Genomic DNA, 72,089 nt, shown 5'->3' on the forward strand with positions numbered 1-72,089 from the left:
TGGTGGGGAGCACATCCTGCAACTTTACTCACTCTATATAAGGCATACATTAGATCACATCTTGACTATGGATCCATTTTTCTGGGAGGTTGTGCACGTTCTCTACTTGCAAAATTGGATAAGGTTCAGTATAGAGCTCTTAGAGTGGTGGGGGGATTTATGAGGTCTTCTCCAGTTCATATAATTTTGTCAGAGTGTGGAGAAACACCGTTAGATCTCAGAAGAATATGGCTAGCATCTAAATTCATTTTAAAAGTAGTAGCCTATGACAACCCAATATATGCCTCAATTGAGCAATTTCACAGTGTCTTTCTGGGTTACTTTAGTTTTTGGAGAAGAAAATATTTCCCACCAATACTGGCTGCTTTCCAGAATACTTTACATGAAATTCATGAGGTAGCACATAGATCCTTATTTCCTTGTCACTCCTTTCCACTTAATATTCAGATTTCTCCTATGGCTTATGAAACTGTCAATATGGGCAAAGAAGCAAATAACCAAACCAAGTTTATGGAATGGTACCTCAATAACTGGTCGGAATATAAACTTATTTTTACAGATGGATCCAAAGATAAACAAGGTAATGTAGGTATTGGGATATACCTTAACGAGAGAACACAGTTAACAGCAAGATTACCCTCCGCTAATTCAATTTGCTCAGCAGAAGTATTTGCCATTAAAAAAGCATTAGAGTTAACCCAACAGAATAATTTTACAAAGTGCCTCATCTGTAGTGATTCTAAGAGTGCTCTAGAAAAAATCACAAGATCAAGCTACAAGGCGGCAATAGACTCACAAACTCTCCAACTAAAACAAAAACTATGTGAATTTGATGAACAACATAGAGAAATTAAATTTGCATGGATTCCAAGTCACACTGGAATTATTGGGAATGATAGAGCTGACCATCTTGCGAATCTTGGAAGAAAGCTGCCCATTAGTGAAGAACCAAAGGCCTCCTTTAAAGATTTTCAAATTAAATATAAAGAAAACCTATGGATCGGTTGGGAAAATCGATTCCAACAAATAGGACAGGCAAAAGGAATTACTTATTGCTCACAAGTTACAGTTCCATATAAAAAGGCATGGTTTACAAAATTTCCCAACCTGGGGAGAGGTATAATCACACAAATGTGTCGTATGAGAAGTGGACATTGTAGTGTTCCTGTACATTTATTTAGATTGAAGGTAGTGAATTCAAACCAGTGTTTATGTGGCAGTGTAGGAACTTTACAACATGTTTTATTGGAATGTACTAGGTTCCAAAGAGAGTCCCAGTTGCTTAGAAGGGAACTAGAAGGTGATCCGACATTAACTGATGTGTTGTTTAAAAATTTAAACTCAAAGACATTAATCGCAGTGCAAAAGTTTTTAACATCAACAATGACTCGTGTGTAGCTTGCTTAAAAACTTTATGACTTTATGCTTGCTTGCAATGCATGTGCTTTGTGCTTAGTGCGGTTTTGCGTGGTAGTACTAGAACTAGACCATTAATAGTAGAACTTTAGTTATGGAACTTATAAACAATTACAAAGTTTTTTTTTTATCTCTTAATATTTCAGATTCAGGAGCTATGAGCTTAAGCCCAGATGTACCTCAGGTACGGCTCTTGAATATTCAAGTCTATATTCACGGATCCTGGCCGGATAGCCCTGGCAGCTAAGGCCATTCAAATGAAGAGAAGAAGAAGGAATGGCATGTCAAATAATCTGATTATTCCCCATATATTTTTTCAAATTTAGAATATGGCAACAAGGGGGAAGTTACGTACATTCCTTATTATTTGACTTTTCCTATATTTATTTATCTATTGATAAAATTTGATAAAACTGTCTGTACTTTATCATTATTATTTAAAATGTTAATCATTTTAGTTTTTCTTGATTTCACAAGTAGGTAACATGTTTAGATTTACAGCCAATCTATAGCGGACTGTGTGAAAATGGAGTAAAAATAGAAAAATTTGCAATTAAAAGGTAAGAAACAAACTTTTTATGTATTTTTTAATACAAACGTAGCTGTCGTTTTCTGATTCGAGGCCGCTTATTAGAATACCGGTTATATGAATATCCCGGTATAAGGAATATAAATTTGAGGTCCAAAAACGTTTCCACTAGCCATCAATGATCGGTTATTAGAATATTCCAGTTATAGGAATACTTTTGTATGGCTCGAGGATATTCCAATAACTGGGTTTGACTGTATTAGTTTTGTGACTAAATATTTTAGCATTTTTTTCCCTTTTTATCACCAAAGTCATGATAATTATAATATATCTGAATAGTTATACTTCGTTTTAAATTTCGATTTTCTGTATATTAGCAATTAATGGCTGGTTAGGTTATCAATTTAAGTTTAGGTAAAGAACAGTGGTACTAGTTTTAGGCAATGAATTATATTTCAATATCATTTCCCAACGCAATAGTTTTAGATTGTTAAATAATATAAACAGGGAGGGGCAAAAATTATGGAATAACTTCATATTTTTAGAGAACATGTAACTTTTGAGACAAATCCCGAAACAAGCCTATTTTTATTTTTAAATTATGACTTTTGTTTGACATAATTATATATCATACTAGTGACGTTATCCATCTGAGCGTGATGACGTAATCGATGATTTCTTTAATAAAAATAGAGTTATGCTAGATCGTTTGAAAGGTAATTTAATTTTCTATTCATCGATGTGAATATTAACATAGTATTTATTTCTACAAAGTAACGAAAAAATATTTTATTTTTGAATTAGTTTGAATTTGAATATGTTTAATAAATTATATTTATTATTGTATATACTATATGTTATATAATTAAAATTATATAATATTTTTAAAAAAATTATCGAATAACAGCAAACACGACCCTCAATGGGGTAGGGCGGGAGCAATTTTGGAATCTTAAATTCACTTGAGTCCACTGTCCAGGGTTCTTTACCCGGGAGTCATTAATACGAGTCGAGATAAAACACATACTTTTTATCTAGCATCATTCTCTTTCACGCATGAAACTAACAGCTTGTCCACATGAGGGCGGTTTGCCAACGTCGACGTCACGGCTTACCTGAAAACCAAACCGCCGCGGTTCAAATTACCAAGGAACAAATGGAATCGTACAAAATATGCAACCGATCCGTCGTCAAACCGCGACGGTTGTAAGTTACTATTTAGTAAAGAAATGGGACCTCTCATGTATACGATACTAACGTCGGCTAACCGCGGCGTCAGCCGCCCTCATATAGACAAGCCCTAAAGATAAAACAGCGACTGCCAGTTATTAAGTAAAAACACATGTTATTTTTATTAACTCTCTAGTCTCAGTATATTGAAAAGAGATAGGTATAAAAAACGACGCTTAGGAATGTTTTCAGATTTTCAGTATATTGACATTTCTGGTTTGTTTACTTTTGTGGCTGTCAGTCTATTGAATTTTTTGCTGGTTTGTTGTCGAATTCTTGCATTTTGAAGTTTTTTTATATTACACAAACAGTTTATTTCACAACTAATTTTATATTGGAGTTTGAAATTTTATGGTAAATGTATTTTATTTTGTTATAGTATGGTATAACTAGATCCAAACCCAGACATCCAAAGTGAAAGTTATCCTCCAACACCAAATTGTTCTATATGGTCAACATAATGTTCAGAAAAAAGTCACACCATTTTGAGCGTCGGGTTTGGGGATAGAGGGGGGCGAAGTCGGTAAATTCGTAGTTTTTTAAGTTTTTCGTCAATATTTCTAAAACTATGCGGTTTAGCATGAACAACCTTCTATACAAAAATGTTCTACATTAAATTTGAAACAAAAAAGGCCCTATGCATAATGCTTCTAAAATGAACGGTTCCAAAGTTACGGAGGTAGTATATTATAATTGGTTCAGAAAAGGCCTAACCCAGACATTAAAAGTAAAAGTTTTCCTTTAACACCAAATTGTTCTATATGGTCCAGATATTGTTCAGTAAAAAGTTACACCATTTTGAGAGTCCGGTTTGGGGGGGGGGAGATGGGGGAAAATCGGTAAATTAGTAGTTTTTTTTATGTTTTTCGTCAATATTTCTAAAAATGTGCTTTAGCGTAAACAATGTTTTATACAAAAATGTTCTACATCAAATTTAAAACAAAAAAGTTCCTATACATAATTGTTATAAAATCAACGATTCCAGAGTTACGGAGGGTGAAAAGTGGAGGTTTTCGATACTTTTTATATATCTTGGGAAATTTATAATAGTTTTACTGATTGAAAGAAATTTTCTTTAACAGGATTTACTATTTCAGTGGCCGATGGTATGTTAGTGATAAGCCCTTGAAGAAACGTCAACCTCACCACCCAAAATCATTATCAATTGCCCAAAAAATATAAAAAGTATCGAAAACCTCCACATTTCACCCTCCGTAACTCTGGAACCGTTGATTTTATAACAATTATGAATAGGACCATTTTTGTTTTAAAGTTTATGTAGAACGTTTTTATATTGAACATTGTTTACGCTTAAACATAGTTTTAGAAATTTTGACGAAAAACGTAAAGAAACTACTAATTTACCGACTTCTCCCCTATCTCCCCCCCAAACCGGACGCTCAAAATGGTGTAACTTTTTACTGAACAATATGTGGACCATAAAGAACAATTTGGTGTTGGAGGAAAACTTGTATTTTGGATGTCTGGGTTAGGCCTTTTTTTGGACCAATTATAATATACTACCTCCATAACTTTGAAACCGTTCATTTTAGAAGGATTTTGTATAGGACCTTTTTTATTTCAAATTTAATGTACAACATTTTTGTATAAAAGGTTGTTCATGCTGAACCTCATAGTTTTAGAAATATTGACGAAAAACTTAAAAAACTACGAATTTACCGACTTCTCCCCCCTCTCCCCCCCAAACCCGACGCTCAAAAAGGTGTGACTTTTTTCTGAACAATATATGACCACATAGAACAATTTGGTGTTGGAGAATAACTTTCACTTTGGATGTCTGGGTTATGTCATTTTTTGAATCAATTCTATCATACTGTTAAGGAAGTTTTATTAAGGAAATGACAAAAAGAAAATATCTTATTAAATTTTTTTATAAATTGTTTATTTATTAACCATAGGCGTAACCAGGGGGTGGTTTTGGGGGTTATAGCCCCCTTTTGGATGTACTTTGAGCTCTATACGCTTAACACCATTATTATTCCAAACCCCCAGAGACCTTCAAGTAGATGTAAGCCCCCCCTTAGGAGTATCCTGGTTACACCTCTGTTATTAACCACTAATGGTATTAAAAGAATGTATTAAGCTACTTAAAATGTAGCTGTAATTCTGCAATCAAAATTGTAAAGCAAAACTTACATTTGACATTTTATTTATTTGATAACGTCAAATTTTAACCCGTGATCGGAGCAGTAGCTATATTTACTGTCACTTGCTGTTGCGTTTAGTAAAATTCCTACTTATTTCGTATGCTTTAAATGATGACTCACGGGTAAAGGACCCTGGACTCAATTGTAGAAACCTCCATTTTTTACTGCAAATTTGCATTCCTCATGAACAATAAGTAACATTTATTTGACAATCATTGGTAGATGGCGATAATTGTTAAAAAATATTTTATGACACCCTATAAAAATAATGAAAATGGTTTAATATCTCGACCACAGATCCGACAGAAACCAGATCCGACACAGATCTTCAAAACTATATGGTGGCGAAAAAGGAAGCGAAAGTAGTAGTAGCAAAAGCCAAAGCAGAAGCGTAGTCAAACCTATACGATCAACTTGATACCAGGGAAGGCGAAACGAAGATATATAAAATAGCCAAACAGAGAGCAAATAAAGCAAAAGATTTTAATCAGATTAGATGTATCCGAGATGAAAATAATAAAATACTAGTTCACGAAAGGGATGTCAAAAAGAGATAGAGAAAGTACTTTGACAGCTTATTAAATGAAGAATTTGACAGACAGACTGTAGAGTCAACGGAGACAGTAGCAGCAATGGTCACCAAAGAAACAAACGAGGAAGTGGCTCAAGCGCTTCAAAAAATAAAGAAAGGAAAAGCGGTAAGACCAGATGATATTCCTGGGGAAGTATGGAGAGCATTGGGAGAGACAGGAACAAGGTGGCTAGCAGGTCTATTTAATAGAATTATGGAAGTTGGACAAATGCCAGACGAATGGAGAAGCAGTATACTAGTACCTGTTTACAAAAACAAGGGAGATATACAATGTACAAACTACAGGGCTATAAAACTGCTTAGCCACACCATGAAAATATGGGAAAGAGTAATTGATAGACATATACGTGAAGAGACCGAAATATCCGAGAATCAATTTGGCTTTATGCAGGGCAGATCAACAACAGATGCAATTTTCATTATAAGGCAGTTGATGGAAAAATACAGGAGTAAAGAAACAAACGCTCATATGGTATTCATTGATCTTGAGAAAGCATATGATAGAGTTCCTCGCGAGATTCTGTGGTGGGCACTCAATAAGAAAGGAGTCCCTGGTGAATATGTAAAGATTGTGAGGGATATGTATGAGGGAGTAACGACTAGTGTTAGGACAGGTGTGGGAGAGACTGATAAATTTCATGTGAAAGTAGGATTGCACCAAGGCTCTGTGCTTAGTCCGTATTTATTCTCATTAGTTTTGGACCAGATCACAGCGAAACTACAGGGTAACATTCCATGGTGCTTAATGTATGCTGATGATGTCGTGTTAGTAGGAAATAGTGAAAGAGACTTAGAACAAAAACTGGAACAGTGGAGGCAAGCTCTGGAGGAAAAATGTTTAAAACTTAGTAGGACAAAAACAGAGTATTTGGAATGTTCATTTAAAGATGGAGTTACTACAAATAAAATGGTACCTTTGGATGGTGAACTGATTGTAAAAAGCAATAGTTTTAAGTAACTGGGATCGGTATTACAGAGTAATGGAGAAATAGATGGAGATGCATGCAGTAGAATGAGAGCTGGATGGATGAAGTGAAAAGAAGCGAGTGGTGTGTTGTGTGACAGAAAAATTCCAATGAAGCTAGGGAAAATTCTATAAAACAGACATAAGACCGGCTATGATGTACGGAACTGAATGTTGCTTAGATGGATGAGTGGAGTGACAAAGAAGGATAAAATTAGAAATGAGTATATTAGGGGAAGTCTAGGTGTGGCACCAATTAATGCCAAAATGAGAGAGCATAGGTTAAGACGGTTTGGTCATGTTCATCGTCGAGACGTTAATCACCCTGTACGAAGAATAGCTGAAGTGCAGATCCCTGGAAGGAGTAGGAGAGGAAGGCCAAAGAAGACCTGGGGGAGACGATAAGGCAGGACATGTTGGTAAAGGGGATTGACATTGATATTACTCAAGATAGAATTGTGTGGAGAAATGCAATTAGGGAAGCCGACCCCGCATAGAAATAAGGCAAAGAGAATGATGATGGTTTAATATCTCGAGAATTACACTTCTAAATAAAAAGCCAAAAAGCAGGTGTTGATTATTTTATCTGAATTGTTATAAATAAAGAAAATAATTTGCTTACAAGCTGAATAGGGTAGTCAATTGAGTTTTTACTTACGAAAAAAATCAAATAAGATAGAGAAAAATCAATCAAGAAATATTTAATAAACAACATATTATCAAAAGTTCTACCCAAGAAGTGTGTGCTTCATTTTTTATTAAACAAATGAACTGCGAGATTAGTTTTTTTTAATACCTACAAAAATATAAATCTTAGAAAAAAACGGTCTTGACCATTGCAAAAGTCAGAAAATTTTACACAAAAAACATTCTATAAACATTTTTCTAAAATCGAATCTGTAGCTTCTATATTTTTTATTTATGACGCCAAAGTCACCCTTCTTACAAACATTGGCACACTGTATATACAAACAAAAAAAAAAAACAAAATAAAAAAAAAAACAAAAAAAAAACAAAAAAAAAACAAAAAAATCACAAAGAAGGCCTAAACCTCCGCGAGGATGAATCGGGTTTAGGTCTTAGCGCGAAAGAAAAAAAAAAAAAGTTAATATCAATTAGTGGTTTAGTATAAGTATTTAGTAATAGTGTTTTATTAGTATGTATTTTTAATGTAATGTATGTAATATATGTTTGTGATTATTAAAATATAATGTATGTCAGTTAAAATTAGGAAATTGTGTCTATGAAAATAAAAAAAAAAAAAAAAAATTTGAGCTGGCCAATTGGTTCAAACCAAGGTCATAAATCTAAACACACACACACACACTGTATATAGGCCTGTATCCCGCGTACCAAAAAAAGTTGATTAATAGCAAGATGAAAATTTGTTAATAGCTTAACGGTGTCTAGTCGCAAGTTTGATGTATGGGAACACTGGAACAGGGTAAGTTTTAATTGTGGAACGGGTTAAAAATTTGAAACGTCAGACTACGAAAACGTCCTATTTATTTTGTCGGACAGATCTTCCAATTGATTTGTTACTCTTTCATTAAACTTTCATGCAAAAATCAGACTGCTATTTATCACCTGTCATAATTCCTGTCATTTGACATATTCTACGTGTCCCACGTATTAAAATGCACAGTTGGTGAAAAATACTAGTCTGATTTTTGCACGAAAGTTTAATTAAAGGGTAACAAATCAATTGGAAGTTCTGTCCGACAAAATACATGTGACGTTTTCATAGTATGACGTTCCAAATTTTTAACCTGTTCCACAATTAAAACTTCTCCTGTTCCAGTGTTCCCATACATCTAAGTTTGTCCGACTAGACACCGTTAAGATATTAACAAGTTTCTTCTTCTTCTTTAAGTTCCATGTTCTATCGACGGTTGGAAATCATCATGGAAATGCGGACCTTGTTGACTGCCGCTCTAAATAGCTCTGCACTACTGCATTCGAACCATTCCCGTAAGTTCTTAAGCCAGGATGTTTTTCGTCTTCCCACATTTCTCTTTCCTCGGATTTTGCCTTGCATAATAAGTTGTAATAATGAATATTTTGCCGTCTCATCACATGTCCCAAGTACTCAAGTTTTCGTCTTTTGATAGTTATTATTATTTCCGGTTTATTTCCTATCCTTCTAGTTGCACGTTTGATATTCTGTGAATCCATGATATTCGTAGGATTCTTCTGTAACACCAAAATTAAAAGGCGGCCAACTTATTCAAATGGACTTGTTTAAATGTTCACGATTCCAAGCCACAAAGAAGAGTAGAGAACACGTAACAACGAAGCATCTTTAGGCGTAGTTCTAACCTTATATCGCGACAATAAAGGTGATACGTGTCTTAATTTCTTTGGTTTGGTCTACATTTGATGTTATCCATGTTCATAAGTACAAATTTGTAGTTATCCACACTTTAAATTACAGTATCTTCAATAGTCAATTGGATGTTTACGTATGCTGATTTAGTCATGATCATGCATTCAGTTTTCATCTTCAAATTCATCTTCAGTCCGTACTCGTGACAGCGTTCAGTATGACATTTCATTACGTTCTGTAAATCATTGTTGTTACCCGTTATTATTACGTCTGCAAAACGGAAGTTGCTGAAACTCCATTGATAGATGGTATATCTGCTACAGATCAAGTTGATTCTCAGTTAGAGTTGACTATTATTCCTAGTTCGAGTCAACTCCAACTAAAACGAGCAGTAAAAGTTGATTTGAAAAATTTAATTCAACTTTTACTAGTTTGAGTTGACTATTCCTGGATCGATTCAGTAAATGTTGACTATACGAGTATAATCTCACGTGCTTTTTTGATGGCTGTGCGTCTCTTTGTTTTGACCGTTGCAACTACTACTTATCATGATTTGAACATATAGGCCAGGAAATGAAGCTGAAAAATGGAAAAACCTCGCAATATTTTCGTCCAGCATCGATTTGTACAAAAAATTTGGAATTAGGCTCATTTTACCCTCTAGTACAGTCATGGGCAAAGTACGGCCCGCGGGCCAACTGCGGCCCGCGAAAGTATTTGATCCGACATGAATAGTAGGTATATGGGGTCCCCTTTCGAAACCAGAATCCTAATCGCGATGTTGTATTTTTACATTATAGTCCATTCTTTCACGGTTTTTGCTCTAAATTTTAAAGAACCGCTTGGATTGACATGGAATTTGGCATACGTATAGCTTACATGTCAAAGAGAAAAAGTGATATTGTGCCGATGTGTGCTTTTGCCCTGGGGGTGACTCTCACCCCCTCTAGGGGGTGAAAAAATATATGTCCAAAATAAGTCCGGAAATGGGTAAACTGACTAATTTTAAGTAACTTTTGTTCTATAGAGCTTTTTCGCCAAGTCAACACTTTTCGAGTTATTTGCGAGTGAATATGTTCATTTTTCAACAAAATAACCACATTTTTAGACGGTTTTTCGCAAATAACTCAAAAAGTAAGTATTTTGTCGAAAAAAATATTCTTAGCAAAAATATAGCCTATAAAAAAGTAAAAAAAATGGTGTACACGTTAGGTCTCTGGATCTCGTATAACCAGAGTTATAGTCAATGAAAAATATATTCATATTCACCAAATTTCAAATAGAATATTTCGACGTGAAATATCCAAAAAATTAAGCACTTTTTGGGAAAAACCCATTTAAACTTTTTTAAAGTATTTAAAGAAAGCTTTATTTCTGTTTTTACAAAAAGTTTCTAGCATTAAATTTGAGCAAGTTACGCTCAAAACAAAGTTGGTCCCTTTTGTTTTTGCAAAAAAAATCGGGAAGACCACCCCCTAATTAGCAACTTAAATGAAATTAATCGCTACCGCTCCACAAATTATTTTACTTATGTTGTGTTTATATGATCTGTAAGTTTCATCGATTAAAAGTACTTATTTTTGAAAAAAATTGGTTTCAAAATAAAATTTTTAAAAATTAAAATTTTGAAAAATGTGCTTTTTTTCAAAATATCTTAAAAATTGTTAGAGATACCAAAAATCTCGAAAAACAAGAAATGTCAGATTTGCTTTTCTGAATATCATGTATTTTTTTGTTTTTCTGTTAGACAAAAATTGATTGAGATTTGGTGTTTCTAAATTTGCATACATTCGTGATCAGTGACTCGTTCAACCCCTTTTAACTACAGCCCTTTCAATAATAAGGACTTTGAACCGATGAAACTTACAGATCATATAAACAATATATACACGAGTCAAGAAACTTGTGAAGTCGTAACGATTAAGTTAATTTAAGATACTAATTAGGGGGTGATTTTCTCGATTTTTTTACCAAAACCAAAGGGGACTAACTTTATTTTGAGCGTAACTTGTTTAATTTTGATGCTAGAATTTTTTTTATAAAGCAAAACTGAAGCTTTTTTTAAACACTTTAAATAAGTTGTAATGAGTTTTTCCCGAAATTTGCTTCATTTTTGGTTATTTCACGTTAAAGTGTTCCTTTTTGAATTTGACGAATATGAACCTATTTTTCATTAGTTATAACTCTGCTTCTACTAGGTGTAGAGACGTGATATATACACCATTTTTTAAAATTTTTTACAGGATATATTTTTGCTAAGAATGTTTTTTGGACAAAATACTTAGTACTTGAGTTATTTTCGAAAAACCGTCTAAAAGCGTGGTTATTTTGTTGAAAAAATTAACATATTCACTGCCAAATAACTCGAAAAGTATTGACTTAGTGAAAAAACTCTATAGAACAAAAGTCACTTAAAATTAGCCAGTTTATCCATTTCCTGACTTTGTTTGGACGAATATTTTTTCACCCCCAAGAAAGGGTGAAAACCACCCCCAGGGCAAAAGCACATATCAGCACAATATCACTTTTTTTCTTTGACTTTTTAGCTATGTGTATGCCAAATTACATGTCAATCCAAGCTAATCTTTAAAATTTAGAGGTTTATTAGGACTATTATATGATCCACCTGGAAATCCTTTTAAAACTGCAATACTTAGTTATTACCCATTAGTCCATTCTTTCACGGTTTTTGCTCTAAATTTTAAAGAACCGCTTGGATTGACATGAAATTTGGCATACGCATAGCTTACATGTCAAAGAAAAAAAGTGATATTGTACCGATGTGTGCTTTTCCCCTGGCGGTGACTTTCACCCCCTATTGGGAGTGAAAAAAGATAAATCCAAAAGAAGTCCCGAAATGGAGAAACTGACTAATTTTAAGTAACTTTGGTTTTATAGAGCTTTTTCGCCAAGTCAACACTTTTTGAGTTATTTGCGAGTGAATATGTTCATTTTTCAACAAAATAACTCCATTTTTAGACGGTTTTTCGCAAATAACTCACAATACAAATAAGTATTTTGTCGAAAAAAACGTTCTAAGTTAAAATATAGCCTGTAAAAAGTAAAAAAAATGATGTCCGCGTTAGGTCTCTGGACCTCGTAAAACCAGAGTTATAGCCAATGAAAAATATATTCATATTCACCAAATTTCAAATAGAATACTTCGAAGTGAAATATCCAAAAAATTAAGCACTTCTTGGGGAAAACCCATTTTAACTTTTTTAAAGTGTTTTAAGAAAGCTTTATTTCTGATTTTATAAAAAGTTTCTAGCTTTAAATTTAAGAAAGTTATGCTCAAAATAAAGTTGGTCCCTTTTGTTTTGGGAAAAAAAATCGCAAAGACCACCCCCTAATTAGCAACTTAAATGAAATTTATCGTTACCGCTCCACAAATTATTTTACTTATGTTGTGTTTATATGATCTTATATATCTGTAAGTTTCATCTATTCAAAGTGCTTATTTTGGAAAAAATTTGGTTCTAAAATAAATTTTTAAAAAAATTTAAGTTTGAAAAATATGCTTTTTATCGAAATAACTTAAAAATTGTTAGAGATACCAAAAATCTCGAAAAACAAAAAAAGTCAGCTTTGCTTTTTTGAATATCATATATATTTTTGTTTTTCTGTTAGACAAAAATTGATTAAGATTTGGTGTTTCTAAATTTGCATACATTCGTGATCAGTGACTCGTTCAACCCCTTTTAACTACAGCCCTTTCAAAAATAAGGACTTTGAACCGATGAAACTTACATATCATATAAACAATACACACACGAGTCAAGAAACTTGTGAAGTCGTAACGAACGTGAAGTTCATTTGAGATACTATTTAGGGGGTGATTTTCCCGATTTTTTTACCAAAAGAAAAGGGACTAACTTTATTTTGAGCGTAACTTGTTTACTTTTGATGCTATAAATTTTTTTTATAAAACAAAAATGAAGCTTTTTTTACACACTTTAAATAAGTTGAAATGAGTTTTCCCCGAAATTTGCTTAATTTTTGGTTATTTCACGTTAAATTATTCCATTTGGAATTTGACGAATATGAACATATTTTTAATTAGCTATAACTCTGCTTGTACTAGGTATAGAAACGTGAAATATACACCATTTTTTTAATTTTTTACAGGCTATATTTTTGCTAGGAATGTTTTTTGACAAAATATTTACTATTTGAGTTATTTCCAAAAAATCGTCTAAAAGCGTGATTATTTTGTTGAAAATATGAACATATTCACTGACAAATAACTCGAAAAGTATTGACTTAGTGAAAACACTCTATAGAACAAAAGTTACTTAAAATTAGTCAGTTTATCAATTTCTGGACTTATTTTGGACGAATACTTTTTCACCCCCAAGAGGGGGTGAAAAGGACCCCCAGGGCAAAAGCACATATCGGTACAATATCAGTTTTTTTCTTTGGCTTGTTAGCTATGTGTATGCCAAATTTCATATCAATCCAAGCGGTCCTTTAAAATTTAGAGGTTTTGCAATATTGTACCGTTAAAAAATGTACTACATGTATGTTATGTGATTTTAGTACCATGTATGTTATGTGATTTTAAACCTAATAAGTACGATTCGATCTCAGAGCTTGGTACACCGAAAATTCCAAGAATTTCTGATTGAAGTCGACACAGATTATTCTGAATTTCTTTACAACACGAAAGTAAGATGGTTAAGTTGTGTTGTGGATCTGCATTTGAACGGATTTGGAATTTAAAAGAGGAAATACAAGAATAAAACAGACAAATGGTTTGAATTTTACCATTTCCTGGAACACGGTAATAAAAAATTGCAAGGAAAGAACCAATTTATAGATTAGACTTGAGGTTGTCTGATATCATTTAAAACTCAGCTGTTTCTGTGGCATAACTGCATAGCGAAGAACGATTTAACTCACTTTTCGCGTTTAAAATCCATATCACCAGTGAGTGAGAGCAAACTAAAAGAATTCAGTTAGATATAAAAAAAACTTCACACAAAATTTAATTCAATCATCGCTAGATGTTTTCTCGATACAGTTTAATGTAGATCCTGAAAATGTATCTGCAGAATTGCAGTTGAAAATTATTGAAATGAATTTCAGTACCCATTTAAAGCAATTGATCGTGAATTCCACAAATCTAGATTTTTATAGAGCACTGCCGAAAGCTGAGTTCCCAAAGATGATTTCTTACTCCCAGAAAATTGTGGCGATTTTTGCGTAGTCTGGTCTGGTGTATGCGAACAATGTTTTCGACCATGAAATCGTGGGAAAACTCAATCAGAAACCGATTGACTAATGAATACCTTTTCGCACTGCTGAAAGTTGCTTCATCACATCTGGAACCTGCTTTCGAAAATATTATGGAAAAATTTAAGAATAAATTGAAAAAATAATTAATTAGAAGGATGTAATTGTATATTAAAACATAGTTTTTAAGTCCAAACAACTTTTCATAGTAACAATTTTTGATATTCTGGAATATACAGGTACTTTACTCTTTAACGAAATTCATATTTTTGACATACCTCGTATAAAATTGATCAAATAGGATATCTGATGGTTGAGTTTTAGATTTTAGACTATGCAGAGGATTTTATGAAGAATAACTTATTTTCGTAAAATTGATAATAAAAAAATTCCCATATGGTTCCTAGCTACGCAGACATCCTGAATAAGAGCTTCTGTATAAGAATTTTCAAATTGTAATACCATAATCGGATTCAGCATAATCAAAAACAAAATAGAAACATATTTGATCAAAGTAAAATGATGAATTCAACGATATTTTTAAAATTATTTACATAAATCAATTGTTATGGTTTAAACAATTAATAAACAATTAGCGGCAAAATCTGTGAGTAGAACTCTTTACTTCAAACTTCAATATGTATGTAAATTAACAAAAAAAGTTTTAGAAAAATAAAAGCTTGTTTGAATTTTGTGCGTTCGGACGACCATAGCGGCTGACTGTCAGCAGAAATCGGCTGAGTGGTTGGATGCAGCCGTGATAGGGAAAGCTTAGTAAATCTCTCAGCGGCTGACTTCTAGCGGTGACGTCTGACAGCTACTGCTGGCTCAGCTGTCCAGCCGCTGTGGCCGTCCGAACGCACCCAATGTCTGTTTTCGTTCTATATTGACTCCCCTATAATGGAAAAACGGCAAGAGAGAGAGAAAGAGAGAGAAAGAGAGAGAAAGAGAGAGAGAGAGAGAGAGAGAGAGAGAGAGAGAGAGAGAGAGAGAGAGTTAAATTAGTAATAAATATCGGTTTATTGCAATTTTGCATAGCCAATCTACTTGTACATGTTTTAACTTAATATGATAAAATTATAAACCACGACACGGCGCCCCTGGCGCAATCACATGACTAAAGCACAGTAACTTGCGTCTAGGCAGCATACCTACAAATCAGGCGATTCAGTATCGATATCAAATTCAGATCGATACAATCGAATTGAATTTAGTAGCTCGGAGTGCTGGTTATGTCATCGGGAAAACAAAAAACCTTAGACAAGGCAAAAAACAATAACATAACCTAAATTAAATTAATGGTAGTAATTGTAATTGTGACATAAATAAATGGAAGAACTAACATTATTTAAATTAGTTGCAACACATTAGATTATGCATTTTAGATAAAAATGCATTGCCTAAAAAGCAGTGAAATTTCTTCCAACAGGTATTCAGTTGTCTCTTATAATCTATTTGTATCTAATGTTTTTAAACTTGTAGGATTTTAGATTGAGGTAGAATGAAAATATGAAAACACTAAGTAAATTTGTGCACTAATAACTGGAGAAAGGAAAAATGCAAGTGCATATTCTATGATAACTAGAGAGCGGAATATATGCAAAGTGCATATAGATGCATATATTGCATATTTTCAGACAACGAACACAACATTGCATATTTAAGCTAAACACGATTTATTTTGCATATTTTAAAAATAAATTATATAAAAGTTTAAAATTTTCCTCTCTTAGTTGGAATTTTATAACTTCGATATGAACGAGCTCGTTATTTATCTATCTATCGCTCATTATTATCTATCTGGACTTTCCCATTACTACCTGAATTTAACAATTATGGGTGTTCCCAGAAAAATATTATTTTATTAGCGTAGCAAGTCGTAGGTACCTACCAGCTTTTAAGGGTCTAATATTTATTTTGTCAGTTTCCGGCCAACATTTGTTTAAAGTAAACGTTGTATCGTATTTAGTGTTTTTGAAGTGATTGGTATATATTAAATTTAAATATGTCTACCATTCAAATAAGGGCTTGATTAAGTGTTTTCCCGAGTTAAAGCTAAGTGGAGACAAAGTATTTTGCAAGGCCTGTTCCAAAATCGTAAGATACATTCATTTTCACATATCATTTTTTAAATGAGGAACTGACAAACAAAAGCATCATGTCCCACAAAAGAAATTTTTCTGGAAAGAGTGTTTTTATTCGACAAATTCGCTTTTACTTCTATAAAGACGGACATAGAGAGAAGCATCAAAATACAAAAATCCATCAAATTGTAGACAATTCCGCTTTTGTTCTTCAGCTTCTCGTATGAAAATTGATTTCTTTTTGGTGCTTGAATAGTTTTTTTCTTTTACAGATTTTCTGTGAGAAGAAGTTTCAAGTCGACCAACATTCAAAAACTGCTACTCATAAGTTGAAGCTAAAAAAGATTGCATTAGGACCCGTTCAGCAGTCCATTCATACATCTCTTCAAAATGTTCAAGATCAAGATGAATCAGAAAAAGAAAAACGTTTGTTTAATCAAGACCTGTGTAAAGCTTTGTTGGAGCAAACATTCCGTTAAAAAAATTACAAAATATACATTTTAGGCAATTTTTGCAAAAATACTGTAACTTCAATATTCCTAACGAGGCAACGCTAAGAAAGGGCAATGTGAATGCATTGTATGATTTTGCCAACAGAAATAAAAAGTGAACATTTTTTAATATTTTTATCAGATGCCGCTCCGTATATGGTAAAAGTAGGACAAAATTTGAAAATATTTTACTCAAATATTCACACGTCACTTGTCTTTTACATGGCATAAACAGAGTAGCAGAAGTTCTTAGAGGTGAATTTGATTTAGTCAATAAATTAATTTCAAACGTTAAAAAAGTATTTTTGAAAGCACCTTTACGTGTGCAAATGTATAAAGAAAAATTATCAGGTGTAAACTTGCCTCCAGAGCCCGTAATTACAACATGGGGAACATGGATCAAAGCAGCAATTTTCTACGCAAATCATTTTGATGCCATAAAAGACGTTGTGTTAGATATTCAAAATGACTTGCAGTGTGTAACTGAAAGTCAAGAGCTTTTAAGTAACGTACAAATTGCTAAAGACCTTATGTTCATAAAAGTTAATTTTAGTTTTTTACCAGATCTAATAAAGTCATTGTCATTAGAACAAAGGAATTTACAATTAAGTGATTCGGTTAATCTTGTTACACTTTTTCTGCTCATTGTCAAAAAATTCCCGGAAATACAGGGATTACAATTAGAAATAAATTAAAAAATGTTTTAGAAAAAAATGAGGGCTTCGATTGTTTGAGGAAAGATGTACGTATTTTTGAAGGCAACTTTTCTGAAGATCTTACGACTTGGCAAATTAGTTTACTGCTTATAATATAACATCAGTAGATGTAGAACAAACTTTTTCTGTGTCCAAACACGTTTTTAGTGATAGAAGGCAAAAGTTGCTAGTTGAAAATTTTGAAAAATATTTGATTATAAATTCATACTATAATTTAGATTCTTAATTTAATTATAATATCAGTTTTTGTGTGTCATTTCATTTGTTTTTATGTGAAAAATAAATATGTATTAAACATAAATGTAGGTTGAATTTTTTAAACATAAATGTTTATATTTAATATATTGTTTTATTTTTGAGTATTTTTAATATGCATTTGCATATTTAGACAAATTTAGAAAAAATACCTGCATATTTGTAGTAAAAGTAATGCATATATATGCGCATATTTTTTAATGTTGTGTTGCATATATTCCGCTCTCTAATGATAACCTACTTTAAAAAATCTACCAAGTACACTTTTATTACAAAAAGATTCCATAATATTAATTTTAGGGCTCTTATTGTACATTATAGTCCAGTTATTAGATCAGATTTGTATACCTAGTTCCTTCCATTCACCATTTCAGTAACTGTTTTGAAAAACATGAATTTAACTGTATTTTAACAAATAAAATTAGGCTTAATATTACTGACCACATTATCAAAATTGAGCATAATGGTGTTTTAAACATTGTCAGTTAATGATATTTTTTCATTTGTAAATTAGTCTTATTTTGTGTTTACGACTGTATTAAATAAATACCAAATTTTCATTTGTTTTTCATTATATTAATTTTTTATTTTTTATTATCTTTATTATTTATATTAAATCTACGAAAGTTGATTTAAATGTTTACTGTAATAATAATTATTTTAAGTAATTTATTTTAGTACAGGATTTAATAAAAAGTAAAACAAAAATAAAATTAATCTCAGCTTTATTAACATAAAAACAAAATACTGTTAACAGAGTCACAGTATAAAGAGGGAACCTCTATATACTGTGACAGAGTCATATTAATCACTTATTAGTGAGGGTATAACAATTTAAAAGGGAATAATATATAGCAGTGTATAGAAATGAAATATCTGAGTGATTTCGAAAAAGCATACGATATGGCACATGGGAAGATTGTTTGGTACACATTGAGTGAGTACAACTAGTGATGCAGTAAGTATAAGTGTGTAAGAATTAAAAAAATTCCTTGGTAAATAGAATTGAATCAAGTATAGTCAAAATGACACATCATACATGCAAATAAACACATGATGGCTTATTCACAGCATTCTCATAAAAAAATAGAATGCTACAAAAAACATCTTTAAGAAAAATAAAAAAGGTTTATTTAAAAAGTAACTGTTTTCTAGGAAAATTACAATAAAACTATAGAAATTGAATTAACATATCAGGTAGTTATTATAAGAATTTTCAAAATACCATTTATGAAATTAAAATAAGATGCATCATATTTTTGAGAGAGAACAGTATACCTATACATATGGTTAAGATACTGTTTACTTGGTTTAATACATAGATTTATTCATTAATCTAAGGTTTAATAGAGATAAAATAAGTATGATACCTATCGAGCTACATCATCAAGGAATACAGGCAGGTATACAGCGGATCACTTCCTAGTAAAACTTCCATTAACCGAAATAATTGGGAGGTAGGCTGTTTCCAATAACAAGAATTTCGGTTAAAAATAACATTGTTTTTTGTATTCTTCTTGTATCAAATTACATAATATTCTTGGTCAAAGTTGGTATTAAAAAAATACTATGTAGGTATTAAAAATGAGGTCATTTCGTAATGTGTTGTATATTTAATTGCGTTCCTTAGTTGTATGAAAACAGTGTTGGTGATGATGACAAATTAACATCGAATTGTTTGCGTTTTGTGATAAAAATTTACATTTTATTGACGAATTTATTGAAACTGTCAGCCGTTTCGGTTAACAGAGGTTTTACTGTACTTCTTTGTGTTGATCTAGAAAAGGCATAGGGCACTGTTCCTCTTATAAAACTTAAAATGACTCAACAAATAATTATACACACATATACAGTATGTCCCTGTAAGTTGTATCCATATGGAAAACTTTTTTATTATTAATTTTACGAAAAAAAGTTATTCTTCATAAAAAGCTCTGCATGGTCCCAAACCTAAGCATGATTCAACCATCAGTTATCAAATTTTATGAATATTATACGAGGTATGTCAAAAAGTTTGAATTTCACTCAAGACTAAAGTAGCTTTATTTTTCACAATATTGAAAATTGCTATTATGAAAAGTTGTTTGGAATTAAAAACTATATTCTAATATGCAATTACATCCTTCTAATTGAAAATTTTTTTTTTGAAAAATTATGGATAACTAACATTATTTTCAGTAATTTTAATTCTAATGTCTCTTTTATTATTAATTTTACGAAAAAAGTGATTCTTGATAAAAAGTTCTGCATGGTCTAAAATACTCTAAAACCTAAAATACAACCATCTTATGTCAATTTTATACGAGGTATGTAAAAAAAGATAAATTTAGATCAAAAGTAAAGTACCTTTATAGTTCAAAATATTTCAATTAGAAGGATGTAATTACATCCTGAAACATGGTTTTTAATTCTTAATAACTTTTCACAATAATAATTTTCGATATTGTGAAAAATAAATATTCTTGAGCCAAATTCATATTTTTTGACATACCTTGTATAAAATTGATAAAATGTGACATAAGATGGTTGTATTTTAGGTCTCAGACCATGCAGAACTTTTTATTAAGAATCACTTTTTATCGTAAAGTTAATACTAAAAGAGTTATCAGAATTGAAATAACTGAAAATAATGCTAGTTAGCAAAGAAAGCAAAAGATTTTAATCAGATTAGATGTATCCGAGATGAAAATAATAAAATACTAGTTCACGAAAGGGATGTCAAAAAGAGATGGAGAAAGTACTTTGACAGCTTATTAAATGAAGAATTTGACAGACAGCCTGTAGAGTCAACGGAGACAGTAGCAGCAATGGTCACCAAAATAACCAACAAGGAAGTGGCTCAAGCGCTTCAAAAAATAAAGAAAGGAAAAGCGGTAGGACCAGATGATATTCCTGGGGAAGTATGGAGAGCATTGGGAGAGACAGGAACAAGGTGGCTAGCAGGTCTATTTAATAGAATTATGGAAGTTGGACAAATGCCAGACGAATGGAGAAGCAGTATACTGGTACCTGTTTACAAAAACAAGGGAGATATACAACAATGTACAAACTACAGGGCTATAAAACTGCTTAGCCACACCATGAAAATATGGGAAAGAGTAATTGATAGACGGATACGTGAAGAAACCGAAATATCCGAGAATCAATTTGGCTTTATGCAGGGTAGATCAACAACAGATGCAATTTTCATTATAAGGCAGTTGATGGAAAAATACAGGAGTAAAGAAACAAACGCTCATATGGTATTCATTGATCTTGAGAAAGCATATGATAGAGTTCCTCGAGAGATTCTGTGGTGGGCACTCAATAAGAAAGGAGTCCCTGGTGAATATGTAAAGATTGTGAGGGATATGTATGAGGGAGTAACGACTAGTGTTAGGACAGGTGTGGGAGAGACTGATAAATTTCATGTGAAAGTAGGATTGCATCAAGGTTCTGTGCTTAGTCCGTATTTATTCTCATTAGTTTTGGACCAGATAACAGCGAAAATACAGGGTAACATTCCATGGTGCTTAATGTATGCTGATGATGTCGTGTTAGTAGGAAATAGTGAAAGAGACTTAGAACAAAAACTGGAACAGTGGAGACAAGCTCTGGAGGAAAAAGGTTTAAAACTTAGTAGGACAAAAACAGAGTATTTGGAATGTTCATTTAAAGATGGAGCTACTACAAATAAAATGGTATCTTTGGATGGTGAAATGATTGTAAAAAGCAATAGTTTTAAGTACCTAGGATCGGTATTACAGAGTAATGGAGAAATAGATGGAGATACATGCAGTAGAATTAGGGCTGGATGGATGAAGTGGAAAGAAGCGAGTGGTGTGTTGTGTGACAGAAAAATTCCAATGAAGCTGAAGGGAAAATTCTATAAAACAGCCATAAGACCAGCTATGATGTACGGAACTGAATGTTGGGCAGTGAAAAAGAAAGAGGAACAGCGAATGCATGTGGCGGAAATGAGAATGCTTAGATGGATGAGTGGAGTGACAAAGAAGGATAAAATTAGAAATGAGTATATTAGGGGAAGTCTAGGTGTGGCACCAATTGATGCCAAAATGAGAGAGCATAGGTTAAGATGGTTTGGTCATGTTCAACGTCGAGACGTTAACCACCCAATACTAAGAATAGCTGAAGTGCAGATTCCTGGAAGGAGTAGGAGAGGAAGACCAAAGAAGAGCTGGGGGGAGACGATAAGGCAGGACATGTTGGTAAAGGGGATTAACATTGATATGGCCCAAGATAGAATTGTGTGGAGAAATGCAATTAGGGAAGCCGACCCCGCATAGGGATAAGGCAAAGAGAATGATGATCCATAATTTTTCAAAAAAAAAAAATTTCAATTAGAAGGATGTAATTGCATATTAGAATATAGTTTTTAATTCCAAACAACTTTTCATAATAACAATTTTCAATATTGTGAACAATAAAGCTATTTTACTCTTGAGTGAAATTCAAACTTTTTGACATACCTCGTATAATATTCATAAAATTTTATATCTGATGGTTAAATCTTGGTTTTTGGACCATGCAGAGCTTTTGATGAAGAATAACTTTTTTTCGTAAAATTAATAATAAAAAAGTTTTCCATATGGATACAACTTACAGGGACATACTGTATATAATAAATGTTTGAAATTCCATACTTCCTATTTTTATTATTTTATTTTGAATATCCTTATCAATTCACATTTATTGTGTATAAGTCAAATTATTGCTTCTTCGGAACATACTTCTTGCAACATTTTTGCCATCATATCTCTCCTCTTCGCTATTATAACTATATGACCAGAAGAGGACACTGTTTGTTAGGCTTTTCATCTTATTGCAGTTTGATAGTGAATATCCCTATTTGACCCATTCATGGTTTGGCTACTTTTCCCATACATGCTTTTCATCGATTCTCGTTTGTTTCGAGCTCCTGTCATATGTTGTACAATCTGTGGTAGGGGAGCAAAGTATGCTAAATGTGCAGTCACTCGAGCGCTTTGGGGACCTATTGGGTTGTGAAGAGTAGGTCCTAAAACCAAAAAAAGTTGAGTAAAGTTTTCCATTTTAGTGGGCGCTTGCCATTTTTTAATTTAATTTTCCATTTCCAACAATCGTTTTTTCCGATTATAACGCCATCTGTCCATAATTCGAAAAAATGTTTCGAATAAAAGTTACGTATTTTTACGTAAGGAATCCAAATCTGCAATAAAAAATGAGAGCTCCTATTTAAGATTTTAAAGTAACCCCCCACCACACATCAATGGGGGGTCGTGTTTAGTACCATTCGATAGATTTTTCAAAAATATTGAATAAGTGTATTTTACAGTTTTTCGATCTGATGTTCATTTCGCGAAATATCGCGGGATTCGTATTTAAAATATTAAATTTACCCCCCACCCCTCTCCGTGGGAAGTCGTGTTTGGTATCATTCGATAGATTTTTAAAAAATATTGGGCACATATTTTTTAGTTTTTCGATCTGTCATTCATTTCGCGAAATATTCGTTTTTTTCTTGTGAAACTTTGGGACTCACCCATTTCCTTACGCCCCGCTCAAATCGTCAGATTTTTGAGATATACACTCTTTTGCATATACTTAACTTACCTTATCTTAATCTGACAATTTCGAGTTTTTTTAAGGATAGATTTTTTTTTTCGGGCCCCCCTTAACGAACTCCCCTGTGTTAAGAGCCAATATATGGTAGAGGTACATCTGCATGGTACCAGGTTTCTCCCATATGCTAATCTGACGCGCTCGAGTAACTGCAAAAATCCCCGCTTGGGCTCCCCTACCATGTATATAGTCGGTTCGACAAAACTGGCTAGTGATTTTAGTAGGTAATTTTGCCAATTCGGCAAAATTGGCAAAAAATAATAATTATTAAATAGTTAATAACTAAGTACTAGTTAGTAATTTTCCCAATTTTGGCAAAATTTGCAAAAAACAAAAAAATTACCTACTAAAATCACTAGCCAGTTGTGTCTGAGTTTAACAAACCGTAAAATATATGAATTATACAGTGATGAGCACGCTAATAACTGGCAAAATAACGCAAAATATTGAAGACATAATCCATTGTGAAGCAAAAAAAGATGAAACTAGTGGAGGTGGAAATTATCGTTATAAACGTATAAATTAACATTACATTACATAGTTTCAAACCTTTTGACGTATCAGAGGTGTATGACAACTGTTACTGTGACAGTAGAATTTTATAAAATACTCCTGTCACAGATGTCTAAAGGTGAGAAACTATGAAATGTAATGTAATGTCCATTAATCACGTGAGGCTCGAAAGTGGGCGAGGAGGGGTTAAAAAAAAATTACGAAATGTCACAATACACGTGATATAGGTGGTCTTAAACCTCTCCATGTATCACCAAGGGGGAGGGGGGGTTAAAAAATGCCAAAAAAACATCACGTGATTAATGGACGACCCCTTACTTATTTATATGTCTATAACGATAATTTCCACCTCCACTAGTTTGATCTCTTTTTGTTTCACAATGTATTATGTTTTTCATCTTTTGCGGTTATTAGTGTGCTCATCACTGTAGGTATACAGATATACAGTGCGTCCATAAAGTAACGCATAAATTCGTTATATCGTAAACCGGCGACTTTACGGAAAAATCCCGAAATAGGTCGATTTTTATTTTTAAATTACGATTTTTTGGCATATATATCATGCTAATGACGTCATCCATCTGGGCGTGATAACGTAATCGATGATTTTTTTAAATGGGAACAGGGGTCATGTGACAGCTCATTTGAAAGGGTGTTCAATTCTCTATCAAATAATATAAACATTAATATAATTATTTATACAGGGTGTTCAAAAAACATTTTTTTAATTAAAATAAGTGAAACAAAAAGAAGAAAATATGTAATTTATTTTAATTCAAATTGCATTTTACTACTGTCAATAAAGGGAAAAAAATTTTATTTGACAAACAAACATTGATTTTCGTTTAAACGAAATGTTCAAACTGCCAAGAGACAGGTGGGTGGCAGCTTTAACATTGAATTTAAGCGAAAAACAATATTTATTTGTCAAATAAACATTTATTTCCTGTTTTCTGATAACAGTAAAACGTATTTTGAATTAAATAAATTACATACATTCTTCTTTTTGTCTCAAATATTTTAATAAAAAAAGGGTTTTTGAACACCTTGTAAAAATACATATGTTAATGTTTATATTAGTGAATAGAGAATTGAATACCCTTTCAAATGAGCTATCACATGACCCCTATTCTCATTTAAAAAAACATCGATTACGTCATCATGCCCAGATGGATGACGTCACTGGTATGATATATATGCCAAAAAATCGGAATTTAAAAATAAAAATCGACCTGTTTCGGGATTTTTCCTTAATATCGCCAGTTTACGAAATAATGAATTTATGCGTTACTTTATGGACGCACTGTATAGTCCGTCCGCTATAACTTTTCGCATGCGGTACGATTCATTTTCAATCAAATTAAGTCAAAACAGAAAGTGAAACATACGGCGATGTTTGTAGTATATAGTATACAGTATACAAAATGTATGTACACATCGACGTTCGTTTCAATTTGTGTTTTGACTTAATTTGATTGAAAATGAATCGTACCCCATGGGAAAAGTTATAGCGGACGGACTATATGTAAGTATACATGAATATTATACAACATATGACAGAGGCTCGAAACAAATGAGAGTCGATTAAAAGCCCTATTTGGTAATCATATGATTTTTCCACTACTTGTTTTGTTCTGTGTATTGCATCTTTTTTTATATAATAGTTGATTGCACTTTATAGGACATATTGAGAAGAGCTACCTCTAGAATTGTTACATTCTCTGGTATTGCCTTACTTGTGTATCAGTTTGTGACATGTTTTTTTGTCTTCATATTTGCATATTATTCTTTGCTATAATATCTTTACCTTTGCTTTGTTGCATCATGATTTCATTAATAATTTCATCTCTGGCGGGATCGTCTATTTCCACATTATTGGTCCACATCTTCTATTTTTTCTTGTTTAATAGTAGTTTTTGAAATTATTCCTCTGACATAATATTAAACTGACATTATATTTTACTTCTTCAATAACTCTTCCTTCTTTATTTTTAATGTCTTCTTTTTATTTTTAATGCGACTTGTGTATAGTTTACAACTGATGTTTTGTTCTTTGGTTTTTTGATAGAACATTTTGAGTTGTTAGTTTAACAGTTAAAATTAAGTTAATGATAGTTACTATTATTATTTTTGGTTTCAATTACTTTTTTCATCAAGTTTCTCTTACTACCGCTTTGTATTCTTTTGCAACAAGTTGGGCACTCCATATCCATATTAAAAAAAATGAATTATGTTATCATTTATGACATAGATAAATAAACACAAGTAAATACATAAATAAAAAAATAATTATTGTATTTACTGACTGAAAAAAAAAAGGTTACATAGGTTTAGGTTAGATCTAAAAGAGTAAATAAATAATATTAAATACGATTCGATTGTTGATACTTTTCGATGTGATCGAAAAATCTAATTTGTATGAATCGATACCGATCTGCCTGATTTGTTGGTATGCTGTCTAGACGCTAGTAAGCACAGTATAGGAGGAATTTAAGCCCAGTATAGATGTTATAGTCAAAGCCCGAATTTCAGGCACTCCTAGGTTTGACTAGGCAATCCTCAGGTCTGACTGACGGTCTTAGTCAAAGCCCGAAATAAATTACAGTTTCGGCCTTTGACTAGTCAAACCTAGGAGATACTAAGTTGGTCAGGCAAAGGTCGAAGTTTAATTTTATGAAATCGGGGTTTGACTAGTCAAACCCCGATCAGCTATTAAAATGTCGTAATTTGTTAGATTTGGGTTATAAAACGTCATTTTTTAATTTTAATGTTTATTATTTTGTTTTAAAAATTGTATTGTTTTTAAAATAAAAAGAATGTGTGTGTACTTTGTACGCACGTAAGAAGTTATACTTCTATTATATGATATCAACGAAATAAAGATAAAGATACTTAAAAGTTTATTTGTATTTTATTTTATTAATAAACTAATTTTGATATTACCACTTTCAAAAAATTTTTATTAAAACAACATCAAAAATTAAAAAAAAAGGATAACAATCGTCCGTGTCAGGATTTGAACCCGGGACCTTCGCGTTATGTAGTCGAATGCTCTACCAATAACCCATCAGGGTTTTGTTTTTAGGGCTTCTGGGACGTAATTATAAACGACGGTGATAAATAGATCAAGTGAAGTATTAAATATAAAAATGTTTAAAATACTTATTATCTAAGATACTCCCAAGGAAGACAAATCCAAAGACACAAAAATTATAATAAATATATTTACTAAAAACACTAATATATTATTTTCAAACCTTAGTTGCTCTGATACATACATAACTTGGATCATTTATGCCCGGTTGCACCAACAGATCTTAAGCTTAAGTCGAGAATATCATAAGAATTAATATAATATAATTATAATATATTACAATAAGAATACCATAGTATAATAATAGATATAATTGATAATAAGGTAAGAATCTAAAATTATGGTGCAACGTAAGTGATACTCAAGGAGGCCCTATCTACCTATAAGTAGAGCTTAGCTAAGCTGGAGCTTAAGATCTGTTGGTACAACCAGGCATTAGCAACTAACAACATACTGTCGGTGTGCGCATGCGCCAGGGAATGTAAAAATTCACCCTCGTGCCTAAAGAAATATAACTTCAAAAAAATTGTGTTTATTCTCACATGTTAAGGTATTATGGCATTTAGAGTGGCACTTATTATTACAGTAGCATTTTGCCTGGTCTTGCAAATTTAGAATCTTTTGTACTAATTTATCTTAGAGACAGCTTAACATCTGGAACATCCTCTAAATTAAGAAAATTTTCTTTGCATTTCTTGAAAAAAGTATGATTTTATCTTGTTTGATACCCAAAATATTTCGAGCATCTCCTTTGGTTCTATCAAAGCTGGGGATATGTATTGTTACAGTTTTTCCGATCGAAATTGGTGGACATTTTTTTCACTTAATTGTTTCATAGCATTAGCCTGGGCATGAAGACCTTCAATCGTCTTTCCTTTATCTATTTTAATTTTTCTGTCTGTGCACAACGCATGCATGTAACTTTTCTTTGGTTTGACCATATACTTGGTCAAACCAAATTACGTGGAAATAATAATCAAACTCCGTTCACTCAACTCAGACACATTTTGACAGATTCAGAGTAGGAAACGTACAACACAAAATTTCCTACCTCACAATATTAACAGCTCAAATAAAATTTCATTAAAAAAAGAAGGTTATTGGAAATATTGGGAGTGTATACTAAATTCTTACAATTCTGTGGTATCTACTTTTAATTTAATATAATGTTAAATAATTTTCTCATTTGTTATGGTGTAAATAAATTCTAATTATTTAAAAAACTGTAACAATACCTATCCCCAGCTTTGATAGAGCCGAAGGAGATGCTCGAAATATTTTGGGTAACATACAAGATAAAACAACTGACGGTTTATATAGAGTTGGTACGAAATACGGAACAATAAACACACTTTTTTCAAGAAATCAAATAAGAGAATGCAAAGAGAATTTTCTTAATTTTGAAGATGTTCCAGACGTTAAATTGTCTCTTAGAGAAATTAGTACAAAGGATTCTAAATTTGGAGGAAAAGGCTTTATAAAATGCTAATGCAATAAGAAATGCTCTTCAAAATTATGTAAGTGTAAAATGTTTAACGCATTGTGCAACTCTAAATGCCATAATGCCTCGACATGTGAGAATACACAAAATTTTTTTATTTTAATTACGACAATTTAAGAATAGTAAACATTAAAATTAAAAAATGACGTTTTATTAAACCTAATCTAACAAATTACGACATTTCAATAGCTGATCGGGGTTTGACTAGTCAAACCCCGTTTTCATAAAACTAAATTTCGACCTTTGCCTGACCAACTTAGTCTCTCCTAGGATTGACTAGTCAAAGGCCGAAACTGTAATTTATTTCGGGCTTTGACTAAGACCGTCAGTCAGACCTGAGGATTGCCTAGTCAAACCTAGGAGTGCCTGAAATTCGGGCTTTGACTATAACATAGACATTGATTTATAACTACACATGGGTAGTTTATAATCAATGGTATTTTTCCTTCATTTTAAAGTCTCCATTTAAAAACAAGTCTCCATTTTATTGGCTTTAAAGTAGGGGGACCGGGGCAAAACGAGGCTCTGGGCAGAACGGGAAATGCATCGGTGTGTATAACTTATAGTCGTCATAATATCGGCAATAGTGCCATTCGAACGAACGTGGTTTGACTCACTTTAGTCATTAGAAAGAAACTTCTAGTCACGTAGTGTACTCCTTTACAGACATAAAATCCGTTTTCTTTTGATTTGTTAAAAATTTTTGTGATATTTATAGAAGTATAAGGTGAGTAAGCAAGTTTTATCAGGTTTTTATATATCTTGTACGTTTAGTAAAAGTTATATAAACGTTACATAAAGTTACATAAACGTTATATAAAGTTACGTTTCAGTAAAACTGAAACTAATAAAAAAATAAAAGAAAACTAAAGAAGAAAACGAGATGGACACTGACTCATCAGAAGATGATGAAGATTGTGGTTGCATCTACTGTGGATACTTATATTTGCAGTCAACTGAAGGATGGGTAGTGTGTAGTGTCTGCCATGGATGGGCTCATAATTCCTGCGCAGGTTTTGAGGATGAAGACGAAGGTGCTCATATTTATGGACTTTGCCAGCCTGACTAAAATACATTCCCATCTTGCCCCGTAGCATTTTCCGTTTTGCCCCGGTTACGGGGCAAAATGGGAATTTCGCACTGATAAGTTAAGTTCTTTATAACCAAATAACTAAACAATATTAATTATAAATAACATAGGTTATATGAAATTTAATAGCAAGTGATCCTATCTGACTTTGTTATTTTTGAATACACAGTTTAGTTTTCTTTCAATGATTGTTTTTCTTTCTTAAGTATCCCGTTCTGCCCCGGTCTCCCCTAAATGTCGGTTTTTGTACTTTTGATCTATAAAACAATCCATATTAATTTTTTTTATAAAACATCAAATGTCTTGTTTTAGAATTTAAAGTTCTTATTCATATTTTTAATTTTTGTAAAATATTTATGTTTTCAGGTGATGGATTCGGGAAAAGCACAAAATCTCAGCGACGGCGAACGCTATGTGATAGCTTTACATACACTTTTTGCTTTATCTGCAATCACAAGCTACAAAAAGTGGAAAATATTAAATGAAGTTAAATCCGCGGGAAAATTTGATGATCTCGTATTTGAATCAAATAAAAAGTGTATGTTGTTACAAGCAAAAGTTCACAGTGGTCAAACGTGCACAAAACATTTTATGGCAATCAAAGGTGATTTCAGTATTGCAAAGTATTTTCTGTCTTATGTAACTGCAAAGAAATATTTTAAAATAACAAGCAACTCCTTAATACTATGTACTGCTGCTAAGCTGAATGTGGCTGATATTATGGATGAATTTGGTCCCAAGACAAAAAATTTAGCTGATGAAAACTTACAGAAAATATTTGGTACGGAGACAAAAAAGTACAAAATTAAAAATGAAGAAGAAATGGTTGACAAGCTTCTAAGCACGATAGAAAAATTTCAAAATAATATTAGTAATAAGGAAACCGAAAAAGACAAAAAAGAATGGAAGGAATTGGATATCAATAGAGAAGACATAAAATCATTCATATGTTTTTTTGTTGTTGTTAAAATTAAACTCACGAGCATCAAATCGTTAATTAAAAGCAAATTAAGCGAGCTCAATGACTATCTGAAGTTTAAACCTTCATATTACGAATATGTAAAACATCATGTAGAAGAGTGGTCTTATTCACCAATTAACAAGTCTGTGCCTATGACAGAAGACTATTTAATGTTTATTATCTATGGTGAAAATAATCGACTTTTTCTTCATAAGTTTGTTAATTCTAAACTTAAGTTCAAAGAAGCAAATTTATATAAATTTGATTCAAATATTATTTGTGTTCAAACGCATGATAATATCACTATGCATTTACTAAAAATTTTCCGGAGCATTGAAAATGCAAACGGGTCATATTTACCTATAGAAGAAAACACATTATGCTTGATGCAAAAAATAGAAAATACATTTCATAAAATGAAATATACAATGGAATATAAAGTTGTATGTGATATGATAGACACATTTAGATGTGACAAAATTAAATACTTAGTTGTTTCGTTTCTATCAATGGATGAAGATAAATCATTAGAATTATATGAGAAAATATGTACGATTACTAAGGAAGATCCAACTAAAAAAGTATTTATAGTCATTAAAGAACATCAGTTGCAAAATAGTGAAATATCAGTTAAAATAATTAAGGATAAAATATATTTCAGTTCGCTAGAAAATGAAACAAAAGAACACATATTTGACAAAGAAATTCACTTTCAAGGAGAAATTGTCACATTAAGAAAGTTAATTACTAAAAAGGAAAGTATTGACTCTGAACTTGAGTTCAGAGTTCAGATTAATGAAATTGAGATAGATGAGAGTCTTAAAGAAATAATATTTAGCGAAGATAATTACTCGATTGGTTCTCAAGCCCAATCAAAACCTGAGGAATTATATGTTAAAAGAAAGCTGATCTTCAATGCTAATTCACTAAATTTACAGAAAAGCATAAATAATGTTGAAAGAACTATAACAATACTGACTGACTCTGACTCTGACTCATACGATCATATAAGGACAGATGTATTTCGGGAAAAGGAGTTTTTCGAAAAAATACATAAAAATATAGTTGTTGTTACAGGTCCGCCTGGTGCAGGCAAAACAACTTTATTGAAACAAATAGTATCACTCAAAAAAACCCAAGACAAAGGAGACAAAAAAGACAAAAAAGATAAAGATAAAGAAGATTCCAAATTGACATGGATAATTAACGTTGATTTAAAAAAGTCTAAACAATTTTTCCAGAAGGATAGCGAGAAAACCCTGTGTAATCTATTATATCACAATGAAAATATAACTCATTATTTCGAAGAAAAACTTATGGAGTCAATGGATAAAATGTTAATTATAGACGGCCTTGACGAGAACTGTCCGGAAGATATCAAAGAAATACAAAACGTATTAGCAGATCATAATGCCCTTCAGGCCTTGAATATTTCCATGGTTATTATGGGCGCCAGAGAATACGATTTCATCTTAAAAGAAATAATAGATTTACATAGTTGTGAGATAGTTAGACTCCTTCCATTTTCACGTAGAGATGGAGAATTTTTCCTCAAAGAATATCTTAAAATTAATATTAAAAATGCTTTATTTAAAAAGGTAAAGAATTTTGCTATTGAATTTTCACAATCGATTTCTTCAACGCCATTATCGCTAAAAATGATTTCTAAAATAATAAAAAATAGCATACGTAAAGGTGACTCTATGGAATCTTTATCAAAGGTTTTTAATCGTTTTTCTAACCGATATTATTTTTATAATTGTTATTTAGAAGCGATCAAAGACGAATTTGCACAAGGTGACAATATCTACCGTCAAGCGTTTGACAGGTATATAGACTCGTTAAAAAATTTAGCGGCTAATAATTCGTTTTATCATCGCAAAATTTTAAGTTTGCTCAATGTTGATGCTAGTCTTGAAATTAACAAAGATGTTTTAAATGTTGGCTTATTAAAGGACTCATATTACTCGTATAATAAAGGTTATGCATTTGTTCATAAAAGTTTTGAGGAATATTTTGCAGCAGAATTGCTATGGGATTACCTATATAAAAAGAGACATAACCACGATTTATTACTCGAAGTGCTTAATGAAGTGTTTCTATCCTATACATATAGGGGTGTTTCGGATTTTTTTGAACAAATTTTGGAGGTTAATCAAAATAAAAAAGTATCTGAAATATCTATGGAATACAATTCGGCACTTACTAAGGTGTATTGGAAACAAGATATATCACGGTTATATGGGACATACTTTTTTACTGTTAAATTAGTTTTTGATAATTATACTAATTTTTACGATATTTTAAAATCAGACAATTGGAAAATAATAGAAATATCTTTAAACAGCGAACGCAATCGCCAATCTTTCGCCAATTTTTTTGTAGAAACGGGGGCAAAGGTCAATAAAGTCAATGAAATCGGTTTTATTATTCTAAAGCTGCTGTTATATTATAACAGTTGGTGCTTTAAACACGTCTACGGGAACATGTCGTACTACAATTTCGGTTACAGCGACATGTCCGACGACGACTTCGAGTCCCACTCAGCTAATTCTTGTATACACAACCACGAATATGCGATGGATTTTCTAAAAATTTTAACTAGAAAATACAATATAGATTTAAACTTTTTTGATGAGGATGGAAATACAATCGGTCACTACGCAGCTCGCTCTAAATCACTTAATGCTATAAAATATCTTAAAGAGCAAGGGGCAAATCTAAGCATTTCTAACAGAAAAAAACTAACACTTGTTCATATAGCTGCTCAATCTGGTGATTTGGAAGTCCTACGATATTTAGTAGAAGATTGTAAATTGGATGTTAACGTTTCTGATGTTGATGGGAATTTTGCGGTTCATATGATAGATATAAGAGATTGTAATGTTAAGATTTTAAAGTATCTAAAAGTAAAAGGGGCAAATCTAAGCATTTCCAACAAGGATAAACGTACACTTATTCATGAAGCTGCTCGAAATGGCGCATTCGAAGTCATACGATATTTAGTAGAAGATTGTAAAATGGATGTTAACGTTTCTGATGTTGATGGGAATTCACCCGTTTATTTAGTAAAAACCTTAGATAGTAATATTAAGATTTTAAAGTATTTTAAAGAAAAAGGGGCAAATCTAAGCCTTTCCAACATGTATAAACGTACACTTATTCATGATGCTGCTCGAAATGGCGCATTCGAAGTCATACGATATTTAGTAGAAGATTGTAAAATGGATGTTAACGTTTCTGATATTGATGGGAATTTACCGGTTCATATGATAAAAATGAGAGATGATAATGTTAAGATTTTTAAGTATCTTAAAGAAAAAGGGACAAATCTAAGCATTTCGAACAAGAAAAAACGTACACTTGTTCATATAGCTGCTCGACAGGGTGCATTCGAAGTCCTACGATATTTAGTAGAAGATTGTAAAATGGATGTTAACGTTCCTGATGTGGATGGAAATTTACCGGCTCATATGGCAGCTGAATTTGGTAAGGTTGAGATTTTAAAGTATCTTAATAAAAAAGGGGCAAATCTAAGCATTTTTAACAATCAAAAACAGACACTTGTTCATAAAGCTGCTCAATCCGGTGTATTGGAAGTCCTACAATATCTAGTAGAAGATTGTAAACTGGATGTTAACGTTTCTGATATTGATGGGAACTTACCGGTTCATATGATGTATGTGACAGATTATGATATCAAATTTTTAAAGTATCTTAAAGAAAAAGGTGCAAATCTATGCATTTCCAACAATCAAAAACAAACACTTGTTCATAAAGCTGTTAAATCTGGTGGTTTGAAAGTCCTACGATATCTAGTAGAAGATTGTAAACTGGATGTCAACGTTTCTGATGTTGATGGAAATTTACCGGCTCATAGGGCAGCTGAACTTGGTTACGTTGAGACTTTAAAGTATCTTAAAGATAAAGGGGCAAATCTAAGCATTTCCAACAATCAAAATCAAACACTTGTTCATAAAGCTGTGGAATCTGGTGGTTTGAAAGTCCTACGATATCTAGTAGAAGATTGTAAACTGGATGTCAACGTTTCCGATGTTGATGGAAATTTACCGGCTCATAAGGCAGCGGAACTTGGTTACGTTGAGACTTTAAAGTATCTTAAAGGTAAAGGGGCAAATCTAAGCATTTCCAACAATCAGAAACAGACACTTGTTTATAAAGCTACTCAATCTGGTGATTTGGAAGTCCTAAAATATCTAGTAGAAGATTGTAAAATGGATGTTAACGTTTCTGATGTTAATGGAAATTTACCAGTTCATATGGCAGTTGAATTTAGTGACGTCGAGATTTTAAAGTATCTTAAAGAAAAAGGGGCAAACCTAAGCGTTTCAAACAATCAAAAACATACACTTGTTCATAAAGCTGCTCAATCTGGTTATTTGGAAGTCCTACAATATTTAGTAGAGGATTGTAAAATGGATGTGAACGTTTCTGATGTTGATGGGAATTTACCGGTTCATATGGTGTATATGGGAGATTATAATGTTAAGATTTTAAAGTATCTTAAAGATCAAGGGGCATTTCTATACATGTCCAAGAAAACACGACATACATTTTTTCATAAAGCTGCTCAATCTGGTAAATTCGAATTCCTACAATACTTAGAAGAACATTGTCCAATGTATGTTGACGTTTTTGATGATAATGGTAATTTACCGGTTCGTGTCATAAATTTTAATGTTAAGATTTTAAAGTATCTTAAAGATAAAGGGGCACATCTATGCATTTCCAATAATCATAAACATACACTTATTCATAAAGCTGCTCAATCTGGTGATTTGGAAGTCCTACAGTATCTAGTAGAAGAATGTAAAATGAATGTTAACGTTTCTGATGTGGATGGGAATTTACCGGCTCATTTGGCAGCATCTCGGAATAAAGTTGAGATTTTAAAGTATCTTAAAATAATTGGAAATGATTTAAATCAATGTAGCCATCAAGGAGCGACTTTAGTGGACATTGCAGTAGCAGCTGGTGCAGTTAATGTTCTAAATTTTCTTAAAAATGAATGTAAATTTTCTGTAAATTTAGACTTATAATCCAAGGAAATAAGCAAGAATTAGACCATGTTCGGGACATTCAAATATCCAGGCAGCTAACTACTTTTTTTAGTTATTTTAGACCTATAGAAAGAAAACCTACCTATTTCCTGCCTAGAGTTCGACTCCCTTTTTAATTATTAACAATTTAGTGCAAAAATCCTAATTTTTTAGATTTTTTTGCACCCCATTAAAATCTAAATAGTTGAGATAAAACTACAAAATGTAATTTTTTACATTTACAATCAGGACATGAGTCGAAAATCAAATTACAGCCTGGAGAACAAACTTCTGATTTATAAATGCATTTTAAAACCAGTATGGCTATATGCAGCACAAATATGGGCAACAGCAAGTAACACCATTATTCAAAAATTTCAACCATTCCACTCAAAAGTATTGCGCCAAAGTATATAAAATGTATAATAATATGTCTGAATTGCCGATATAAATGAGTCAGATTGAATTAAATTATTAGAAGAATGTTTTACTAAGCAACAACGAATTTATTAATATTTTGTATTTTGACAACGACGTCCGATGTGGACGTCGAAACCTTAATAAAAACCATTTTTAGTTAAATTGTGGCTTATTTCCCATTTAGAGTAGCTAATTACGAAAATGCTACAAAGAAATAGCTTCAGAACAACACTATTATAGTTAATTAGATTACCTATCTAGATGGGTATTTTAGTTAGGTAGTACCAAAAATAAATAAAATGTATTTTGTGGTACATGACTCAAAAAGATTGAGAACCACTGGTCTAAAAATCGAACATTTTTATTCGTGTTCGTAATCCAAAATATAACCAAAATGCCATGGAAATTTTTCTATTATGTAGTTTCAATATTTTGAGATTGCTTTTTTAGTCTCTCAGACCGTTTAGTTATTTATACTGAAATCTTAAAGTGTACTGTTATTACTGAATGTGCTTTCTATATTCCTAACACCAACTATCACAGAAAAACTTTGTCAACTATATCTTAATTTTTTAAACGCTTTTCTTTAGTTCAATCGTTTGTGTCAAACCCTTAGACGTTAAATTGACTGCCTTTTCCTCAATGCAAATAAATGAAAATTTGCAGACATATGCATTCGCGAGAACAATGCACGAATAGTCAATAATTTTTTTATGTTTATTAATTAAACGATTATGTTTATTAATTAAACGAATTAAAAAAGCGATTTTAATGGAAAATGCTTAAATTCCTTTTTTTTACAATGAAGAAACTTGAAACTTTTACAGATTGTAGCTAATTATATGAACTATACATAATGTCACTTTTTTCGTTAATTGTTTACGTTATGCTTCATAAATAAACAATAAAATTTCAAATTTTTTGCTGATTCCAACTACTTTTCATGTTTTTTACATAATATGTTTTATACAGTGTGTCAATTTGAAAAGTTGCCACCCCCTATAACTTGGTCCCTATAGAAAATCTAAAAATATGCAAAACCCGTCAAATTTATTTGTGAGGGGACATTTTGTATACCAGTTTTCAACTAAATTACATCAACCCCATAGCGGGGGCGGACACAACCCCCAAAATCCTTAATGGAAAGGGGGGTTGAGTGATACCCCATTTTGAAGTCATTAAATTACCTTTTCAAAACTACCCAATGCTTTATATTTCTTTTCAGTACTTTTGGAAAAATCTTGGACTCTATACTCTATATACTCTAAAACTCTAATACTCTAAAAAATGTTGCAGTTCTGAACTCTATACTTAATATCTTTACGGTTTTACTTGATTTTTCCAAAAATACTTCAAAAAAATACTCTAAATACTTCAACACCCCAAAAAATCCAATTTGGAGTTCAATACTCCAAAAATTTTTGGAGTTCTGAACTCGATATTTATTAAAATTATTAATTATAAAAAAATTAAAATTACTGAAAAGAAATATAATGTATGTGGTATTTTCGAAAAGGTAATCGAACGTCCTTGAAAATGAGGTATCACTCAACCCCCTTCCCATTAAAGATTTTGGGGGTTGTGTCCGACCCCGCTAGAGGGTTAGTGTAACTTAGTTGAAAACTGGTCTATAAAATGTCCCCCTCACAAATAAATTTGACGTGTTTTTGTATATTTTTATATTTTCTATAGGGACCAAATTATAGGGGTGGCAACTATTTAAATTGACACCCTATACAGGGTGTCCAGAAACTCTACCGACAAACGAAGACAGGAGATTCCTCAGATAATTTTAAGACAATTTAACCCAATTCACTTAGTCCGAAATTGCTTCTTAAGGGAGCTAGAGCTCTCTGAAGATGGCGTCATAAAATTAGTTTTTCTTAAATACCTCCAGAACGTTTCTATTTAGAAAAAGGAAAAAGGGTATGCATGTTTACTTTTCAGAGATGAATCGATTCCATCCAATGCAAATTTCTAGTACCGGTCATAGGCGTCCGTTTTGGGTAGAGCAACGGGTATTTTATCGCATAACTTTTTTATACTTAACTATCATGCATTTTTGACACCGGATTATTAAATTGTGAGGTATTCTAGTACTAAAAGGTACTCTTGCTTCAAGTCGATAGGACACACCGTTCTCTAGAAAAATCGATTTGAAAGTTTTTCGTTTTTGGAATTTGAAAAAAAATTGAAAGAACTTTTCAACAAAAAACGAAGTATTTTACCAACATAAAGTAAGAGTAACTTTTAGTACTCGAATACCTCATAATTTAATAATATAGTGTCAAAAATGCTCAAAAATTCAAGACAAAAAAGTTATGCTATAAAATAACTTTTGACCTACCCAAAACGGACGCCTATGACCAGTACTAGAAATTCGCAATTAATGAAATCGATTTATCTCTGGAATATAAATAAATGTACCAGTTTTTGTCTTTCTAAACAGTTTTTTTTTAATTTTTTTTTAATTCAAAAAGCGAAAAATTTTCAAACCTATTTTTCTAGAAAACGGTGTGTCCTACCGATTTGAAACAAGAGTTAGTACCTTTTAGTACTAGAATACTTCACAATTTAATAATCCAGTGTCAGAAATGCATAAAAGTTATGCGATAAAATAACCGTTGCCCTACCCAAAACGGACGCCTATGATCGGTACTAGAAATTTGCAATGGATGGATTAGATTTATATCTTGAATATAAATACGCGTACCAATTTTTGTTTTTCTAAATAGAAGCGTTCTGGAGGTATTTAAGAAAAACTAATTACAAGACGCCATCTTTAAAGAGCTGTAGCTCCCTTAGGAAGCATTTTCGGACTAAGTGAATTGGGTTAAATTATCTTAAAATTATCTGAAGAATCTCCTGTCTTCGTTTGTCGGTAGAGTTTCTGGACACCCTGTAAATTATAATTAACATGACGATATATTTTAATGTTTGAAAAGTGTAAGACTAAAAAGTAAAAAAAAATAAAACATTTTAAGAAACGCTTTTTTTTAGTAACGAGTGACTAAAATTAGAAATATAAAAAAATCAACTAAAAAGCAAAAAATAAAAAAAAATCAAACTCGAAAGATTAATAAAAAAAAACTGTTAGACTGATTGAATTCACAAAAATCTCACACATTCGTTAAAAAATTTAAAAAATATAACACATTCGTTAAAGAAAAGCGTGTGCCACGTCTTCATCGAATAAACGGTTTTCGCCCACGCTTTTCTTTTACGAATTTCTTAGATTTTTTCATTTTTTTAACGAATGTGTGAGATTTTTGTGTATTTAATCCGTCTAACAGTTTTCTTCGAATAATCCTTCGAGTTTATTTTTTTTTATTTTTTGCTTTTTAGTTGATTTTTTTATAATATTTTTAATTTTAGTCACTCGTAACTAAAGAAAAGCGTTTCTTATTTTTTTTTTCATATTTTTTTATTAATCTTTAGCCCCGGGGCTTTACCAATATATGAAGCATTAATATATTTAGAAAAAAACTCAAAATACAAAGTTACAATAGTACCTTACCATTGAAATTTCAAATTTTCCTAGTATTTAATAAATAAAACATGCGTGTCCTTCGAATTAAAGAACTTCTGTATGGCATCCATAAAAACCAAAGAATTGTTCATTTTTTACGTGATAAAGCTCATATAGATCTTAAATATAACGAGCCTATGAGCTAAAAAGCCACTTATTAGGCGAATTAAGAATAATATCAATAGTAGTAAATGGATATAATCATGGCATACAAATAGTATAGTACATAAGGTATATACAGCGTGGGCCAAAGAAAAGACCCCACCTCTACATTTGGCAGTAGTTATTAGATTTTAAGAAAATGGCGAAACAGGTCGATTTTTGTTCTAAGGGAGACACATTTTTACAATACATACATCTGTCATTTGTCAACTCTCTCCCTTCCACGTCCCCAACACCTTATTTTTAAAGAGGGAATAGGGGTCAAGTGGTAGCTCATTTGAAAGGGTATTCAATTCTCTATTCAATAATATAAAAATTATCATAATTATTTATACAGGGTGTCCAAAATTTTTTTAAATTAAATTAATTGACAAAAAAAGAAGAATGTTTGTAATTTTTTTATTTAAAATACATTTTACTGTTGTTAGAAAACAGAAATAAATGTTTATTTCATAAATAAACATTGATTTTCGCTTGAATTAAATGTTTAAACTTCCAAGAAGAAGGTGGATGGCAGAAGTTGGGTTGAACATTGAATTGAAACGAAAAGCAATGTTTATTTGCAGGGCCCCCGTAAGGGGTACTGGCGCCTGTGTGCAAAAAAGGATTTTGGCGCCCCTCAGGGCATTTTGGATCATGTTTTTTATTTATTTTTTGAAGGTAGGTGAACCAATTAGGTGCTTGAAATAATTCAGAAAACTGAACTTTAGAATGTGAGTTTCACCCCTTCTCGGGGGTGAAAAAACATAAAGTCCAGAATTGGATAAAATGACTAATTTCAAATAACTTTTCTTCTATAAAGATTTTTCTGTCAATACTTTTCAATAGTTTTCAAGTTATTTGCGAGTAAATTTATGTTAATTTTTCAACAAAAAAAAAGTTTTTAGACGGATTTTCGCAAATAACTCAAAAAATAAGTATTTTATCAAAAAAAAATATAGCTTATAAAAAAGTGAAAAAAATGGTGTAAGTACCGATGTATGAAGTCTGCAGACCCAATAGAAGCAGAGTCGTAGCTGATGAAAAGGAGGTTCTTATTCGTCAAATTACAAATCAAATATTTCAACGTAAAGTAACCAAAAAATCAAGCACTTATCAGCGAAAACTCATTACAACTTTTTTAAAGTGTTTAAAAGAAGCTACACATATTTTTTTTAACATTAAGAGTAAATAAGTAAGTTAAAAATAATCTTGGTCCCTTTTTTTGTAAAAAGATCATGAAAACCACCCCCTAATTAGCATCCTAAATGAAATTAATCGTTACCGCTTCACCACAAGTTACTTTACTTATGTATTGTTTATATGATCTGAGATTTCATCGGTTCAAAGTGCTTATTTTTGAAAAGGCTGTAGTTAAAAGGGCGAAAAGGGCTGAACCAGTCACAAATCATAAGTGTATGCAAAATTTGAAAATATGTATCTTTCAATTTTTGTCAGGAAAACAAAACATTCAAAATATTCAGAAAGGCAAAATCTACATTTTTTACTGCTTGAGATTTTTGGTATCACTAATTAATTTTAAAGTTATATCGAAAAAGACATTTTTTTAAGATTAAAAAAAAAATACTTTAAAACCAAGTTTTTTCACAAATGGGCACTTTAAACCGATGAAACTTACAGATCATATAAATAAAGCTTTTCTTAAACAATTTAAAGAAGTTGTAATGAGTTTTCCCCGAAAAGTGCTTAATTTTTTGCTTATTTCACGTTGAAATATTCTATTTGGAATTTGACGAATAAGAACCTACTTTTCATTAGCTATAACTCTGCTTTATACTGGGTTTTACAGACTTCATATTATTATATAAATTATTTTTTTCACTTTCTTGTAAGCTATATTTTTGCTAAGAGTATTTTTTCGATAAAATAATTAGTTTTTAATTGCGAAAAACCGTCTAAAAACGTTTTTTTTTTGTTAAAAAATTAACATACTCACTCGCAAATAACTCGAAAAGAATTGACTTAGTGAAAATCTCTATACAACAAAAGTTGCTTAGAATTAGTCAGTTTATCCAATTCCGGACTTATTTTAAACGAATGTTTTCTCACCCCCAGGTATTCTCAGGCGTATTCCCCTGAGAATACCCCTTTTACCCCCAGAGTAAAAGCACACATCGGTATCACTTCTTGTGTTGTTAGCTATGAGTATGACTAAATTTATGTCAATATAAGCGGTTCTTTAAAATTTACAACAAAAACCGTGAGTAAATGGACTATTATTAGTAGGCTAAAAATATCAAAATGAAACAAACAGAATAAAAGCATAACAAAATAAATTAAAATGCCTGACTTAAAAATCGGCAGTAACTGGATATTATAGTAATAAAATTTCGTGTGTAAACTTAATCCTATTTAACCTTTAACTACACGCGCTGGCGTATTTTGTACGCCAGATATAAGAATCCTACGGCAAATATATTTAACAATTTAATTTTTGACCTTGTTTATCTCTCTAACCTATCACTGGAATGTGCTATACAATTTGGTTTTAGTTTCGTTATAATCGGCGTTCTGGGAAGATCATAATTTACAGTTTATTATTTGTTGTTTCCGGTGGTGGACAATATACGCCACGATTATATTAATATAAGTAGTAATATAAGTACATATTTCAATTGTTTTTTAGTCATTATGGCACAAAATATATTTTTCTTTATAAACAATACTTTTTCTCCTGTAAAAAATCACATTTAAAAAAAAATTTTATTAGTAATTTTATTTATCATGGCATCCAGTTATTCCATAATTCCAGTTATAAATTTCAATTGGCTTACTGAGAACCAACTCCAAGTATTCACTGATGCCGAATAAGGTTTATAACAAACAGCTAAGTGTATTTTTTCAAAAAAAAAACAAATCCGCTGTTTTTAAGTGTATTTTCTTGTGGCTTATAAAGTACGCCACGCGTGTAGTTATGTTATAACTTGATGCTCGGGTAGTTAAAGGGTAATTTCTCAACTTTTATTTTAAAATTAATTTTTGTTTTTTTTTTGTTACTTTGCTTTTTGCAATTTTTGACCCCGGGTTTTGGCGCCCCTAAAGGATGGCGCCCGTGCGCATTGCACACTTTGCACATATGGTAGCGGGGGCCCTGTTTATTTGTGATATAAACATTCATTTCTGTTTTCTGACAACAGTAAAATGTATTTTAAATAAAATAAGTTACATACATTCTTCTTTTTTTTTGTTCTTCTTATTTTTCTTCCTGCTTTTTTAATAGGCTCGCGTCTGATCCATCTTCGGATGCCTCCTCATCAGATATCCAGGTTGTCACTCCATCTCTTCCTTGGCCTTCCTATACTCCCTCCTTCGGTCGTTTGGTGATCTATCTCGTGCTATCTTTACCAGTGTCCCTTCTCCCATTCTGCTTATATGGCTATACCATATAAGCGGAATGTAACAAAATAGCTTTTAAAGTTATACTTCTTTAGGCGCGATTGGGAGTAAAATTTCATAATAACGCGCGCATGCGCACACAGACAGTATGGCGTTTAGTTGCTAAATCGTTCAAGTTATGTATAAATATATCAGTGCAAGAAAAGGTGTGAAAAGAATATATTAGTGTTTTTAGTAAATATATTTATTATAATTTTTGTGTCTTTGGATTTGTCTTCCTCAGGAGTAAGATGAGTACCTATTAATTAAACATTTTATTGTATATTTATTATACTTCACCTTGTCTGTTTGTTGCCGTGAATTGTCATTAGGTACGTCCGAACCGATACAGACACAGTCCTCGTAGCGTATTTGGTATAGCATTCGGCCAGAGATCGAGAGGTCTTGAGTTCGAATCAGGAGCAATCCTATACTTTCTCTTATTTTTTTGAAAGCGGTAAGCACAAAATTAGTTTGGTGTTTAAAAAAATTAAAACAAACTGTTTAAAGTATATTTAATTTTAAGAAATCATATAATAGAAGTATAACTTCTTACGTGCTTACAAAGTACACAAACATTCTTTTTTTTTAATTCATGTTATTAAAAAAAAATTGAAGGCACTTGTGAGAGTGCCGACAGAAGTGAAAACTTCTTATAGTATATACATTACGAGCTCAATGCTTTTACCCCATCCTAAAAGAAGTGCTGTACCTATATCATATAAGATATGCGCGATGCGTATGCCCTATGCTATTTATGTATACATACACATAATTTCTATATGTACAAAATTGATTTCCGCGAAGTGATGACCATAAAGAAATTTTCAATTCAAAAATTTATTTCGTCGAAGCGATAACGGTCGCTAATTTAATAATTTTCCCCATCCAAAAAGTGCACAACGTCCCTCAAGAAGTTTTCACTTCAAATATTTATTTCGTCAAAGCGATGATAGTTGCTAATTTATTACTTTTTTACATCGAAATAGTGCACAACGTCCCTAAATAAGTTTCACTTTAAATATTTATTTCGTCGAAGCGATTACGGCCCTAATTCTATACTTTTCCTCCATACAAAAAGTGCACAACGTCCCCAAAAAGGTTTTACTTAAAAAATTTATTTCGTCGAAGTGATGACGGTCGCTAATTTAATAATTTTTCCTTATCCAAAAAGTGCACAACGCCCCTCAAGAAGTTTTCATTTCAAAAATTGATTTCGTCGAAGCGATGAAGGTTCGCTAATATAATATTTTCCCCATCCAAAAAGTGCACAACGTCCCTCAAGAACTTTCCACTTCTAAAATTGATTTCATCGAAGCGATGACGGTCGCTAATTTAATACTTTTTTCCATCGAAAAAGTGCACAACGTCCCTAAAAAAGTTTCACTTCAAATATTTATTTCGTCGAAGCGATGGATGACAGTCCCTAATTCAATACTTTTCGCCCATCCAAAATGTGCACAACGTCCCTAAAGAAGTTTCACTTCAAATATTTATTTCGTTGAAGCGATGACGGTCCCTAATTTAGTAATTTATCCCCATCCAAAAAGTGCACAACGTCCCTCAAGAAGTTTTCACTTTACAAATTTATTTCATCGAAGCGATGACGGTCGTGATGACGGTCGATAATTTAATACTTTTTTCCTTCCAAAAAGAGCACAACGTCTCTAAAGAAGTTTTCACTTCAAATATTTATTTCGTCGAAGCGATGACGGTCGCTTATTTAATATTTTTCCCATCCAAAAAGTACACAACGTCCCTGAAGGAGTTTCCACTTCAAAAATTGATTTCATCGAAACGACGACGATCGCTAATTTAATACTTTCTTCCATCGAAAAATTGCACAACGTCCCTAAAGAAGTTTCACTTCAAATATTTATTTCGTCGAAGCGATGACATTCTCTAATTCAATACTTTTCCCCCATCCAAAAAGTGCACAACGTCCCTCAAGAAGTTTTCACTTTACAAATTTATTTCATCGAAGCGATAACGGTCGTGATGACGGTCGATAATTTAATACTTTTTTCCATCCAAAAAGAGCACAACGTGTCTAAAGAAGTTTTCACTTCAAATGTTTATTTCGTCGAAGCGATGAGGGTCGCTTATTTATTACTTTCTCCCCATTCAAATTTAATAATATTTCCCCATCCAAAAAGTGCACAACGTCCCTAAAGAAGTTTTCACTTCAAAAATTTATTTCGCCGAAGCGATGACGGTCGCTAATTCAATACTTCTTCCCCATCTAAAAAGTGCACGACGTCCCCAAAAGAAGTTTTTACTTTAAAAATTTATTTTGCCGAAGCGATGACGGTCGCGATGAGGTTCGCTAATTCAATACTTTTTCCCTATCTAAAAAGTGCACAACGTCCCTAAAGAAATTTTCACTTCAAAAAATTATTTCGTCGAAACGATGACGGTCGCTAATTTAATACTTTTTCCCCATCCAAAAAGTGCACAACGACCCTTAAGAAGTTTTCACTTCAAAAATTTATTTCTTCGAGGCGATGACGGTCGCAACGGCGGTCGCCAATTTAATACTTTTTCCCATCCAAAAAGTGCACAACGTCCCTAAAGAAGTTTTAACTTCAATACATATACGTACAAAATATTTATTTCGCCGAAGAGATGACGGTCGCTATGACGGTCGCGAAATAAATCCTTTTTCACCATCCAAAAATAGGTTTCACATTTATTTTAAATTTTAATACTTCTACACAATTTATATATACATACACATAAAATATATATATGTACTATTTGTCAAATATAGGAAAAGGTTTCGGAATCCTAGCCGTCGGCGCAGAGAAGGGACAGAGAACGCATTCGGAGAGTAAGAGACAGAGAACGCACTCTTCCTCAAAAGTTGTTTTATTTTAATTTATTATAACATCTCAAGCAAGTAGGTAGGTATTATTTAAAAAATACGTCGTGCATTTATTTTATATTCATCAGCTTTTTTCCAATAAAGGTTTAGATTTTACATGCGTTTACACTAAATAAATAAACAATATAATGAAATGAAACTATATAATATAAAGTAAATAATTTTATTAAAAAATAAAGACAAGTAAATACAAAAGAAGATAATGATAACCCATAAATTTTAATAAACAATGTGAAAATATGACTACTGTTATAGGGGTAGCCATATTAATTAAAGGAAACATTTACTAAAAAGCAATAATAATAAAAATACAACAGTAAAAGCAGATACTTTAGCTGGATTTCCTAGTAACCTCATGGCTATTGCAGGTTTCGAGGATATTGCAGGGGCAGTTGATAATGGTAACCTAGATGTTTTAACGAATAAATTGATTTTATTTTGGATTGAGCCTTAGAAATGGACAGAAAATAATATTTTAAAACTTAGCGAAGAGAGAGCAATAAGAAATAATAATTAAGAAGAGTAAAATGTTTACAGAGGCTCAACTCCTAAAAAATCACTATCAGACTCAGAATTATCATCACTGAAATCACTACTACTGTCTTCATCAAGATTAATTATTATTTTATCAAAAACTACATCTAGAACAGGTTCCTTTTCCCTAAAAAATTTTTCGAAACTTTTAGCGTGTTCACATCGTTTTTTCCACTCTTCATTTGAAAATGTTTCAAAAAATTCATCGCAAAAACGATCCACATCACTAAACTTAAAGTCAACGTTTTTATCAGCCACGTATTTCTTAAGAGCTGCCCACACTAATTCTATGGGATTCAGATCTGGATGATACGGAGGTAGCCGTAATACCGAATGACCACTATTACCCAGTATTCTGTCAATTTCATGCACCTTAAATCTGGGTTTATGGCTTTGTACAATGCTATAAAGATCTACTTTTAACATATCTTCTGAAAAAGGCGGGTTGCGTTTTATTAGCCAGTCTTTCATTACACTTTTCGTTGAACTCATAGTAGGACACTTTTCAGCTTGCACGTTGTGATAAGGAGCGTTGTCAACAACCAGTACACTACGTGGAGGAAGATTGGGAATAAGCATTTCCTGAAGCCATTTTTTATAATTTTCATAATTCATTTCACTGTGGTAGTCACCTGTTTTTGTGTTGGATTTAAATTTCAAATAAGCATTTTTTACAAAACCGTTTTCTCCACCTGCATGCACTATAATCAGTCTCTGACCTTTTGAAATCGGAGCACGTAATCCCTCATTGGAATGGTCGCTCCAACTTTTCGAATGAGTATGGGAAGAATGAATGTAGGTTTCGTCCATGTAAATGATAGGGCGCTTATCTTCTCGGTATTTTTTAATATCTCGAAGAAAGTTACGCCTCAATTGTTGGATTTGCGGTTTTTCCATTAAAAGTTTTTTATTAGTTTTTGTTTTTCTCCAACGAAACCCTATATCCTTCATGGCTTTTCTCAATGATTCATGCGAACCATTGTAGTTGTACTCAGTGGAAAATTTTCTATGTATTCGTCGTAAAGTTGGAACTTGTTTTTCGGTAGTACAAAAATTAATAATAAATCGACGAAGCACCCCTTTGTCGCACTCATCCAAGTTCGATTTTAAAGCAGACTTATTTCTTTTTTTATTTGGAGTACTAAATGTTGATGCTGTACCGTCTTGGATGCACTTCATTTCGTTCGAAATCGCTTGTATGGCGCTTAAACTTACACCTGTTGCTCTTACAACACGTTTTTGCACTTGTTTTAAATCTATTAGAGGTACGTTGTCCCTTGCTTCTTGTTGCATAAAATGCATAACATTTGCTATAATTTCTCGGCTTTGACCGGACAAAACTTTTCCATTTAATTTGGATTTAAATTCCATTTTACGTCACTGTCGGTGTTCTTTAAGAAACCTCTGCCGCAGACTATACCGACCGAACTTTACACGTTGAATTGTAGACTTCGACTGGTTATATTTTCGATAAATTTAGTGCGCATCAGGTGGGCGTGGCGACTGAAGATTTTCAAACTTCTTCCTATGTTTGACAACTTTGTACCTACAAAATTTATTTCGCCGGAGAGATGACGGTCGTTATGATGGTCGCGAAATTAATCTTTTTTCCCCATCGTAAAATAGGTTTTATATTTATTTTAAATTTAATACTTCTATACAATTTATATATACATACACATAATAAATTAATATATATACAAAATTTATTTCGCCGAAGAGATGACGGTCGCTATGATGGTCGCGAAATTAATCTTTTTTCCCCATCGTAAAATAGGTTTTATATTTATTTTAAATTTAATACTTCTATACAATTTATATATACATACACATAATAAATTAATATACAAAATTTATTTCGCCGAAGAGATGACGGTCGCTATGATGGTCGCGAAATTAATATTTTTCCCCATCGTAAAATAGGTTTTACATTTATTATAAACTTAAATACGTCTACAGTCTACACAATGTATATATACATATACATACACATAATATATAGCATGAGCGATGACGGTCGCAATGACGGTCGCAATGACGGTCGGGATGAGGGTCGCGATGACGGTCGCGAATTCAATGCTTTTTCCCCTATCCAAAGAAAGTGCACAACGTGCCTAAAGAAGTTTTCACTTCAAAAAAAATTACATCCTGTATAAATGATAATGTTTATGTTACTGCATAGAGAATAGGATATCCTTTCAAATAAGCTACCACACGATTCCTATTCCCTATTTAAAAATAAGGTGTTCGGGACGTGGAAGGGAGGAGTTTGAAAAATGACAGATGTATGTATCGTAAAAATGTGTCCCCCTTAGAATAAAAATCGACCTGTTTCGGCATTTCCTCAAAATCTAGTAACTACTACCAAATATCGAGGTGGACTCTTTTCTTTGGACCACCCTCTAGATAAAATCCCTTATCGGGATTTTAGGTAAAGTTGACACCAATCCCTTATTTCAGTGCGTCATAGTTTGTCAAATTCTCTCTATCGTGATTATTATTATTATTAAGGTAGGTACATAGAACTCAGAAAATTATGTATTTGTTGACGGATAGTTGCATACTTTCATAATGTCAGTGGGTAAAATTACAATATGGTCATTCTAGGTTAGTTATATTTTGACATTTTATCATTGATGCACTGAAAGAAGGGTTTGATAAGAACTTTAATAATAAAATATGTATAAAAAATACAAAAACTTAAACAATAGCATAATATTCTTGATTAATTCTTAATTATAGGTTATTGTTATGTTTCTTGTAAATAATTGTAAGTAGTTTATATTGCAAAATAAATTGTTTTAGTGTAAATAATCGATGTAGTTTAAATAAAATAAATTAAATAAAAATGTAAATAAAAGACGATTTGTTTAATTTTAATCCCTTCAATATTTTTAATATTTAAAAACATGTTTTACTCAAAATCATCAAAAGCTATTCCATCCATCGTCGGATGTAAGCCTCCCTTAAGGGTCGTTTAAACACAGCGATAAATCAAACAACTTATCAAGGTCAATCGAGTTGTTGCAACTTATCATTGTGTGTAAACGGTGGATCGCACAACTTATCAAAGTTGGAGTTGGGTTGAAGGTGGTATCGCATTGAATCGCATCGTCTAAACAGCGTTTCAACTTGTCATCACAACTAGTTGCTGTGACTTATCGTTGTGTTTAAACGACGCTTTAGAGTAAGAACATAACATAACAAGTGGGTCTCGGTGGAGGTGGATGTGGAGGTCGGGTTCGATGTCGACATCCATATAAAACAAACACATTGTACTTTTAAGGTAGACTTCCGCACCAAGCGACCGAGACAGGAGACCGCGACAGGCGACAGATAGGTCGCGAATAGACGATAGTTGGTCGCTGGTCTCGGTCGCGGGCTGCAGAACTACCCTGATATAATTGCATTGAGAGTAGTCGTGGGGAGACCTCGCCTATCTGTCGCCTGTCGCGGTCTCCTGTCTCGGTCGCTTGGTGCGGAAGTCTACCTAGGAGGTTTACATCGATGCTTTTGAAAATAAAATGAGTTTGTTTTACATGAATGTCTACTGCGCGGCCTACAAGGATGCTTTCTTGTGATTGATCCGTTGTTCGAAGCCAAGTTGTTATTACCTGCGCTATCTGAGTTGATACTTTTTATACAGGGTGATTGATTAGTAGGGTAAAGCTCAATAGCTCCGCTATAGTAATAGATAGCAATAAAAGTTAATAACAAAAATTTTAGCCACCTTTGAGCTTCACATTATAAAATTAGTTAGAATGTTATAGGGTGTTCTATGACACAGTGGCAGACCTAACTTATGTTTTTTTAAATGAAACACCTTATATTTTATTTTATATTCGAAATCCTGTTAACTTCTCCATCACAAAAATATAAAGGTTTGTAATGTTATACAGGGTATTTACAAAGTTATAACCAATTTTTTATGAAAAGTTCAACTCCCTGTATAAATAAAAATAAGCACAACAGCAATGGTTTATTAATGCCATATTTTTTTATTTATTGTCAAAACTTTTAAGAATTATTGATATTGCAAATTTTCTTTATATCAAATACAGGGTGAGTCAAAACGCAAGTACATTATTTTCTCAGTAATGTTAAATGGAACACCCTGTATTTTATATCATTGTTGAAAAGTAACATTAACGTACTTTAATTTTTATATAACATTCCCTATGCCCAAATTTATTAGTTTTCGAGATATTTTCATTTTTCAGAGCAAATTATTTTAGGTGTTTAAATTTATCTAAATTTTAAGTAAGCCATGACTTAATTGACAATTGAAGATTACCGATTATCAATCCGGTAATCAATGTAACACTGTAGCAAATAAAGAAATAAAAATAATTTATTAGTAATACATTTTACAAACAAAAACATAACCACTACATGCAACATTTTTGAAACAATTAAAAACTATCTTTTTATGTAAATGCAACAAATAAACAAAGAAAATTAGTAATAAATTTTACAAAAAAACAAACAAACACAAAATACAATATTTTGTAAAGACAATTAAACACTACTTTTGTATGTAAATGTAACAATGTAACAAATAAAGAACGAAACATAATTTATCAGTAATACATTTTGCAAAAAATATGTTTGAAAAAATTAGAAGCTACTTTTAATAAAATATTTTTAATATTTAATTACATAAGGTGTTCAAAATTATCGCCTAACACATTTATGTACGCCTAAAAACGATCATTGAATGAGCTACTTACTCTACGGAGCATTTGTAAATTAACACATCGAAATACACTTTGTATTCTATTTTTCATTTATTCATTCATTCATCCATTTATTTACCCACGGTAAAACCCCATTAACAGTAAAAATACAATAAAAAATGAGGTACAATCATTCATTAAAATATAAGAAGTAAAAATAAGAAAAGAAAAGGCTTGAAAAATCACCAGGCAAGATATTCAAAACATAACAGTTAGAAAAATAAAATATAAAATGTACACATGTAACTGAAACAAATCAATAAAATTAAACAAAACACAAATACAATAATAAAATACAACAATATTGCAAGATGAAACCTAATTATCACATGGCAAGAGATCTCCTCAGTTGGCCCAGGCTTATATTAAACAGATCCATATCAAAACCATTAAGGAAGTACATATAGCTCTAAAGGCATGTTACTACCGTAGGATGTTCTGTGAAAGGCCGTGTTAAAGGTAACATTGTAGGGTAAACCTGGATATGGAACATTAAATCTTATACTATCCAACAAACTGGGACAATCAATAAGTCCATTAATGATTTTGAAAACAAAGACACCTCCCCAAATATCACGCCTAACACTAAGGGGAGCTAATGATAAACGTTGCTCAATCCCAGTGTAATCATGGTTCTCAATAGAAGTCTGAGTTTTATAAGCACAGTATTTTAGGAACTTATGTTGGACTTTTTCAATAGTGTCAATATGAATTTGATGGTACGGAGACCAAACTACCGAACAATATTCTAATATAGATCTGACTAGACAACAATAGATCAACCTAATAGCATCAATAGAGAAGTATTTAGAGTTTCTTTTAACAAATCCAAGTAATTTAGAAGCTTTTACGGACAATGAATTGATATGTTCGACAAATGAGAGCTTTTCATCCATGATAACACCTAGATCTCTAACAGACGAGACATATCTAAGAGGTTTACTGTCTATGTGATAAGCAGTATCAATTCCGTTTAATTTACGGGAAAAACTAATATAACAACACTTCTCAACACATAACTGAAGATTATTGCAAACGCACCAATCAAATAAGCGATCCATATCAGCCTGTAAAAGTTTCTGATCCTCAATATCATTAACAACTCTCCAAAATTTTACTTCATCAGCCAACATTAAACATTTACTATATAAGAAGCAATTAACGATATCATTAACAAATAGGTCAAAAAACAGGGGAGACGTATGCCCACCCTGTGGAACACCAGAACTTACAGTAATAACATCAGAAAAAAGAGCACCCACTTTAACTCGTTTTGTACGACCAGATAAAAAGTTTTTAACCCACTCAACAAAATGGACATGAAAACCATACGAATGTCAATTTATTAAGGAGAATTTGGTGATCAACACGATCAAATGCCCTACTGAAATCCGTATAAATAGCATCAATCTGCTTACGATCTTCCATATGCTTTAAGAGATCAGATTGGTAGCAAACTAGATTCGTTACTGTAGATTTTTGTTTGCAAAAACCGTGCTGAGATTCAGAAATCAGACCCCTGCACAACCACGACAACTGCTTAGCTACAAAACTATCAAAGAGTTTGGGATTTGCAGATTGAATGCATATACTACGATAATTTTCTATGTCATCCTTCTTACCTTTTTTAAATATGGGTACAACAAAACTCTCCTTCCAAGCACCTGGAAATATAGAAGACTGTAAGGATTTATTAAATAATAACAGTAATGGCCCAACAACAGTGCAGACACATTTTTTTAAAAGGAAATTAGGAACACCATCTGTTTTATTTGGAAGAGAACATATACCATGAAAAATATCAGTGACAGTAAAGTCAGTGATATTGAAGCAAGCACCGATGTTGCTATCTAAATGTGCACTGGGTAACTTGAGATCGTTATTACTGGGTAAGTAAACAGTCTGAAAGAAATCTTTGAATAAATTAGCAATACCTTGTCCATTAGAAGCTGACCGTTCATTATAAAACATCAAATCAGGAAGGCTGTGACTAGACAGTTTATCCCTAATATATTTCCAACAAGAAAAAGTGTTATTCTGCAATTCAGCATCTAAACCTCTAATATACAGGAAAAAGCATGCATCAGACAACCGTTTACATTCTGATCGGAGACGAGAGAAATTGGAATAATTAACATCAGACCGATTCTTCATGTACAGAGAGTGGGCATACTTCTTTTCTCTCGTCAAACATCTAAGATCATGAGAAAACCACTTAGGAAAAGTAGAAGATCTATAGCGTTTCAAAGGTACAAAAAAAGCGATACCTGTAGCAAGAATTTCATTGAATACTTGAGTTGATACATTTATATCGCTATAACCTAAGCATTCCTGCCAATCTATAGCAGCCAAGAAGTTATTAAACTCAAAGTAGTTGCCGTTCCTGAAATCATACTAGAATTGATCATAGGACAGACATGAAGAGGAGGATGTGTTTAAGGCCATCAAACTAGCTTCATAGCCGAAATGATGTAAACTAGAGTTCAAGAGAGGATTACCCGCCCTTGTGATAACCAAGTCCCTATCGTTAGAGAAAACCAGCTCTAAAAATACATTTCTGTCATTAGGTAAAGAGTTTAGTTGGTAAAATTTTAGGTAACCATAAGCTTGTGCTACATCAACAGCTGGATCACCTCCTGGACAATGAACTAGGATACCAAACTCATCATTGGACCATACTGCATTTGGTAAGTTGTAATCGCCAAACATGTAAATATTAAGTGATGGATACTGAAGAACAATTTCTTCCATGGATTGGCAGTGCCACATGTATGCTTCCCGGGAAGAATGATGAGGAATATAAGTACCCCCAGTTATAAACTTGGACTTACCAAACTGACACAAAATAAGAAGTTGTTCAATACGGTCTTCATTGATAGAGATATAATGAGATTGTAGCTTGCTCCTAACAAATATCAGGACACCACCTACATTCAATTTGTCACTAGATTTCAGACTTCTGTCACAATGAAAAACATCAAAACCATCACATCTCAATTCACTGTCCCTGAAGTTATCATTCAAATTACTCTCAACTAGTATGATTATGTCGTATGGACAGCATGACACATTTATTAACAAATCAGAAAGTCTTGTACGCACGCCACCAACATTCTGATAGTACACTGTTAATGGGTAAGAGCAAGGTTTTTTGGTTTTGAATTGACGACTACTGGCTCATCGTGACGGAACTGGATAGACAAATTCTCCTCATCCGCATTTTTTTTCTCCAATAACGACTTTTTCGCTGCTTTATAAGCTTCTTGTTCCATTTTGGTTTGATCACCAGACATTTTATATCTAGATCCACGAAGATTATTGCGAGATTTTTTCAGGGCCAATTTTACAGTGTTAGAGCCACAGATAACTTTGGCTGGTCTAGCACGATCAGAGACTTTACCAATACGTAGTACATGAGTATTGTAGATTCTTCATTCTGTATACCAATCATTCGGTAAACCTCATGAACAATATTTTTATCATGGTCAATTCGATCATTTAAAGTGGTGGAATTGGATTCAGGAATACAGTGGAACCTCGTTAACTCGGATTAATCGGGACCGCGGCCGATCCGGGTTATCGAAAATCCGGGTTAGCCGGAGAAAATGGTAAAAATTAATAAAATACGGTATACTTCCGTTATAATTGAAATAACATGAAATATATGCACAGTACACACCTAAATTACTTATCAATTACGCCTTTATCAATTCTACCTAATGCTTCTAGTTTCTTTTCCATTGTCACAACAACATTTTTACGTTTTGTTGCCATTACGTAGACAAAAAAACACGCAAACACAAAATCTGAATAGATTTACGAATGATTACAGAACGGAAGCGAACAATACGACTGTACTACACACAATATCGGTCTCAATCGCAACGATGTTATGTTATTTAATAACAATGAAGACTAAGAACATTGTTCAAAAAAGAATTTTGTAATAGTCTTTTAGTTTTTTTTAAACAATGCTTTATCTACCCACGGTTTTACTCAATGCTAAGACAGTTTGAAATAAATAAAGGATACTACAGGTGCCAGTTGTTTCCGATAACACGACAATGAACGTCGTGTGCCATTAGTCATTTTTGCTATCGTGTATGTATATAGTTCAAATTACACAAATACCCATTATCTCTCAAATATTATATTACATACATTTTTATTGTTGAAATGTTTGTCTGATAAAAATCGGTCCGGGTTAGCCGGACTTCCGGGTTATCGGGTGCCGACTTATCGGGGTTCCACTGTATTGTATAATATGAGATTATTAGCTCTAACTAAGCGCTGTTGTACTTCATAGAAAACTGAACTAGTTTTAGTTTCGTTTTTTGTTTGATTTTTTAAATTAGCCAATTCTAGCTCTAAAGAACTAATCTTATCTTTCAGTGCTTTAATCTCTCTGAGCACTGCTGGGGCAGATTTGAAGGCATATTTGCAATCACGACAGAAAAAAAACATGGATCTTTTCTGCAATGCAATCGCCCTAAATTCAGTGCTAGACAAACCAAGACATTTCTCATTTAGGTGAAATGGTAACTGGCAACTATCACAAACGGCAATTTTATCATCATCAGCAATTTTATTGCAACCACCACCTGTAAATTTGCCAGCCATAACCTCCAATATATAAACGAAACTTGCACTAGGTTAAAAAAATAAATCTCATTCTCTCTCATCTCTTTCATCTCATCCCTTGTTGTTGGAGGTATTTTATAAACTTCATTATTAACGTAACCCCAAAAAAATCAGTCCAGTTTATTAAAATCTGCTTATTTGGGTGGCCACGCTACTGGTCCATTGAAAAATGAAAATATCTCGAAAACTAATGAATTTAGACATAGGGAATGTTATCTAAAAATTAAAGTACGGTAATGGTACTTTTCAATAGTGATATAAAATAGAGGGTGTTCCATTTAAAATTACTGAGAAAATAATGTACTTGCGTTTTGACTCACCCTGTATTTGATATAAAGAAAATTAGCAATATCGACCATTCTTGAAAATTTTGACAATACGTTAAAAAATATGGCATTAATAAACCATTGTTGTTTTGCTTATTTTTATTTATACAGGGAGTTGAACTTGTTACGATTTTCATATAAAATTGGTTATAACTTTGTAAATACCCTGTAAAATATAACTGAGGAGCATTTTCTATATGCATTTTGTCCATTTTTTCAAATTTTCAACTATAGATGGCATCGCAAACTATATGTATAGAGCCACCATTTTGTGTCACAAAAGAAGTTCTAAATGAATTCTGCTGTCTGAAAATTAAATAAACAAAATACCTTTTACTTTCTATGTGCTGTATGTCCATTGACGGTAGACAAACTAACCGAAGTTTGTCCGTGCGCTATGGACTAATTGCGATTTGTTTGTCATTGGCAGTCATTGTCGTTGTATACTTGGTGTCTGTACTATTAAGTTTGTTTTATGCGCGTTTGTTTTTCCAATTTTCAACAAAACAATATAAAATAATGGATGTAGCTGTGACAGGGGATCCTGTAGTTGGTGATACGGACCGTGGTAGCAGAAAAAGACATATAACTGGTAAAAACAAACTGATAAAAAGAAAAATGCAATCTGGCAGTGGTATTGTTGAGAAACGTGGAGGGGACAAACGGTCTTTCAACGACTTTTTCGACTTTAAACCTACCTACGGTAGAACTTCAAAACCAAATTAAACCAAAAAAACTCCAGAATCTCTCGAAACTTCTAGTGGAACTCTATCAGAGAAGTACTGGGTCAACGATTCTGAGCTAACATGGCTACAACCAATTCTTTCTGACACTGGTGAGCAAAATGGAAATCAAGCTATCCTTGGTTAAACTGAGGATGATGATGTTATCGAAGGAGCTGAGTGTTGTGATTGCAATGATAATGACAATGGGGACCTTTATGACATGTAAAATACCATTATTTTTCCATTAATTTTTAAACAATATTTTGTATTTAAAAATAAAATACTATTTGTATGAAGTTACTTGAGCTTTATTACATCGTTACTACCAAAAGTCAGTCATACAGCTTTGTGTAGATAATCAAAATGCGTTTTGTCCAAGGATGACAATCTAAATGCAGTTTGTCCAACAGTTTTTTCAAGTCTTTTGGGATATTATTAATACTAGATTTTTGGCATATAAGTATAATATTTGAATGATTTTTTATCCATTTTTTAGATATATCAGTTTTTCATTTAATTGCTTGCCAAACGCGTAGCAGTTTTTCTCTATTTGCCAAAATTACAAAATATGGACAAACTGCATTTAGAAAATTTGCTCCTCAACTAACCTTTATATTTTTGTGATGGAGAACTTAACAGGATGTCGAATTTAAAATAAAATATAGGGTGCTCCATTTAAAAAAACATAAATTTGGTCTGCCACTGTGTTATCGAACACCCTGTAACCTTCAAACTAATTTTGTAATGTGAAGCTCAAAGGTGGCTAAAATTTTTGTTATTAACTTGTATTGCTATCTATTACTATAGCGGAGCTATTGAGCTTTACCCTACTAATCAATCACCCTGTATTGTATAATCCCTTTTGTGTATTTAGTTTATTTTTGAATTTGTAAGTAATTAAATTTAGTAAATTTTTGAAATATGAAGAAGGATCTTATTATTTACAGCTGGCATTTCATCACTATTATCACTTGACTGACACAACATCGCAAAAGCACAATATTTTGTCACTAAAATTTCATTAAACTACTTCACTTGATAGTGGTTCTAGTTCTAGCTCGACTGACAGCGCAGGTGACCTCCTTGCTATGTGCTGTCGACATCGACCGCGACTTAACTAGTGGCATCTACCGCGACCTACACATCCACATCGACTTACCTGTTGTGTTTTTACCCTAAGGTGTGTCCATTCATTTCTGTTTACTATTTTTTGCATCCATTCGTGGCCAGGCATTTGTAAGTTACATTTTCTTCTAATGTATTGACTCCTCTTTCGATCTCTTAGCATCTGAAATTCTTCTTAGTACTCTCATCTTTGCCCTTTCCAGTAGTCTTTGTGTTGTAGCTTTATCGGGTCTTGTTTCTGATGCGTGATGTCATTATTGGTCTTACACTAGCACTGGCTTTATAATTATTGACTGCATTTCAGTGGTAATATTGTCGGTTTCGCCATATAGTGTTATTTAGGCATCCTGCCAGTCTATGTGCTTTTTATACTTGATTTCTCACTTCTTTGTTCAATCTCCATAGCTTTAAATGTAATTCCAAATTATTTTATTTCCACTACTTGTTCAATACTGATACCATCAATTTCTATTTTACATCTGATTGATTCTGTTACTACTGTTTTCGTTTTTAGAAATGAAATTGTCATATTCAATAATTATTTTGCTCTTATGTTAAATCTGTGGACTATTCTTTTGAACTATCAATATTGCGTCGTCTATGTAAGAGAGTATTTTTACTTCTGTGTTTTCCATTCTGTACCCTCTTCTTTTGTTTACACTTTGATTATTTCATCCATGATTAAATTAAAGAGCATAGGGCTCAATGAGTCTTCCTGTCTTTTCCGTTGCCTATGTCTATATAGACTAACAGCCGCTATAGGTGAAAATTCTTAATAATTTTAGGCACAATAAGAGCCTATAACTTAAATAGTAGAACTTAAAAGAAAACGTTTGAGTACTGTGCCGTCACTTTTCAGTTGCACATGCGTCGACAGTAGCGCATCAAACTTTCCACTGATAGACGGGATAAATAAATTAAAATTTACCCTCTCTCACACTACCAGAATTGAATTTGTATCATTTTTTAAGTTCTATGTAATTAACACATAAGATTCAGCGTAATTTTTACCCACCAACCCCTTCCCCCGTCCCCTCCATCAAAAACTTCATTTTTCGTTTTTTTTAGTGGGATGCAATCACTTTTAAAATTTCAAAAAATTCACACGCATAGTTGAGGCTTTTTGTAAAACATGTCCATTTTTAATAGATCCGTAGGTTGAGTGTACATAACCTCAAAAAATTTAAAAATTTTTTTTTTAAAAACGTATTACTTTTTTTGGGGATAGCTGTTGATCTATTTTTTCTTAATTTTGTGTATTTTATGAAACACTATATTTCTAATTTTTTTCCGATTCTTTCGTCACGCTGGTCACCGTCAAAAATCCAAAAAACTCTTTTTCAGGGGGTTTTGGGGGGTTTGAACGTGTTTCTCCCATTTTTGAATATTCCAGGTGACTCAGTTGCTATAATTTACATATAACCTATAAAAAAGGAATTAATTTGATCTATTATGAAGTCTATAAAATAGGAAAAATCCCCTAAAACTCCCTAAAAAACAGTTTTTCAGATTTTTGAAGGTGACGAGCATTACGGAAAAATCTGAAAAAAATTAGAAATATAGAGTTGGATAAAACACACAAGATTAACAAAAAATTAGACCTGGAGATGTCCCCAAAAAAAGTTGTGCGCTTTTTTCCATAAACAAATTTTATAAAAATGTTTGAGGTTGTTCTGAAGCTAGTTCCTTGTGGCATTTTTACAATGAACTATTTTAAATGGGAAATAAGCCACAATTTTACCAAAAAAATGAATTTATTAACGTTTCGACGCCCAAGTCGGGTCAAAATACAAAATAATACTTGGTATTGGGCGTCGAAACCTTAATAAATTCATTTTTTTGGTAAAATTGTGGCTTATTTCACATTTAAAATAGTTCATTAAATTTTTTGAGGTGATGTACACTCAATCTACGGATTTATAAAAAATAGATATGGTTTATAAAAGCCTCAAATATGCGTGTGAATTTTTTGAAATGTTAAAATTGATGGCATCTCTAAAAAAACAAAATAAAAAAAAATGAAGTTTTTGATGGTGGGAGCAGGAGGAAGGGGGTGGTTGGTTAAGATTACGCTGAGTATTATGTGGTAATCACATAGAACTTAAAAAAAATGACAAAAATTGAATTCTGGTAGTGAGGTAGGGTAAGTTTTAGTTTATTTATCCCGTCCATAAGTGGAAAGTTTGATGCGCCACTGTCGACGCATGTGCCACTAAAAAGTGACGTCACAGTGTTCAAACGTTTCCTTATAGGTTTTATTATTTAAGTTATAAGGTCTTATCGTGCCTAAATGATTAAGAATTTTCACCTATAGCGGCTCTTAGTCTAATAGGTTCTGTAAAGCCATGGTTTGTTAGAACAGTGAGCGACGCACGGCATACGCGTATAGCAGAATCTGTTGTACTCGACGCACGGCAGATTTAACTGGGTCGGTTTGTTAGCATATTCTGTCGCTCTCAAAATAGTTTCAGTTTTCAGTTTGACGTTTGTTCTCACGAAGGGTATACGTAGAAAAATGAATTCTGACAAAATCAAAGCAATCATTTTATTACTCCTAGAAGAGGAGGAGGAAGAAAAGTTAATAATACTACATTTAAATAAAAGAAATAAAAATGTAAACGAAATGTTTTCATGTGCGTTTAAATTAACAGTCGAAATAAGATTATTTCAGAACGAGGAAAAATTTCGAGAATATTTTAGGCTGTCCAGGGATTTATTTGAAACTGTATTACAATTTATAAGGGGTGAAATTACCAAAAAACCCTACAACAGAAGACAACATCCGATTTCTGCAGAAGAAAAAATTAAGCATAACTTTGAAGTACCTAAGGTTTTTTTATTTAGAGAAAAATACAATGTTTAAGTACAAAAAAGAAAACTTCTTAAAAATGTATATCATAAATGTATCTTACATTTCTGGTATTAATTGATTCTGGCGAAAATACAAACGAATGCACGCTCTGAGATCCTATATTGGGTTCCAAAGAAGTTTTTGGTCACAAGAAATATTTGTTATATTATAAAGGAACCAATGTTATGAATAGAACCAAATCATATACCTAATTAATTTGTAGCCAGCTCAGTTTCATATCGCGAAACAATATTCATGAGTTCAGCTTTTATTCTTGCCTTTTCAATCATACGAAATTTCGATACTGTGGAAGCCACACTTTCAAAAAATATGTGTATAGAAGGATCACCTGATTTTTGAGCCAATGTCGATGATGTTTCCGATTTTTTAACAAGTTTTTCAATCAAAGCGGTTCGTTCCTCTCATCCCATTTTTAAATCACTCATTAATGAGAAATTTCTGTTTTTAGACATTGACTGTTTTCGGTTAGGAGACTCCTTGTTAGATTGAAATGTCAGAAATTTCTTGGAAATTTCTCTTATGTGGAAGTTATTGACCATTTGTATTTTATATTACCATTACATTGACCAAAATGGTTTCGAAGTACAGAGACTTAGCAAGTGTATATTTCTGGCTCCTAGCGACAGGGACCAGGAGTAATAAATCGTATAATACAATATTAGTAATAGAAATTAGATGTTCGCTTCCCGTGAAGCATATGGTGTCTTTGAAGGGCACTACTGAAAGGTTTATAGTATCTTTTGTTAAAGGCAACCTGCTTTTCTCTTTGAATATTTACCCAAAGTATTAACCTGAAAACAGGTCAATTAACAGAGAACTATGTACATATTTAAAAATATGAAAATAGAATATTAATAAATGAGATATTCAATCAAAGCATACTTTAATAGTGATCAGGGATCTATATAATATTGCAAGACAAAATTGTGTCACGTGTTGAATAATAACGATACACTTTATTTTGTACCAACGTTGTTTTATTATAATGCATGCCTCAGTTTAATAAATAATAGTAATAATAGCAATTAATTTAAATACCAATTAAATACTAATAATATCAATTTAATACAAGTGACTTTTTCATTTACTTTGTGCAATTTAAAATATACCAAATCATCTAAACTTCTTCTGTTTGAATGAAATTAGTTTACCACCATATTGTACACCGTGAGTTCAGCTGAACGTTTGCGTCCAAATCAAACCCCTGTTGATACCAGCGCACACCGTCGACGTACACTGCTGTCGGTCTTCAGAGCGAGCAACTTAAGTTCTCCATCTATTCTGACTTCAGTTTTGATATTTTGGTAGATGTTAGAGAGAATAGTTTTTATTATAAATAGGGGAACTAAATTATACAGAATATGAATTACATCCTTGAGTCTTACTCTGTCAAACGCTTTCTTCAAGTCAATCAGACATAGAAATGCTGAGCTGTTCTATTATACTCTAGTTATTTCTCAGTAAATTACTTTTCGACAAATATTGCATATGTACACGATCTTTCCATTGTAAAATTTTAGTTGTAGGTTTTAGCGTTGATTGGGATCCGTGTATTCAATCAACGGTTTTAGAGTAGTATTTGATACCTCTGTAGTTTTCTGACTGCTTTTTATGTCCTTTTTGAATAACAGAATAAGTTAGCTAGAATTTTATTGTGAGTACTAAGAACTATCTTTCGTACCTTTTCCTAGTCGAATGAAAGCGGAATGGGATTACATACATATTGCATTGCAGAACGTGTATTGTAGAACATGTATTGTAGAACGCTTTTAGCTTTCTTTATTTGTCGCCTCTTGTCTTATAAATTGTACGAGTCAGAGACTAAGGACGTTAACAGAAAGGGGGTCTAATAAGGAAAGTCTCATTTTTAAATAATTATTTATTATTATTTTAACACTAGAAAGTCGGAAAGGCCAATTTGGCCCCTGTTGCGAATTTAAGTTACTGTAGTTTTTTTTTATTTGAGGCAATAATAATTTTATATTTTATGAGTTTTAATATTTTGATACAAAGCCTTATTTAACACAAAAAATATTGTTTACTAAATTTATTAAATGGTTTTTCTAACAAATCTACCATAGAAATCTAAAGGGGCCAAATTGGCCCTGTTTAAGTTATTATAGTTTTCTGGGAAATTCGAGGAGCCTTTCTTTCAAATTCCTGTCGGTTGGGTAAAGTTATATTTATGTATGTTTATTGCAAATGGTTACCCTCATACTGGTACTGATCATCTACGTAATAAAGATACAATTGTTGGTGAACACAAAGATACAATTGTTGGTCTAGCTAGAGGACCAAATGACGCGTCTCTATACTACAAAAGAAACTTCAAGACGATGGCCTATGTACGTGTTTTATAATACTCTTGATTTGGAAGCAATAAATGCATGGATTATTTATAAAGAAATAACTGGAAGTAGACTAATGCCCGATTTCACCAACGATACCTAAATATTTAAGAATTACCTAAGTGGATTTAGGTACTTCCTAACTCTAAAACGGATTTCACCATACCATAAGAATTGCCTAAACCGCTTAAGCATTACCTTACGTTAGGATACGGTTTTCGATCTCCCTAAACTTTAGGTATTACTTATCGTTGACAGTCAGGTTATATTTTTACAATTTTGACTAATGTACTTGTGACGTTTGTCAATAATTTGTTTCTTACCTTAATTTTTCTGTTATTCTGTAATATTAGGTATATTAGTCGTAATTTTGTGTTATCTTTTATATTAATAATATAATATGTGTTGGAAAATATAGAAAATCGTTTGGAGTTTTTTACAGGTCTATTGTCAAAATTATGTAGTCTACCTACTACCCCAGTTCAAAAACCCATTCATGATATTACTAAAAGTCTATCATTAAAAATTAATAATAAAAGAAGCACTTTGTGAAATAAACATGGTATTTATTTTAAAATTATTTCATTAATGACAGTTCACCTAACTTTAATTTTTCGTCATATATGTGAAATTTACAACTCTTTTCTTTTCCTCCATTTCACTGTACATATACAAATAACATACAAAACTTAACAAACTGAATTCACAAATAACTATACGCTCTGAGCTTCGCTGGTGGCGCTCCTAGCGGATTACTAATTCAACTTTCACCGGTAATTTTTAAATTTATTATTTAATTGTTATCGCTTAACATTTACAACGCAAAAAAGTAATTAAATTGTAATCGATTTTTTTAAGATTTTGCTAATCATTTTGACGTTCTATTGATAAAATATGAATTTCTTACTTCGGGTACACCGAGAGAACAATTTCTTTTCTCCTAAAACACCGATTTCTTTGAGCAATATTTCTTAAAAGTTAACATATCCTATTAACTTAAACATACCGGTTCACATATAAAGAAACAAGTTTTTTAAACACAACTCAATAATTTCTTACAGATAATTTCTTCAATACTAAGAAATGCATTAATGGTTACATTTAATTTTCTTATCCTAAGGTTTTTATTTCTTAAATTGAAAACTACAAATATTTTGCAGTATAAGAAATAAAATGTTAAGTTAATCCATATTTATATTTGTGAACAAGAAATTTTCTTGCAATCAAATAAATATTTTAAACCACAAGAAATAATTCTTCAGAAATACCCTCTGTAGTAACTGTGGTTATAAAATAAAAACTTTGTCATTAATGCCGAAATGTTACTTGCAAAGAGATTTTCTTCCACAAAAGAATTGCGCAGATTAACTATTTATGATTTAGTCGTCAGTGTTTGTTAAGATGGCGTGATATGTTCATGTTCATATAGATGGATTTTGGATTTTCTTTAAAAATTAACGGATATTTAAGGAGTAATTTAAGATGTAATAATAATATTCTTGCGTATCCGAATGGTTAAAAAAGAAATATAATAGTATCTTTATATGCTTTTTAGGTATAATGATGGATGACTCTGAAATAAAGGAGCTTATTATTCTAACTGGGAAATATGCCACAATTTAAAGCTGGGACAGAATGATATAATATATAGCTTCAGAACAATATTAAGAAAGGAGTTATTAACCAACTGCGGGGCCTTCCAGAAATGGTAGAGGTAGAACTTCATACATGTAAGTACCTTTTTAAAAATGTGTATACTTATGTATCAACTAACTATAATAGGTTTCTTGAATGTATCGTCTTCTAAAAAAATATACAATACAACGCTATATCAAATATGGCGGCTGCAACGCTGAGGATGTTTTGTGTTAATTTATTTGAGATAAAGAAATCAGTTAGTCTAAAAGAAATATATGTTTATGGTTAAGAAATGTTATTGTCGAAAACCGTGAATTAGTTAATATGTATTAAATGACTTAGATGTAAACTAATAATACTTTCCCGTAATAAAATTGCTTAATGATTAGGTATGCTGTCTCTTTTAGATTATAAAAATTAAGAAAATTACATATTATTATGTCTGCTTCAATGTTTTACATTGGTTGTATTTTCCCTCTTGTTTTAGCTAAACAAAGTTTATTGTGTGACTTAATATTATACAGATAAATAATTAATATTTCATTAACAAAAAGAAAAAAATAAACAAAGATGTGTAGGTTAAATAATTTCATGTTTGAACTAAATATGATTGATTATTATTAGTATTAATATTTCTTATGTGGGGCCGTGTATTTGTTTTTTTTTTGTATTTCCTAAATTTGTCAAAATAAATATCTATATCTTTATAAAAAAAATTTATTAAGGTAAGTTTACTCTTTCTACATAACGATTTTGTTTTAGTGAATTGCTGATATACAAAGTGCTATTAACAAAAGAAGGTAAATTTGAGGAAGTTGGATTTTCCTCTCCATCCTTTTATTGTTGTGTAGAAGCCAGTGGTTTAAGAGTGGAGAAAATATTTGTATGTAATAATAACGATTTATATCTTGTTTTATTAATAAATAATGATTTTACCTTAACACAATGATTTATTTCGCCTTATGTAATATCACTTTATTTTCAAGAAATATTAACTTAACTCTAAATATACGTTTATCTCTGCGAAATATATTTCTTAACATTAAATACATTAATTATTAATAGTAAAATAATAATATTCCTTATAAGAAATATTATTGCTCAGAAAGAATAGTTTTGTAATGTGTAGAAAATATATTTTTATGACTAATAAAATTAATTAACATCAAGTGTAATTTCTTTCTGATAAATGGGTTTGAAGTTTGCCAGAAAGTGATAGTTCAATCATGTTTAAGATATATTTCTTTGGCTATAGTAGAATTTATTTGAAATATTTTAGAAAATTATATCTTACATACAAAGATATATTTCTTAGGCAATATGCCAAGTCGATCTTTCTTAAATATTAATAAAGTTTCTTTATGTCAAGAATTTTTTTCTCTCGGTGTACTTTCACAATTATCGTGTAGATGGCGCTAAGATTTTTAGATTTAATTATAATTACATATTACCGTACATTAAAAAAACTTAAATTCAGTATTTAAAACGTAAGTATATTTAAGGTAAAAATATATACCACAGCTTTGACCAACTAATATTTTTTATAATTAATGTTTTTAATTTTAATTTTAAATTAATCACTTTGACATTTATGTCAAATTTCCGGTAAAGGTTTACAGACTTGCCACTACTGGCGCTCGCGAATTTCTAAATATCCCCTCTACGTACGAGCTCACAGCGTATAACTACTAAATAAAATAACTATAACAGTAGGTACAAAACTGAATAAAACCAACTTAGCAAACAAACAATTTTGACAAATAATCAAAAAAGTAAGGTAATGTCATCTTATTCTTCTTTTTATTTATCAAAAATAGTTCAAACGTACCCGAATTAATACCTAGGAAAGAATTTCCTAACAGTTCTTTTAGTTGTGAAAGGCTATTGTTCTTAAGTACTGACTTAGGAAGTTCCTATCGATAAGAATTACTTAATAAGGCAATTGTTTAGGTATCGTTGGTGAAATCGGGCGTAAGTCTTCGTAAGTTTATTCTTCGGCTGTGTGAAGAATTATGGGCCCCATACCTTGCTCCCGAAATCTGCAACTACGCGTAGCAACACCAGGTTAACCAACAACTATCACTGTTATTATCCAAAAACGAAAAAAATATCAGTTGAAAATATTTTGTAAAGGAAATCATACTTCCAACCATTGCCACGGCTGTAACAAGGCAATGTATGGAAAATATCAAAAACTGCCAACTGTATGGTGTTTCGAATGTTTGTGATAGGCAGCGAATGTGTTAAATAATGAAAGTAAAAAATAAAATCAGATTCTATCGTCTAGAGCAGTGGTTCCCAACCTTTTTCCCATGATCGCCCCCTTAGACAGATTTCACCGGTTGTGAATACTACAGGGTGTAACGAAAATACAGGTCATAAATTTAATCACATATTCTGGGACCAAAAATAGTTTGATTGAACCTAACTTACCTTAGTACAAATGTACATACAAAAAAAGTTACAACCCTTTGAAGTTACAAAATGAAAATCGATTTTTTCCAATATATCGAAAACTATTAAAGATTTTTTATTGAAAATGGACATATGGCATTCTTATGACAGTAGAATCTTAAGAAAAAATTATAGTGAAATTTGGCCCCAGTTTAAAAATTTTATGGGGGTTTAGTTCCTTTAAACCCCCCTTACTTTTGTGTACGTTCGAATTAAATTATTATTGTAGTACCATTACTTAAACACAATATTTCTAAAACTTTTTTGGCTCTCAGTACTTTTTCAAAAAGTCAGTTTTTATCGAGATATTTTGAATATTTCTTAAATCCACCACATATTTGTATATGGTTAAGTACGATTATGGAGACTTGGTAAAAATATGAAAATTTATGTATGATTTACATTTTTAGGTATATTTTGAACCGTATTAAAAAAGAAGCCATATCTCGATAAAAGTTGCTTCTCGAAAAAATACAAAGAGGCAGAAATGTTTTAAAAACATTTTGTTTAATTAATGGTATAGCAGTAATAGTTTAATTGGAGCGTACACAAACATTTGGGGGGTTTAAAGGAACAAAACCCCCATACAATTTTTATGTAAACATATTGAAAAAGACGCCGCAACTCGATAAAAACTGCCTAATCAAAAAAATACTAAGAGCCAAAAAAGTTTTCAAAATATTGAATTTAACTAATGGTACCAAAATAATAATTTAATTGAAACGTACAGAAAAGTTTGGGGGGTTTAAGGGAACAAAACCCCCATAAAATTTTTATGGGGAGCACAAATTTCACTATAATTTTTCTTTAAGATGCTCCTGCCATAAGAATGCAACATATCCATTTTCAATAAAAAAATCTCTAATAGTTTTCGATATAATTGAAAAAATCGATTTTGATTTTGTAACTTCAAAGGGCTATAACTTTTTTTATGTGCATATTTGTACTAAGGTAAGTTAGGTTCATTCGAACTATTTTTGGTTCCAAAATATGTGATTTAATTTATGACCTGTATTTTTGTTACACCCTGTATAATCGCCCCCCTCCCCAATTAAATTGAAACAAAAAATTATTCAGTACAATATTGATTTATTTTTACATTTCGTAAAATGATACATGGTAAGTCATCATTCAATCTTCGCTTGTCCACTGCTGGACATATATCTCTCTCATAATTTTCCCTCTATTTCGATCTTGTGCCTCTTGCAATTTGTCCACGTGTTCGTGAACATGGTTAGTAATAATTGTTAATTTCTCCCTTGGGCCTGGTGATACTCACATAATTTCTATATGTCTGGCTCAATGTTGGTTAATAGCTATGTTCCTCAAATCCCCTCCAAGGTGGAGGCAATATGTTTGAAGATCCTCAGAATAACCACATTATGATTTCTGGGGAATTTGGTCAGACCTCCTCTCTGTATATTTTCTTCAAAAATAGATAGTTTGTCAATGAATGCTCCTACTACATCCTTCGCTTTGGCCATATTTATGTTCTTCCTTTGTAATTCCAGATTCGTTCCATTTAATTTTTCAGAAATATCTGATAGTTAAGCGATGTCATTTCGCTTCTCTTGTAGTGCTGTACTCAGTGTGGGGTTAGTAGTTATCATGAGACTGCAGAACCGCCATAAGCAATTCCCTTTCGAAAGCCAGCGGACTTCCGTATGTAGTACTGTAGTAGCAATGTATTAAATATCTCATCATTTTCTTTACAGAGTGTCAGAGTGTACGAAATATTCCATCATTCTTTGGTTTTGCTTTAATTTTATTTACCTCATCTATGACAAGACCAATATTTACATATGAAGCACAGACATGGACCTTCACGAAGGAAAATATGGAAAGAATGGCCAATACTCAAAGGGCACTGGAAAGAAAGATGCTGGGTATCAAGATAAGTGACAAAAATAAAAATACATGGAGCAGAAATAAAACCAAAGTGAAAGATCTAAACAAACATGCAGCTACTCTCCAGTTAAAAACATGATAAAACAACAGACAAAAAGACGGAAGATGGAATGAAGCGACAATCCACTGGAGACCTTGGGACCGTAAAAGAGGAAAGGGCAGACCATAGATGAGATGGTCGAATGACCCAAAAAGATACGCTGGGACCAGATGGACAGGATTAGCACTGAACGAAGAAGAGTGGAAAAATAAGGGGGAGGCCTACGTTCAACTTTGGACAAATGAAGGGCAAAAGATAGATAGATGACAAAACGACCACAATTTTGGCCGTACACTTTTTGTTGGAGTCAGATCGGCAGGGTCGGTACCTACTCTCATCATTCTTATCCCACTTCTATCCCTTTCTCTTTTGTGCGGATGTTCGCCCAATACGAAAGCTTGATAAAAGGAAAATGCAGAATTAATTATAATGTATTACTTACCTATAAAATTAAATTGTATCATGATTCATAGCCCTCTGTTACTAGACGAGATATTTGTGTTATTATTACCTGCATTGATGTACATTTAATTACTTTTTATTATCCTATGGATATCCGATCGAAAGTATGGTTTTTTCTTCTCTATTACCCATTTCTCTTTTCCCAGATGCTAATCGCCCACCTTATCGCCCCCTTTTTTCTATTGCCCCCCATATCGCCCCCTTCGCTCTATCGCCCCTCTGAAAATCTCAAATCGCCCCCAAGGGGCCGATCGCCCCCCGGTTGGGAATCACTGGTCTAGAGTAGATTTAATTTCTTTAAACTGAGTTTTAATTGACTAAAGAATGTGGGACCAAAATGATCCCTTCGGACTTTCTAGGTAGGTATGCTAAGCCAGACTTTATAGTGTTAATAATAGATTTGTATCTGGGACTTTTCTATTTTCTATATTCTGTAAAGTTGTATGAGGTATTCTTCTATAACACTCCAGGTCCATGCTGGGCACAAGCACCTCAGGAACTATCGCCATAATGATATTCGAGTTAACTCTCCGAGTACTTATTTTTTACTCATTTTAAGTTCTTCTTCTTCTTCCTACTTTATAAATAGGCACAATGCCTGTTTTACTTCGGGTTTTACCCTCAATTTACATTGTCTGATCATCTTTTCCTCGGTCGTCCCAATGATCTTCTTCCATTTGGCGATTTGTCTCTTGCTATTCGTACTATTCTATTTTCTGTCAATCTTTCTATGTGCTAATTCCATTATATTTTTCTTCTTTTGGTCCACATGTTTATTTCTTCCATGCCACATATCGCTCGTATTTCCTCACTTCTTACTCTATCTCTTAGAGTTTGGTTTGTTATTTTTCGTACGACTTTCATTTCTGCTGTTTCCAGCAGTCTTTGTGTTTTCGCCGTATCTGCTCTTATTTCCGCTGTGTACGTCATTATCGGTCTTATTGTTGATTTATATATTCTAGTTTTCGTTTCCATTGTGAGGTATTTGTTTCTCCAGATTGTGTTGTTGAGACATCCTGCTGCTCTGTTCGCCATGTTCACTTGTTTTTGTACTTCTTCTTCCACTTTTCCGTAGCTTGACAGTTTTATTCCCAAGTATTCCGTTTCCATCACTTGTTCTATTATTTTGTTATTTACGACCAATTTACATCATCTCGGTTCCGCTGATATTACTATCGATTTAGTTTTCTCTGTTGAGATCACCATGTTATATATTAGAGCCGTGTCATCGAATTCTTTAATTTATCTTTGTAGGTCATCTTCATTTTCGGCTGTTATTATGGCATCGTCGGCGTAGCAAATTATCTTTATTTCCTTTTCTCCCATTCTATATCCTCTTCTTTTTTTAACTTTCTTTATGATTTCATCCATTATCAGATTAAATATTAATGGGTTCAGCGAATCTCCTTGTCTAATGCCAGTTTCATACTTGATAGATTGCGATAGTTTTCCCTTACATCTTACCATAGCTATGTTATCTTTATATATAAAGAGTTGAGAGAACATCAAATAGATATCTGCGCCCTACAGGAAACAAAGAGGAAAGGTAAAGGGCATACGTGGCTTGGAGAATATTTACTAATATATAGTGGGGGTTCCGAAACAAGAAAGAGCAAAGGAAGGTGTAACAATAATGATCATTTTAAGTTAAATTTTAAAACTCCAAGAGACAAGGTTCAAGTTACTCCGAGGGCACCAGTTACCTCGGGGATCATCGTCACCATGATATTCGTATTCATCGACCACAAAAAAACACCCGAGTAATAACTTTTGATTGATTTTTAATAGACGAACGTATGCAAGATCAAACAGAGAAGTAAAAAATCTAGTAACGAAAGCAAAAAATATTTCCTGGGAAAGTAAATGCGAAGAGCTCAACTAGGGGAGTGCAATAAGAACGAAAAGATACAATTTTTCGGAAAAAATCAAACAAGGTTATATTTTTTTAAACTTTTTTTGTTAGTTTATAAATATGTTAAAGTAAAAAGTTCTACTCACAAATTTCGCCGCTAATTGTTTATTAATTGTTTAAACAATAACAATTGTTTTGTATAAATAATGTTAAAAATATGGGTGAATTCAAC

The 72,089-nt window shown here is 32.1% G+C and overlaps 2 protein-coding genes across 3 annotated transcripts; one reads left to right on the forward strand and one right to left on the reverse strand.

Annotated features, from left to right (window-relative positions):
• The first annotated feature begins 1,824 nt into the window (after positions 1–1,824).
• On the forward strand, positions 1,825–37,805 carry LOC114338408 (uncharacterized). Of its 2 annotated transcripts, none has more exons than XR_007698497.1 (2): positions 1,825–1,976; positions 16,817–18,580. XR_007698497.1 is itself a non-coding variant. In XM_050652731.1 (2 exons), exon 2 carries the CDS (start codon positions 30,175–30,177, stop codon positions 35,824–35,826), a length of 5,652 nt encoding a protein of 1,883 aa, XP_050508688.1. In that variant the 5' UTR covers positions 1,825–1,976; positions 30,172–30,174; the 3' UTR covers positions 35,827–37,805. The 2 variants fall into 2 exon arrangements, 1 of the variants encoding a protein (XP_050508688.1); XM_050652731.1 differs by lacking the exon at positions 16,817–18,580 and adding an exon at positions 30,172–37,805.
• An 8,922-nt stretch (positions 37,806–46,727) lies between these two features.
• On the reverse strand, positions 46,728–48,101 carry LOC126886060 (uncharacterized). The gene has a single exon (XM_050652901.1). The coding sequence runs from the start codon at positions 48,099–48,101 to the stop codon at positions 46,728–46,730; it is 1,374 nt and encodes a 457-aa protein (XP_050508858.1).
• Positions 48,102–72,089: the final 23,988 nt, after the last annotated feature.

Source organism: Diabrotica virgifera, chromosome 6 (genome assembly GCF_917563875.1).
Source record: "Diabrotica virgifera virgifera chromosome 6, PGI_DIABVI_V3a".
Taxonomy (NCBI): domain Eukaryota; kingdom Metazoa; phylum Arthropoda; class Insecta; order Coleoptera; family Chrysomelidae; genus Diabrotica; species Diabrotica virgifera.

Coding starts and splice junctions, on each gene's coding strand:
- LOC114338408 (XM_050652731.1), top strand. CDS start 30,175: ATGGATTCGGGAAAAGCACAAAATCTCAGCGACGGCGAACGCTATGTG.
- LOC126886060 (XM_050652901.1), bottom strand. CDS start 48,101: ATGGAATTTAAATCCAAATTAAATGGAAAAGTTTTGTCCGGTCAAAGC.